At 32.1% G+C, this 71044-nt stretch overlaps 6 protein-coding genes, 2 long non-coding RNA genes and 2 other non-coding genes across 12 annotated transcripts in view; 7 read left to right on the forward strand and 3 right to left on the reverse strand.

Moving 5' to 3' along the window:
• Positions 1-3178: 3178 nt before the first annotated feature.
• On the forward strand, positions 3179-7301 carry LOC114409984 (transcription factor ICE1-like). Its single transcript, XM_028373692.1, has 4 exons — positions 3179-4306; positions 4595-4819; positions 5709-5879; positions 6850-7301. The coding sequence occupies exons 1-4, from the start codon at positions 3395-3397 to the stop codon at positions 6931-6933; spliced, it is 1392 nt and encodes a 463-aa protein (XP_028229493.1). The 5' UTR covers positions 3179-3394; the 3' UTR covers positions 6934-7301.
• Positions 7302-7852: 551 nt separating this feature from the next.
• LOC114409983 (auxin response factor 2B-like) lies at positions 7853-12757 on the reverse strand. Its single transcript, XM_028373691.1, has 15 exons — positions 12367-12757; positions 12157-12269; positions 11847-11942; positions 11683-11739; positions 11413-11568; positions 11230-11314; positions 11026-11116; positions 10783-10947; positions 10530-10649; positions 10362-10437; positions 10108-10279; positions 9085-10013; positions 8815-9005; positions 8485-8705; positions 7853-8345 (listed from the first exon to the last, which is right to left on the reverse strand). The coding sequence occupies exons 1-14, from the start codon at positions 12455-12457 to the stop codon at positions 8516-8518; spliced, it is 2532 nt and encodes an 843-aa protein (XP_028229492.1). The 5' UTR covers positions 12458-12757; the 3' UTR covers positions 7853-8345; positions 8485-8515.
• Positions 12758-41272: 28515 nt separating this feature from the next.
• Positions 41273-44368, forward strand: LOC114409986 (mediator of RNA polymerase II transcription subunit 36a-like). Its single transcript, XM_028373696.1, has 7 exons — positions 41273-41378; positions 41583-41887; positions 42000-42095; positions 42200-42277; positions 42361-42537; positions 43594-43662; positions 43889-44368. The coding sequence occupies exons 1-7, from the start codon at positions 41363-41365 to the stop codon at positions 44066-44068; spliced, it is 921 nt and encodes a 306-aa protein (XP_028229497.1). The 5' UTR covers positions 41273-41362; the 3' UTR covers positions 44069-44368.
• LOC114409987 lies at positions 42545-43299 on the forward strand. The gene is made up of 2 exons (XR_003666254.1): positions 42545-42908; positions 43187-43299. It is a non-coding gene; the product is annotated as an uncharacterized LOC114409987 (long non-coding RNA).
• Positions 42895-42965, forward strand: LOC114410988. Its single transcript, XR_003666376.1, has one exon. It is a non-coding gene; the product is annotated as a small nucleolar RNA snoR60 (small nucleolar RNA).
• On the forward strand, positions 43173-43243 carry LOC114410987. Its single transcript, XR_003666375.1, has one exon. It is a non-coding gene; the product is annotated as a small nucleolar RNA snoR60 (small nucleolar RNA).
• Positions 44369-44778: 410 nt separating the features above from the next.
• Positions 44779-51156, reverse strand: LOC114409985 (ADP-ribosylation factor GTPase-activating protein AGD1-like). 2 transcript variants are annotated; one of them, XM_028373694.1, is made up of 17 exons: positions 51085-51156; positions 50706-50768; positions 50408-50452; positions 50183-50248; positions 50025-50072; positions 49835-49930; positions 49703-49744; positions 49174-49392; positions 48942-49073; positions 48627-48851; positions 48460-48540; positions 46568-46828; positions 46288-46433; positions 46127-46217; positions 45691-45853; positions 45354-45603; positions 44779-45058 (listed from the first exon to the last, which is right to left on the reverse strand). In XM_028373694.1, the coding sequence occupies exons 1-17, from the start codon at positions 51145-51147 to the stop codon at positions 44923-44925; spliced, it is 2127 nt and encodes a 708-aa protein (XP_028229495.1). In that variant the 5' UTR covers positions 51148-51156; the 3' UTR covers positions 44779-44922. The 2 variants fall into 2 exon arrangements, with proteins under 2 accessions (XP_028229495.1, XP_028229494.1); XM_028373693.1 differs by having other exon boundaries at positions 45354-45853.
• A 3122-nt stretch (positions 51157-54278) lies between these two features.
• Positions 54279-55690, forward strand: LOC114409989. Its single transcript, XR_003666255.1, has 2 exons — positions 54279-54611; positions 54701-55690. It is a non-coding gene; the product is annotated as an uncharacterized LOC114409989 (long non-coding RNA).
• A 213-nt stretch (positions 55691-55903) lies between these two features.
• Positions 55904-64509, reverse strand: LOC114409988 (probable alpha-mannosidase At5g13980). The gene is made up of 29 exons (XM_028373697.1): positions 64197-64509; positions 64036-64119; positions 63583-63671; positions 63146-63320; positions 62858-62977; positions 62671-62754; positions 62517-62588; positions 62181-62294; positions 61815-61915; positions 61497-61590; positions 61116-61283; positions 60940-61029; positions 60299-60364; positions 60158-60214; positions 59618-59834; positions 59355-59491; positions 59136-59207; positions 58932-58994; positions 58771-58842; positions 58038-58085; positions 57826-57945; positions 57665-57730; positions 57458-57570; positions 57269-57353; positions 57054-57161; positions 56857-56952; positions 56616-56663; positions 56408-56476; positions 55904-56299 (listed from the first exon to the last, which is right to left on the reverse strand). The coding sequence occupies exons 1-29, from the start codon at positions 64404-64406 to the stop codon at positions 56102-56104; spliced, it is 3036 nt and encodes a 1011-aa protein (XP_028229498.1). The 5' UTR covers positions 64407-64509; the 3' UTR covers positions 55904-56101.
• Positions 64510-67760: 3251 nt separating this feature from the next.
• Positions 67761-71044, forward strand: part of LOC114409990 (protein MHF1 homolog) — a 7032-nt gene continuing 3748 nt past the window's right edge. Inside the window, exons 1-4 of one of the 2 annotated variants that reach the window (XM_028373699.1) lie at positions 67761-67993; positions 68095-68166; positions 68425-68505; positions 68599-68767. In XM_028373699.1, coding sequence (XP_028229500.1) covers positions 67891-67993; positions 68095-68166; positions 68425-68505; positions 68599-68723 — 381 coding nt within the window. In that variant the 5' untranslated portion in view covers positions 67761-67890 and the 3' untranslated portion in view covers positions 68724-68767. Of the gene's footprint in view, positions 67994-68094; positions 68167-68424; positions 68506-68598; positions 68946-71044 lie in introns of those variants that run through there. The other variant, XM_028373698.1, reaches the window with a different exon arrangement.

Genomic DNA, 71044 nt, shown 5'->3' on the forward strand with positions numbered 1-71044 from the left:
GAGAGGTGTTATAGTTTCAACTGCGCAGTAACTGCGGTGGCCAGAAAAGCGTCACGAGATACTTGGGAGTCTATTACCCACTCAGCTTCCATCCCTTAATTCTCATCACTACTATGGATTCTCTCTAGTTTTCTACCATCTTCCTAATATAATTGGGTCACAAATAAAAAATATGGCACTCGTTTTGATGTTATAATCACAATTATTGTATCTCAAACACTTCTCATTCCTCCTCCAAGTATTAATTGCAATTTGTAACAAACCTTATATATCCACCTTTTTTCTTTTACAATGGATATGTTAAAATTTTAATTTGGTTTCATTACACATTTCACTTTTATGTTTTGATACTTTATTTAGTTTATTTTATGTGTGATTTTATTTCCTCCAATTTAAATTGTTCATATTTAATTTAGTTCTTATAGTTTTTTAATTATTCAAATTAAATTCTTTATTTTAAAAAAACCATTTAATTATTAACAAAAATTCAAATGATGATATATATACCACTGATTAGTATAGATTCATTAAATAAAAAAATTAAAATATTTGAATGAAAAATAACTTTCATTACATTTTTTTATACTTTATTTGTTTTTTTATTTAAATATTTTCTATTTTACTAATTTATATAAATCAATGATACATTGCATTTCAACTATATTTCTTTTATTTTTTTAACTCCTTAATTATATTTCTATTAATTATTGAATGAAATTTGAGGCAAGAAACTTAATTTGAAAAATTAAAAAACAATGAGAACTAAATGTGAGCAATTAATTAAAATTAAGAAACCATTTCATGTCATACCCATTCACCCGTATATATACACAATACAATGTTTTCACCATTATAGGTTTTGAGTCGACCTCTATAATTCATTATTTCAGTCTGTTTAAGTAAACACGCGTCAATTGTGATGCAAACCTCGTGCATGCATATATCCCCACCCTCCGACTATTTCCTTTTATAATAAAATTAGCTTCACTTTTAATTAGCAATACACCAATACGTAGTTATAGTTATACACAGGAAGAGGGCAGTTTGTACCCGATGATCATCTTTTATTTATAAAAATATATCAGCAATATTCTTGGCTTCTCATAGTTCATAACCAATACATTTATGATATTAATTCGCAGTAGTAGACTTCCAAAATCCATTTATGCTAATATCAAGTTTATGATGCATTTGAACTTTGAAGGGCCTTAATTAGCAGCTCATGATCCCAAAGAAAAAATTATATAGAAAAATAAAGCAAACAAAGCACCTTACACTCACATGCATATATATACTACTGCATATCTACTATAGTGCTAGCTTGGACAATTGGACAAGTTGATTATTTTGTCCCGTACCATAAGCGTTGGCTTTTACATATATAAGAGGACAAAACTTTTGCATTCTTACAATTACACTCATCCACGCCAAGAATTAATGCCATATAGCCTATAGCTCAGGTTTCCCACGTTAACATCAATTTGACATTGCTAAGCTATTCTGCTTAATTATAAATATTGTGCATGTGCTATGCATACCTAAGAAAAAAAAAATATACTATGAATGGATAAGACTTTCGAATGCTAATGATAATCAATCAAATGGAAATATCGGCAACCAAAAGAATTCTTAATTTTTTTTTTCTTTTTGCATGGAGATAAAGCACATGTACATTTCTTGTGTTTGTGAGATCAAATAAAATCAATACCGCTTAATCATACACTGAAAAATATATTGTCAAATAATATTCACGTACGAGTTCATAGTCGCAGCCATATGTGGATAAGCAGACTACATGAGATGACATGCAATGGCATTCACATGAGGGAATAACAAGCTAGCTTCATTTTTTCTTAGGTCATATGTTTAGACTCATTAATTAGAGAACAAATTTGGCCAAGAAAGAGGAAGAGTCTTTTATATTAGAGTTTGGTACCATTGGTTGTGTTTAGGTATAATCACTTCTAGAAACAAAATTATCAAAATAGTATTAGAGTAATTTAGTAGTATGTTAAAATTACCCTCTAATATGCTTTCACCTCAATTACTATGATGAAAATTGTAAAAATGCATGTACAATGCTATCCTAAAACAATTCGAATGATGTGGGTGAACAACTATTTAATTATGGGAAAATTTCAGCAAAAGAGAAAATGACAAAGTGTTTGTGTCTTTTTCTCTCCTACTAAAATTTTAAGGTCACTTTATGTTAAATCCCAAAACTTATCCAAACATGCTACCACCTTACTAACAATATTTTTCGAAGTCAAGCGACTCCAATTCAAACCAATGGGCCACCAAAAGTTTGATCTTTTATCAAAGGGGTAAATAAAGAATTTTAATTTTTTAACACAACATTTATCTTGCATCCTTTTTACATCTTCTCTCTTTGTATCTTTTTTAATCTCATTATATATCATAGTTTCATTTTTTTTCTCTCACATTTCTTTACTTTTGTTCTTCACGTATATCACACCTTTCATAAGAAGTGAAACAACTTTTATGCATCAGTTTGATCATTTCTCACTTTTCAAAGCACATTCAACGTGAATCTCCTCACATCTCATATTACCATTCATGTTTAACATCCCTAAACAGTAAATTAAACGCACATCATCGTATCTTTCACATTTTGCATCCTTGAACGGTAAATCAAACACACCTATTATTAGTAACTGAAAAATTCTACACTACAAGTTGGCCTACATTGTAAAGTGTGTACAAAACAAGCATTATGCGCTAGGGTAAAAAAAAAAAAAGCAAAGTCATTTATATGAAAAAAATATATATAATCCATATAATCACAAAGGAAAAATGCAAATGCATGTACTCCTCATTTTATAGTGTATTGAGATAAGAAAAGAAATTGTAAAAATAAAAGTAAAATAATGATAAGTAATGTAATGAAAAAGAAAAAAAAAAGGTAAAAAAAGGATTAAAAAAAGAAGAAAAATATGTAGATAAAAGTTAATACACAAAATTGACAGAAAATGTAGAGAAAAATGATAAGTAATGACTTGGTGGGAAGGCAATTAAATCATGGTAATTAGCAAACAGAAGAAATAGTAGCAGCAAACAGTGAGAGGGTGAAACTTGGTTCTAATTAACTTGCACGTGTAGAAGGAGCAGAAACAGAAAAAAGGTGACAAATTAAGGGTAAGTGTATATATGATCCTCTCCTCGTCATTTTCCTTCGCAGCGTTATACTTATACGGGGGAAGCGGTGGTTGGTTGTTGTAGGTAGTGTAACGTTCTCTTCAAAAAAAAAAAAAAAAAGCAATGCCCTTTTCCTTCTGCAACGTCCTTCACTCTGTCTCTCCCTTTCTCACCTCACCAACCTACTCAGTATTCTCTTGCTAGCACCCAAACAAGCTTAACTTCTGTGAGAAAAAGCATGATGTCGAGAATAAACAACAGCCTTGTCTGGATGGACGAACGAGAAGCCGAAAACACTGCCTCCGCTTCCTGGGCCAGAAACTCCAAGCCTAACAACAACATCATCATTGCCACCGGCACAACCACAACCACAGGTTTCGTCGAAACCTCTAACGACTTAGGTTCTCTCTGCGCCTTCAAGCCCATGCTCGATGTTGACGACGAATGGTACAACAACATCACCAACCACCACCACCACCAAGATATTGCCTTCGACCCCGACAACCTCTTACTCCACCCCTCCGCCGTGGACTCCTCCTCCTCCTGCTCCCCCTCTCACCTCCAGTTCTTCCTCCCTCCCAACCCCAAACTCAACCCCTTCGATATGGGCTTTCTTGACCCTCAAGCTTCTTCTTCCTTACCCCTTCTCGCCTCCGAAACAACACACTTCACACCCCCTCAGACCAGCACCACCACCGCTTTCGCCGGCTTCCAGAGCCTCCAAGAGGGTTCCTCCAATCCTCTCTTTCTCAACCGTTCCAACATTCTGAGACCTCTCGAGTCGCTGCCCCCCTCCGGGGCCCAACCCACCCTTTTCCAGAAGAGAGCCGCGCTCAGGAAGAACATGAACATGAGTGACAATAAGAAGAGGAAGGAGAAGGATGAGGTGGTGGTTGAGGATGTGAGTTTCGACGGGTCTGGCTTGAACTACGATTCTGATGACTTAACTGAGAGTAATTATAATGACGCTAAGGAGAAGAATGGTGGTGGGGGGGTTAGTTCCAATGCCAACAGCACCGTCACCGGTTTGGATCAGAAAGGGAAGAAGAAGGGAATGCCTGCTAAGAATTTGATGGCCGAACGACGCCGCCGGAAGAAGCTCAATGACAGACTCTACATGCTGAGGTCCGTTGTTCCCAAGATTAGCAAAGTAAGATTTCTTTTCTTTTCTTTTCTTTTCCTCTCACCCTCTTGCCAAATTTTGAATCTGCAGTTACTTTTCAAGTTCTTGGAGTTAAATTCATTTGAAAGGTCAATACTTTATGGTGTGTGTTTGGATTAGATTCAACTTTCTCATAATCAATTCCGATTTCACCTTGAAAGCCAGATTAATAAATAGTTGCACACTACTAGTTAATTGGTGTTGGTTTGGTTTGGGGTGGAATCTGGATCTGTCTCTGGGTTCTATGACATTGTTTGGTTTGGTTTGGTTTGATAGATGGACAGGGCTTCAATTCTTGGGGATGCAATTGAGTATCTGAAGGAGCTTCTGCAAAGGATCAATGATCTGCATAACGAATTGGAGTCGACGCCGGTGGGTTCTTCGCTCACTCCAGTCTCAAGTTTCCATCCTTTGACGCCTACTCCTCCTACGCTGCCGTGCCGAATCAAGGAAGAACTGTGCCCCAGCTCATTGCCAAGCCCCAATGGCCAACCTGCTAGGGTAATGTTTTTTTGTTCTCCAATGCTGGAACTTCCCCTTTTGCCCGGAATATGTATACTCAAATCGACCTTGCTTCCTTGCTTTCTGTTCCTGTTAATTACTAGAAATAAATCCTGTTTGAAAGAGCTTATTTGCACTTATTGTATGGCATAGTAAGTGCTTATGTAAGCATTGTTTTGGATAAATTTCTCAACAAACACCTGAGAAAAAAAAAAAAGAATTATTACATAAAAGTTAAAATTAACTTATGCTGCATAAACTAATTTGCAGAGAATCTCTCGTATTAACTTCTTCAAAAGTTAAGTTTTAATTTATGCATATGTTAATTTTAACTTATATGGGAGAAGTTTATTTCATTTATCCTTCTTATTTTCTACTACCACAACAAGTGCTTGTGAAAAAACTTATCCAAATAAGACCTAAATGTTTATAAAAACACTTATTAAAATAACTTGCAATATGTTCATAAACTATTTTCAGCTTATTTCAATAAGCTACTATAGATATATAAAACTAGTTTAATCTTATTTCTCCTTCGATATAGAAAAAACTTATAAATAAATCCTTAAATAATAAGTATTTATTTATGTAACAAAAAAATATTTACTTATTATATAAGATCTTAATTAAGTTGTTTATCCAAACAGTTCATAATAGTGGTGGGATATATGAATGACATCAAGCAATTTTTTATGTATTCTCTAATAATGTAAGTGAAGTTTTACTTGTTTTGGGGTTGGAAATTGGAATGAACCTTGTATCTTATTAACAACTCTGCACTTATCATTCCTGGCTTAGCACTAGGCTCATAGGAGCAGTCAAGATTTTGTTTGCTATTAGTATGTTTTGATAGAAGCTTTTATTAATGCAATCATGCAATTATACATAGGTTGAGGTTCGGCTGCGTGAAGGAAGGGCAGTTAACATACACATGTTTTGTGGCCGCAAACCTGGTCTGTTGCTCTCAACCATGAGGGCTATGGATAACCTTGGATTAGACATTCAGCAGGCTGTTATCAGCTGCTTCAATGGATTTGCTATGGATATTTTTCGAGCCGAGGTAAAACTTTTATTCTACTATCCACACCTACATCACTTGAAAATCAATTAATCTTGCATCCAGCTTGCAAGGTCGTTTGATATTTTCCTCAATAGTTGTGACCTTGTTATAGATATCCAGGCTACAATCTGGTACCTTGTTATACCATAGAAGAGATATATTTTTCATGTGGAAGTTCCTTAAACTTGAATTTATTTGAAGGGAACCTGGCATGATAACTGTCAAGATCCACTTTAAAATGCATCTGATATTCTAATGATTTCCACATCCATTAATGGCTCAAGTGTTGGAATGGTATTGTAGTTTCTGCTTCTTAAGAACATTATTTGCTCTGTAGTTATCTTTAAGGTTACATTAATTGTTGAAGTAAACTATAAAAATAAAAAATAAAAAAATAGCATACCCCGATATCCGGAGGCAACTACTATACTAAGGTATAGGGAAGGGTCATTGTACACAATATTATCCTTGCAAATGCAAAGAGGTTATTTTTGGATTCGAGCCCATGACCAAACGGTCATTTGTGTAAAGGCTGGCCTTCTAATTGTTAAAGCAAATAGGAATAGGTAGAGTTTTTTTTTTTATAAACTCCTAAAACATAATCCAAATAATCTTCTTAATACTTTATTAATAATAAAGTACTAAATGAAATCAGACACATTTATTGTCTTAAAAACATATAAAGCATTTGATTTTTTTTTGTTGGGAAATACTAATCGGGTGCCCTTAGGGTAATAAATAAGAAAATAGAAGAGAAATTTTTCACAGGGAAGCCTAAAAATGTTTCCATGTAATTTTCGATAATTTTTCTTTTTTAATTTTTTAATCAATGTTGTAAGATACTTATTAGCAAGATTTTTTTTTAATTTAGTAATTAGGAATATGGGAGGGTGATTAATTTATTAAAAAATTATGACTTTTATTAAAATGATGATTGTAGTATAAAAGGCTAACAATCCTTCTCTTTCAGCAATGCAAAGAAGGTCAGGATGTGCATCCGGAGCAAATCAAAGCAGTACTCTTAGATTCAGCTGGCTACAATGGCATGATGTAACTAGTTTTGACAAGAAACAAACTGGTAGCTGCTATTTCACAGTCAATTTGGCAAGTTTAATTAGAATCAGTTTTTACTTTGTTATGTCCACAATTCAAGTGTACGATACTAGCTCTGGTAACTTCAGTTAAAGTTGAGGTAGAATAAATTTTCACATGAATTTTACCCCCGGCAGCAGCAGTTACAATTTGGTACCTTTCACATGCTCATGTCGAACCGAAAGTTGATGCTACTTCGACTTCAATTAGTTCAGAGACATTTCTGAAGGCGCGTTTTGACGTGAAGTTTGTATTTATGTTTGTCGAACCTATTGTCCTCTTTATACAGTTTTCAACCAGGACAAAACTTTAAAGCAACTTTCTTTTTTTCGTGTTTTTCCCCCTCTATTAAGCATGGTCATCACACGCTTACTATATCTTCCTTTTTGAACCAAAAAGTAGTGGAGAAAAGCTGAAAGATAAAGAATACCATGCATCTACGGCAAAAACTGACAAAATTAGATGTTTGGGCTGACAATCCACTTGCTTAGCTTCCTTTAAAAATTTAAAATTATTAAATGATGATATGAAATCCTTGGGTCTAATATGGTTGCTAAAGCACCGACCCTATAAACGAGTTCCATTAGTCATGTGCCTTTTGTAGATACTAATTGACTTATTGACCGAAAAAAGAAAAAGGGTAAATTGACCTTGACAATGGTGCTTCCTAGAAAACGGCTTCATCTCGTAACCTCTATTAAAGTATCCAATGAAGCACTGACAACCATAACTATTGTTCATCCCAAGGATTAATCACAAACACATCTTGTTTCCCTTTTGTATACACTGTCGCTTTTATACATTATTCGCTTCCCATGTGGCTAACACTGAGGGTATACCTCACCCAGAAAAAACAAAAACAAAAACAAAAATAACGAGGGTACAAAACAAATGTACACTTAAAACAAAATTTAATTATACAGCATGCAGAATGGAATCTCGATAATTTCCATCTCACAAATTATGACTAATAAGAATCAAAATTAAAATCAAATAAACTGGATACCAACCACAAGGCCTCCCTGGTATACTATCAATTTTCATTACATTAACGGTTTGTTGTTCAGAGGGTAGATGAGAAACAACTATGTACAGCTACAAGGTGGGATTGTTTGGAAAAGAAAAGCAAGGTTGATATCACCCTATATCACCTCACTCAAAAACACAATTGATTACATACTAGGGATTGTATATAGCTGAGCATTATACTACTAATTCCGGGATTTCCAAAATTGAACGGATACTCTTTCGTGCCATCTTATATATTGATTCGAAGCAGTCACTGATAAGCAGCAGTCAGCCTCGATTTCGTCTTCAAGTTAAGTTTTCCAACTGGATGGCTTCATGGCAGTTCCCTACTTTCCATCCCGGAATCTGCAGATCACAAGAAAACATTACACCATGAAATTCCTCTACTAAACTAGATTCAAAATTCATGTATGGTATTTGATCTAGACAGCTAAAATCATTGAATCCACAGTTTTAACTAGGATGATGGGAGGCAGAAAGTTACCTGAGAGCTACGGAAATCAATCTACTAATCATTAGGCGTCAAGACCATTTTCTGAATTGAACTTTTGATGCGGCTGACATTTAACATCTTTTGTATCTGCACCTTCACTAGCCGTCACCGAATGATTCTCTTCATTTTTCGAGCTCAAGGTACCTGGGCTCATTTTCTGGATCTCCTCTTTAGGGTAGATATAAATTTTGCGAACCATGGCACAGAATTCCCTGAATTGAAAATATAGAATTATATAAATTATGTCCCATTCTCAAGGAAAAGTAAGATATTTAAATAGAAAGTTAACCAAGGATGTATAATTAAAATACAGATCCTTACTGCCATGGATCATCGCCTACAAGCATCATATCACCCTCATTATCAGTAAAGACGATAAGCCAATCTTTTTTAGTTGACAATAATTCACCCCCAAATTCAAACAGCTGATCCAATTCAGCAACTAATTCATCATAGCCACTGTACTTTGTAAGGTCCACTGATCTACCAAGTGCAATGCCCTTCTTGTGAACCTAAAACAAATACCATGTGGTTAATTTTCCCAGTAAACTTCTAGCTCTCATTTTTCAATCAAATAGTGAAGGATCTTACTTTAGTGCAACTCCTAGCAGAACCACTGAGAGGTTTAGCTTGAACATCTTTAGTATGCAGCTGAGAAGTCCGTAATGGTCTGTCCTGGTCATCAACAACTATATCATCTACAGGTCTTGATCCCTTCGAGTGGTCTAACTTTTCATCATTTTCAGATGTTCTTTGTTGGTGTGCTGTAAGATGCATCTGATCAGCAGCCTCACTCACATTTCTTTGTGATAAAGAAGGCTCTGGTAAAGTAGGGCCACTGATAAGTGAGAAGCCAAATAGCTTACAGTCACCATCTTTTGGTTTCACAGCCTCACAAGTTTTTGCTGACACTTGTTTTGACATAAGCTCTCTTGAACAAGGACTCTGATATTGAGTTAGGAGTGCAGGTGGGGGTGGCATCAAGTTTCCATGTGAATGCTCAACTTTATGACCATGGAGTGCAGGGTATTCACCAAATGCACTGTACCTCAAATTCCCTCGAGCTTTGTAAGTTGTATCACCACCATGTGCAGGACCTTTTGTATTAGAGTCCAAGATGCTCAGTGACAGACTAGAGGGCATTACAGGCCATGGATGAGGCATGTGAAGTTTGCCTTCATGATCCAATGATTGCTTTCTAGCAGAATAAGCAGGGCTCATTTGATCCTTCAAGGATAAATGAGAAGGATCCCCACTGGCCCCAAAGCCTGAAAGAAGATCCGAATATGTAGGCTCATTCCTCCCCATTGACATCCAGCTCTCTGAACCATACCTCCTTGAAGTAGAAACATCCATCTTTTCATCATCTACTGCAGCAGGTGGCCAAACAACAGACTTCTCAGCAGTATCAGACTCATTACTTTCAGCAAAATTGCCTCTCAAGGTCGAGAATTCTTGACCTTGCAAGACCCTTGGAAAGCCATTTGCCGGTGAAGGGTCTATGCTCACTTTAGATGATGCTGTTAATCAACAAAAACATATAGGCCTCAACCACATTTTTTTTCACAAATTAAGGCAGGTTTCTTGTAAATATCAACAGCCAAATAATCATACCTTCTCGAGTAAGAACAGAAGAATCTGGGGATGAAGGAACTGCATTAGACCGAGGCCTTTTAGGCCTGGGCATTGAAAGAGGATTTAGAGCCGGGGGAGCAAGAGCAGGCTCTATTTTCCAAGGGGAAACTCTCTCTGGCCGAGGGGTGTTGGATGTTTCATCCCATCTCACCTGAATGACAAAAGTAACGACATTATAGCAAGCATTGTATTTAACAAGACAAAACAAGTAGCAAAAGGACTAGAGATACAACCTTGAGGCATCTCCATTTGGAATCTCTCCACCTTTTGGGATCAGAATCTTCTATTCCAACAATGGTACCAGTAAACCTATAATTTTAACAAGCCATATCAAGGGATATTTTCCCACTAGAATCGAACATTTAATAATAATAAAGCACTGCAGGATCATTTGCCCATACCTCTGCTCTGGAGCCTCTTCACCTTCAAACCTCATTTTGAACCGCATCCCGATGCTATAATTATTTTTGAGAGACTCCATATATTGATCATACGGAACAATAAATTCAGCAGGACTGGTCCTGCAAAATAATAATGATGGTAAGAAAGTGCTGTTAATCCTGCTGTGGGGGAACAAACAATTACAAAGAAACCATCAACATTCACTCGCCCATGATATCAGATTCAATATAGTTTTACGAATAATTTACAAACCTAGGCTTGTAATAAACAGTGAAGATGGTCCCGGTCGAGATGGCATGCCAAGCAGTTGCAAGGACACCGAGATGCATGCTGTGGCTGGAGATAACTGAGGATGGAACATTACCCTGCTGTCTCATTGCTCGTCGGACACCAACACGAAGTTCCCCATTCTCACCTCTGCAAATCCCTAAATTAGCCCCATTCCAAAGTAACAAACCAGTGCAATCAAAAACCCTAATTCACGGTAGAACAAACCTAAGAAATATAAATGCATCCCCAGCGACAAGCCTTTTGGAGCTGACAAAAACACTCCAACCACTCTGAAGCAAGTGTCTACGGGGTTGACCTGAAATTGAATCGACTCATCATCAGTCACAATCGATAGAAAACACAATAGAATATGAAAACAAAGGTAGACAACAAACTAGAAGGGTAAAAAAACGATGAGTAAGCAATTACCTCGGAAGATATGTTTAAATCGCCATTCATTTGCATGAAGATCCTTAGCCACCAATTCCTGTGTGGGTGGCTGCTTCGACATATCCTGTCAAAAAACACGCAATTCATCCAACGTCAGCCAGCCATAATCGACACACAGAAACAAAGTACGAGGAAGAGAAAAAAAAAAAAAAGAATCCAAACCAGAGGAGGAAGACATTCATCAGCATGCCGTCTCAGCACAGAAAACCCACCATGGGTACTGGTATCGGACGCCGTCAGAGTTTTACAGAAAGAATGAACATGAAACCGCGGCGGAGGAGGCGGTGGTGGCTCCTTCTCCACGGCATTCTCATCTTGCTATATCATCCCCCCACACATTAAAAAAACCAAAAAAATCATAAGCATCATCACTTTTTCACCCAATTACTCTCTCTCTCTCTCTGAAACACACACCAATGAGAGGAAACTCACATTTGGCTCCGGAAGCAAAGTCACCTGAGCAAACACCTCATCCGTGTCGGGCTCGGCCTGAAAGAAAGAACCATTTCTCTTTTTGAGGATTGCTTTGTTAGAAAGCATGAGAATTTTTTTTTTTTAATAACGAAAAAAAGTGACACAGATCGAACCAACACTACCTTCAGCTGCACGTTGATGACCCGACAAAGGATCTTGGGTGGGAGATCGTAAACCGGCATGTGCTGGTCCGCCACCTGGTTCGTCGACGCCTCCACCTATTCCACACCAAAAACAAAACATGTAAAACATAAAACCCAAAAAAAAAAAAAAACAGAAAACCAAAAACCAAACCCATCTCACTCCAATCCATCAACGAAATTCACTGCCGTCACAAATCTGAGCTCTGACTCCAAAAAGGAAACCATATTCTCCAATTTAAAGGAATGAAAACAATTAACTAATTAGCTAATTAGTTAGTAATTAATTTACCTGCTCAATATGTCCCTGAGGGAAATAAAACACGCGCTCTCTTTCTCGCGGAACCGTGACTAGAGGACCTGCACAAGCATGCCATAGCTCCCTGAAAAGTGCAGCTTCTGCGTCTACCAAAAAATAAAAAAAGAAAAAAAAACGATTATAAGTTTTAGAATTCCCAAACACTTCCTAAAACGAACGAACCTGTGAATTAGTTAGCGCTACCTTTGGCCGTGGACGGGGAATGAGGCTCCGTGGCTCCGCCGTCGTTGTGGTTCAAGCAATTTCCCTTCATCGTCACCTCCAATGATGTCATTTCCAGAGACCTCACCACAGATCTCTCATCCGCGACACTCGTTGCGTAATTCTACAACTCTCGCTCACGCCTTCTCAGCAAGCGACGGAGTGGAAACAAAGAAACTCTCGAAGAACCTAACCTTTGAAGTGAGAACAGAGCTCGCGAAAGAATATTGAGTCGTATTTCAACGCGCAATTCAACAATCTGTTGAGGTTTTGAACCAGAAGTTGAAGAAGAAGAAGAAGAAGGTTGTGGTGTGTTGTGTGTGGTTTTTGGGATGTGAGGGGAATGGAGGGGAGGGTGAGGACTTAACCAGAGTGGTCAAAACAGCGTGCAATGATTTTCAACCGCGGTCAATCCCTTAACCAATCGGTTTTGAGGGAACCGGCATTTGGCGGTAAAAGTGGGGCAGGGGGACCGGGTGGAGCCGGTAGGGGATCCATAAATAAAGGCGGCTGGGGACACAGAAGGGTACAGACGGCGTTAACGCGGTGTCGAGGAGGGATTGGATAGGCATGTAACGGCGTGTGTCGTGACGGTAAGAAAGTTGTTCTTTTTATTGGGAAATGGCATTGTCGTGCTATTAACGGGCAGGGCTTCATGGATACATGCCATTGCAATTGCGTCTGAACCCCCCACACTCACACTCTGCATTTCACACACTCTTTTACACTTTTTCATCTAATTAATTAAATTCAAAATACAAATCACATATATTTTTTTAGTGAAGGCAGTCTTCTTCACTTAATGCACTTAGATATCTAGGATTAAAAATTGAGACATGATAAAAGAAGCTCTATATTAATTAATAACGTAAAACAGTTTATACTTTTATTCATTCACATCTCATCATCTTTATTAACTTTTACAATAATAATTATTTTAAAAATCATATTAAAATTAATTTATAATTATATGATATTATAAAATATTTATATCATGGATATATGACAATTAAACTCTGAGACATATAAATCAAAACAACTTTATAACAATGAAACACACTAGATAATTATATATACTATATTGACATGTATCCTTCGTCATAAATAATCTTACATAAAATATATATGATTACTATGAATAATAAAAATTTTCATCAAATATAAAATGTAACCTCATACTTAAAATTTAAAATTCATGTAATTAGATCATGTTTAAGATATAGGAAACCTAACTCATAAACATTCAAGTATGAAAGTGTTATTTATATAACATTCAAGTATTAGGTTATATATCTTCAGATATATTTAATTGAGAGTGATTTTTTTGCAATCGACATAACTATTATCCTAAGATTTTAAATGTAGATCCTAAGTAGTTGCATTAGTAATATTGCCGTGATTTTAGGATAAAAATAAAGTATTTGACCCTATTTATCCTAATGAATTATATGTGTACATATATCGGAAACATTTAAACAAGTGCAAGTATGGAATGGAATGGAACTCACAAATTCCAGCTTATTTAAATGCCCTGTCAGATCTTCCTTGCTTGGTCAAGCCCCATCAAAATTTTAGGAGGAATGCGTGCATCATTTGTGTACACTCCTAAGCAAACACTTCAACTACACCTTATTATTTTCTTTCTATACATTGATGCTTTTTTCCATGTTAATAAAAGAAAAAACAAGCTTGTAGAAATATATTCATAAATATATATACCCGGCAAGAGAATATGCATGCATCCGTTCAATGTCCAATATCAAAGTCTACAAAAATAAATACCAGGAATAGATAAGAAAAAATTCCTTTAAAATATTTTTTTTACAATATATAAATAGAGTATATTTAATTTTTAGTTCTAGCGAGATTAAACTTTTGGTTTAATTCTCATTAAAAAAAACTTGCGGTATACTTTAAATTGTATAATTTATTTATAAACAAAAAATTACCCAGTGTTATGATTGTCTCTGTTTTATAAACTATTTGATGTGTCAAAAATAGTTAAAAGTTAAATAAAATTTATTATTGCAATTGAATAGTAATAAAATATTTTGCCAATAATAAATACTAAACAGAGAAGGTTAAAAAATTAAGAAATTAATTAACAATAAATCAAGGACAAACTACAAATATTAATTTTTAGTTATATGGTTTCTGGTTACTACTATTCAGTTATTTATTATAGACATAGAATGATAGAACCCGCATGGGCCACCTCCCCCCTTATTTCCTCCTGCTCCTATTTCCTATTTCCTATTTCCTATTTCCTATTTCTATCTATATTCTCGAGGTAATTTTTTCCTTGTACCAATTATCTGAATCCCTAAAGTCTTTCCATAGATCTCATTATTATAAAAAAATTAATTAACTATAATTTTTTTTAAAAATAAAGGTAATTAAAAAATTTAAAAACATGTTAATGCATTATTCAATATGGAAAATATTAAAAATCAATTTATATTTTTTTAACCAGGCAAAAGGAGGTCTTACACCAATTTTGTTATTTTTATATTTCTGGATGGGGGGGGGGGGGGGGGGGGGAGAATATGATCTCCATTCAAAATATGCTTTGAGAACCTTTTTTTTTATTCACCATCTTTCTTCTTATAAGACTAAAAAAAAAACTCCAATTTAGTCTCAAATGAAACAGTTCTTGCAGAAATATAAACATGATAAACAAATTATATCCTTGGTATTAAGCATGGCACATCCCACTCGATTATTGGTCCATTGACTACAAAAGGGAATGGGTTTCAGTACATTTGTTCTCCTCCTTACGAAAAACTAACAAACAAAAAACAACACTTTATGGCTGTCACGTTCGCTACACGCATCGAATAACCCTTTGGTATATATTTAAGTACTATAGTATTGAACAATGTATGATTAAACATATATTAATTATTATTATAACATTAAAAATAATAACTTACATATTACTAAAGTAATGCACGATAATATATAAAAACTGGAATTAGACAAGAAGCTCTCTATAGTATAGACCCTTTGAGCATCATGAATATCTACGTACTCACGCTGTATGACAAATATGTATGCACAGAGAGGCCAGGCCATAATGCTGCATGTGATGGCAATAAAAACTTCAATAATATCTGGATTACCTGCAAGGCTGCAATCATGTTTCACTTTGTTGGATTTTTCTTACATGATGGCAATAAAAACATCAATAAAATTAAGCTGTGTTAATACTTTTTTTATTTAGCTAAAAAAATGAAATATACCCTAGCTTGTATAACAAATTATTAATTAATCACTAATTTTTCATTAATGATTAAGATATGACACTTTATCTTCAAAATTTTTACTTTAGAGAAGTCAAATTTAATTATAATGACTTACAAATTCTGGCGTCTTGGTCTTGCCAACAGATATATAAAACTATTATTTTTTTTATCATGAGTCATTACAGATGTTATAATATAAAATTTATAACTGAGAATAATTTAAACAAATATTTTAATTATGTTAACCAGTTTAAAATTGCTTTTACTTAATTTAAACAATGGACACTTAATTTACACAGTAACTTTTACCTTGCCTGTCATATAAAAACAGCTATTTTTTTCTATTATTATGATTGTTTCAATTTTAATTATATACATTGGGGTGAATAATATTATATTATTATTTTCTCCTTGTCCACGGTTGCCAAATTTGATATTGCTATATTATAATAAGGTTAATAAATTGAGTTGGACCACGCAAAAGTGCTGTTGCAAAACGATTACCTACCCAATTCGTAGCAAGAATTTCTCTATCTATCTATTATAAATATTTTGTAATTTTATTAATTTTAATTATTAAAGTAATTATTTTTATTAAATTTCTCTTGGCTAAAAAATTGAATTTTCATTTTTCCTTAAAATTTTCATAAGTTGAATTCATTAAATCATTTTAAACACTTTTATTCAAAATTCACCAATTAAAATGTCATATTTCATAAATAAAAAATATCTCTTTAAAACCTTAACCTCGCATCTTACAAAAAAAATTCAAAAGCAATTAAATTTTTAACTTCTAAATCCAAATTGACCTCTAGTTTTCGATGTTAAACAAAAAGAAATAGAGAGATTTACATAAAGGAAAAGTGATGGAAGCACTTGAATGAAATAATTAAAAATTAAGAGATTAAATTAAAAATTGAAAAACCAAAATTGTATGTTAATCGTAATCAATAAAAATTATTTTTTAATAATTTTTGGTTTGGTTAGTCCCTATCAATATAATTTTTTTATAATAAAAAATAAATTGGAAGTATAACTATTGTGAGATTACATTAATAATAAATTTATTACACTAATGACTGAGGATATTCATGACCTTACCATATCATTTTAAATTGCCAAACTAATCTAAAAAAATTAAAACTGGTTAAATTGAAAATAAAAACAATTTTATTGGGTTTGATACTCTTTTCAATTCCTATTATGAAAACTGAAAAAAATCAAATAAAACCATACCTTTTAATTATATTTATTTTTCTTTTCTACCTCATATAAAATCACGTACATCTTTTCCATATATGCTACTATTTTCAATTATGTTAAATCAATAGGAGTGAACCCGCGTATGCATGGCTTTCTAAGAAAACTAAAGAGACAAATAAATATATATATAAATAAAATGAAAAACAAAGTTCCAAAATACTAATCAGCTGACATGTGGCAACAACCGAATAGTTTTCGTAATACTATTGATGAATTAACGAAATGTCTATAGTTTTGTAACATATTTATAAGATGTTTGTAACAGTTTTCTTTTGTTCTATTAGAATAATTATGCAATTGTCATTTTCAAGAGTTGGTCATGCTCAATTAGTTATTTGATTATATACATTGTCAAATTATGTTGTTTAGAAATCAACTTAAAAAATAATTTAAAAGTCATAAAAATAAATAAAATTCAAAAAAGTCATTAAATTGATCCAAACTAAACTACAATTAAATTTAATTTGGTTTAGATTTGATCGTTTATTAAAATCATTTAATTGATCAAAACCAAACTACCTATTATGTTTGATTTGGATAATTTTTGTTTAAAAATTAAACCAAATCATGTCGGACACCCTTACTAATAATATGATGATGTACTGATGTATATAACAATTATTTTTTATATATTAATGATCGAATTCATTTATTAATATAAGGAATTTTATATTATTAGTATGTAAATTTCAATATTCCTAACAAATTAATGTTAGTTAGACAAAAATGTAATTAAATCCATATATTATATATGTGGCGAGTATTAATTTTTTAAACTAATTAGAAAAGTTAAAAAAGCATTTTTTTTCCGTCAATTATATTTTCACACTCCAATTTTATATAAAATAAAATATAAAAACGCGTTGTTTGTAAAGGGATATAACGTGCACGTTTTGTAACATTTTAGTATTTGCAAATTTTATAATATTGTACTGTAGACACGCTATTTATAGACTTTTTAGTCATACAAAAATTAAGGCATGCATGTTCAAACAAGGATTGGTATTAATTTAGTGATTTATCTCGTGATCTTCTGGGATATATTTGGTATTGTTTTATGAACCCTACTGATTTGATGTTCGTCGCAGCGAAAGTGAGGGTGAAGTTCCAAGTCAGAGTCTATTTTGATACCATGTTAGATTTTATCTTAAAAATCAATTGGTATTAATTGAAGTTGTTCAATAAATATATAAGTTACACTCCAAGAATTAAGACCGTCGATGTAAGACTTTAGTATTTCTCAATAAGATCTTCTCTCCTCTGAACAAAGCAAAAGACCAATAAAATTAACCCGTGTGAAGTTGAACACTTAGTTCTTTTTCGCAGTTATTTTGCATTGTTATAGACCAATTTATTCATATAAAAATAGTAGTAGTTCGTATGCAAGGCAGAATTTGAAATAAGTCAAATTATTATAAAAAGAACAAAGAAAATGATCGAAATTAATAGTTAAAAAAATCAACGGTGCATCAAAGGGGGAGAGAAAAAAGAAGATAAGGCGCAATTAATCAACTTATGGAAGACGTAACCCAGTTTGACAGCATGTGTTTTTTTGTTGGAGAAATAACAAATAAAAAAGCAAGGGAAGTAGCTCTAAAAAAGAGTGCTATTAATTAGCTCTTTGATCAGCAAATTAAGTGCTTAATAGCGAAATCTATGATAATACTTGTCTACGACACGGAGTGTAATCTACGTAAATTACACGTTGTTGGGATTTGGGGCACTTGTTCTATCTGTCTACATCATGAAACTACGACATATTCTTATCAAAAAAGAAAAAAATATATATATCTTAAACAAAGGTATTTATTTTTATTCAACATTTATTTTATAAGATATTAGCAGGATTAATACGAATACTTTGTACGAAAATATAATATTTTTTATTGTTAGTTTCCATTTAAAGTAACTTTATCTAACCATACACAAAAAATAAAATCAACATTCACAAAACTGAAGCTCTAAAATGTTATACAATAACATTTAAAGTATTCATAATTAGATTGTTCTTTCCAGCTGACTGCGTTCTAGAGTTGTGAAACATTTGATTAGGATTTCTATGGAGTGATTGTCAGTTGCCAGTTTTCGGTTTCCATGTAGAATTTTCAAAATAAAACCTGTATGACATTCTGGAGTTGAAGTGGTTTTTTTATCCAATTTTAAAATACTTTCGCATCAGTTTTGAAAAATAAAAAAATAGTTTTGTGAATATAGTTTGGTGATTAAGAATTCAGTGAGCAAGCCGGGGCGGTGGGAGGCGATAGCGGCGACGTTCGGTGGAAGGCACGAAGTGAAGAGTGTGATAAAGAAGGCAAAGGACTTGGGGGTTGCAAAAATGGTGTTGTGCCTGCATCTTCTTTACTTCTGTTTTAGTTTGATGGGTATTAAAAAGATAAAGTGTCTTATTATTTGGGATATCCTTTGCTTAACTCTTTATATTTTATATTTTATTTTTTGACGTGGACTTTTAAAATGATTATTAGTAAAATATGTAATTTCTATGTTACTCTTTCATCCTATATAAATATTGGTCTTTTTATTGAGTTAATTCATGTTATATTTGAGTTATTTTTATATGACTTTTTAGGTTATAATAAATCTCAAGATAAACGGATTTGACTCTTCCTGTCTTTAAAAAAAAAACTAATGCAAATTTAGGTTTAAAATTTTAATATTCATTCTCATCTTATTGTGTTTATTGGGTTTGGTACATCCAACCCATCACATATTGTTTTATAGTTTTAGTTTATTGATATAATCAATTATTGATTATATTTTAATTCAAATGATATGATAAAACATAAATAACAAAGAAATAAAAAATAAAAATTAAGAATTAACTTATATTTTTAATTAAATGTATTATTTTAAGTTTGTTATTTAATTATTACTATAATTTAAATTATTTCACTTCCAAACTAATTATTAACTTATAATTTTATTTCACAGTGATAAATACGGATATGAGAATATCTAAGGGGTGCTTAATTTGGTTATTTCTTATTTTCATTTTTACTAAAAATAAAAAATGGTGATGAAAATATATTTAGTTAGATTTTTGAAAACATTTTCAGGAAAAATATTTTTCCAAACGAACCAAAAAATGAAAATAATAAAATTTTGTGTTTTCAGTTTCTTCTTTTTTTCGCACCCCTTCCAATTTTTTTCCTTACGCTTCTCTCTCTTTCTTTTTTTCTTCTCTCCACATATAGCAAACTCAACTCAGCCCCATAGGTTTCTCTTTGTCTCAATCACATTTTTCCTCTCTCAAACCAGTCTGCCTCACACCTTTCTTCGCCTATCCTGCTCCGCCACACCACCACCATTGCTTTGCCGCACCATTCCCGATTGATAATCTCTTGGTGAGATTTGTTTCATGTCTCCTTTTTTTCCCTTTTTTTGCTTCATGAGTCTATTAATGAGAGTTTTAGGGTCTTCTATGTTCTACTGATTTCTTTAATGGGGATGATGATTCTTCATTTTATGATTTCTATTTGAGGGTTTTAAGAATTAGTTTGTTTAATTGTGTTATTCTTCTCCCTTCTTCCCGGTGTCTTCTCTTCTACTTTGAGCGTTGTTGGAGGATTGTCTTCTTCGTGATCAGCCACCATAATAAGAATTTTTTTAAACGGGGATGATAAAATCAAACATGTTTTTAGAATTCTAATCTTTTGAAAATAAAAACAATTTTCAGAAAATAAAAACAGAAAATAAAAATACAAACACAAACCAAACTCACCCTTAGATATTCATTTTCATCTCTATTTGTGTTTAAAAATTCAAATAATATCTATATTCATATTTATAACCAATCAGATTGAATATTCTTCCTTAAAATCAAATTAAGTTGAAATAAATATCTACATATCTCAAGTTATTTGTCATGTCTAACTACCAGTTAAAGAGACAAGGATCATATCTTAAATTAAAGACTTCATAGACCTTGTTTTTTTTTTTTTTTGAAAGCTTAGCTCATAGACCTTATGTGTGGGTTCAATATAGCAGCTCCTTAGATCCTCATCGCAAATAAGAGTAATATATCTTCATAGCCTCAAACAATAATTACAAATATTGTTGGAGACAAGACATTCATTTAAATAGGCATAACTAACCTATACATGTCGTCAGGTTACACATGATTGAAGCCAACTAAACGCTTAGATTTACTTTGAGCTTTATAAACATCCAATAAGCTGACCTTCTAACATTAACAATGATATATAAATAAGTACAGAGCTATTTTTGTAGAATGAATAAAACATTATTTCAATTTTCATTTTTTTTAATTTCAGTATTTGATAAATTACTAAATACTGGTTATTGATTAATTTTATCAAGTGTAGAACACGGAATATCGTTAGCCTTAATTCTTATTGACTTTCACACTAAAAATCAATAAATGTTAGCCGAAAATAAAGATAAAGTAAAAAAACATTAAAAAATAAATTTTCTATTCACTAGTTTGATTGTATAAAATTATACACAACATAATGTTTTTTTTGTAAACAATTTATAAAAAAATTATTTAATATTACTGACAATTAAATTATAAAATTTAATTTTAATGAAATAAATAATAATATATAACCAATCATTAATAATCTTTTCATGTTTTAAATAAATATAAATTAGAAACAATATAAATATCAATTTCAGTTAAAATCCATTTCACTTTTTAAAAATTTTAATACCACAACGACTGATACAATGACAAAGTAAGGTGAAGTATCAAAGAAAACATTTCCTCTCTTGATCTTTCTTATCACATTCAACTCATTTTTTAGTTTATATTAATTTTTATTTTATTTACTTGTTTTTAAATTTAATAAATAATAATATTATAATTATATTGTAATTTTTATTTTTCAGCTTAGCTTATGCTTACGAATGCACGGATATTAAACTAATTTCTTAAAAAAATCCTTTGGAAATCATAACATATTTTCAAATCAAATTAACATATATGAATAATAAACCATGAATACATTACCGACTCGTGATGATTGCGATAAGAGAGAGGATGAGAAATAGAAGGGAGCAAGACACGTGTAGGGCGAAAGTGAGTGGGGCCCATCTCTCTTGTCTAATAGCAGGTGTGTGTCAATGTGTATGGTCCAAAGCAACAACAGAGGGAAGGAATCTTTGTCCCCGCACAAATACTAATATTATTATGAGTTTTGCGGAAAAAAAATAAATATTATCATAAAAATTATTAGAGATGATAACATAATTTTAAGCATTTAGATAAAAAAAAATTCTTCTTCTTTTGGTTAGGATCGAATCCATAAAATTTGTTTAATGGAAACAAGAAAATATTATTTTTTTATCAGCGGCAAGAAAACAGTATATTGTATATTTATAAAAGAAAAATATTATAAATTTTTATGAAATATATAAATTTATGATGAAAAAATTCAAATTACTTATATAAGCTTTTATAAACTATAGTCGAGTTAAGTGTGTATTTCTGACAGACTTTATATGTGTTTAGTATTATAGAAGGAAAAAAATAAAAATTAGAAAGATAAAATAATAAAATTAATATTAATTTATTATTTATTTTATCTTTTAGTTATAACTTTCTACATTTATCTAAAAATATATATATTTTGGAGGAGTAATACCTATTTTTTACGGGCATAACATATATATTTTTTATCAAATAATACATATCCCCTCAACGGCAAGCCTATATCTATACGAGAATAGACAAATACATCCTCTCATTTTAATAAAATCAAAGTATTTGTCTTAAAATTGTACCCTTTAATTTTATGTGTTTAAACTTTTTATTCATTTTCATGTGAAGTTAAACAAATAAATCCCTTTATTTTAACAAAATCATCAATATTTATTTAAAAATTTTATATTTTACACCTCTTATTTTTATGTGTTTATACTTATTATCCTATTTTCTTAATCTTCTTGTATCTTTATTTGTGTTTTTATCTTTTTATATATATTTTGGAAATGTTAATGTATTCACAGTTTTTTAGTATGAAAGTGTTAGTATCTAATACCATAAATTTTAAACAGAAAGATCAATAAGATTCTTTAGTATAATGTCTTTAACTCAAAGATGTTATAATATTTTAGTGTTCAATTTAAGTAATTCTTTATCTCTTTCCTCTAATCAATATTAAATTTTTTAAACACTCTCTCATCTCTCACCATAATATAATAAATGAATTATGAAAATAAATATATATTGTAATTTATAAATTTTTTAGAAAAATTTCCGGTACATATTAAAGAGAAGTAAGAAAAAAGTTGATTTCTATATAATACCTATTTTTTAAAAGTAAAATTAAATATAAAGAAATCATGTCGTAAAATTGAAAATTTTTCAGAACATGTTAAAGGGAACCTATTTTTTAAAAGTTGATTTCTATACAATTAAATATAAAGAAATAATGACGTAAAGATATAAAAACTGATTATCTATTTTTTTTTAAAGTAATTAAAAACAGTTGCTTTTAATGTAAATGAACTCTGCAAAACGTTTTTTTTAAAAAAAAAATACAATATGGCTAGCGGAGGTGATAACCAATTTGGTTGAAAAATATTAAAAAAACGAAATTTATTTTTTTACTGTAAATTATTTTTAAAAAATAGTTAAGTTATCAAATTCATTTAAATAGTACAATTATTACTACTTTTTTAAATAAATTCGAATCAGTTATACTTATGAATTTTTAAATAAATGCATATTCTAATATATATTGTTTTTCCTAATACACATTTTGTTAACACATTTATATGTGGTGAGAGATGAGAGAGGAGGCAGAGATTGAAAATTTAATGTCTATGAAAGAGGAGAGAAAAGAATGTTTGAAAAATTCAATGTGATCATAGAAGGGAAAGAAATAATTATTTAAATTAAATAGTAAAATATTATAATATCTTTAAGTTAAAGTCATTACAATAAAGAATTTCATTAATTTTTCTGTTCAAAATTTATAAAATTGATTATTAATACAATCATATTAAAAAAAAGTATATTAACATTTCCCATTATATATATGATAATTATTATTAAATTTATTTTTGTAAATACTTTGTCTCCGTTGACACAAGACCCTAGATCTTCCACTAGCCCCCATAGTCCCTAATCGGCACTCATCTCTTAAAAATACTTGTTAACATTTGTTTATTATTAATTCACTCGTCAAACTAAAATATCATAAATAAATAATAAATAATACTACAATAATAGTATAGTTACCAACTCAACTCAACCTTTTTTTTTTTTTTTTTTTTTCTCTTCACACTCCTCTGGCTTTCGCTATCGCTTGCGTTTGCGTTGCGGTTCGTCCGTTTACGTACCCCACCTTGCAAGACAGTCACAAACCCATGCGACATCGCATTCAGCATATGATCAAATTACTTGCCAATTTTATACGTAATTTATTGCCTCTCTTGTTTTCCCGCGTGGAAATCTTATCTACACAAACCCAAATGGAAATTGTGTTGGTCCCCTACTCATTTTTTAAACCCACCATGGAATGAAATCATTTTGTCAAAGTATAACCATGTGAACGCTACCAAATACGTACTTAGTAATATTTATACCGCTGAAGTATAACGAAATAAGTCAAAATTCATAATTTGCACAAGTAGATTTAAATTTAGGTAATACGTTTTATCATTATTAAATAACAATTGAATAACGTGTTTTGTAAAGGAATAAAGTATAATAAGAGATATTTTTATTGTCAAAAATAATATTTTATTTTATTATATATGGATTGTTATTAGTTAATTTAATGAACGCAAGAGGAGTTTTGTTCAGTCTAAAGCCTGAACTTGTATAATGAGTGTCACTCCCTGCCTGTCATCCAATCAATTAGTGTTTTTTTTATATAATTAGTTAGTTAGTTATATACATATGTGTGTATGTATGTGTGATGTATAAAAGCATACTTGTGTATAAATATAGGAAGATAAAGAGTGAATGTATGTGCATTTGAGTAATCAATAAAGAAACTACTTTTAAGATTTAGTGTTGGATTAATAAATCCTCCCTACTTTAGACAAATCATTGGATCAATCAGATATCTGTGCAACACCAGACCTGAATTAAGATTTAGTGTTGGATTAATAAGTAGATTTATGGAGACACCAAAAGTGCCTCACTTATTAGCAACCAAGAGAATAGTGCGCTATGTGAAACGCACTTTGGACTATGGAATTCTGTTTTCTAAAGGTAGTGACAACTTAGAAGTTAAATTGCTTGGGTACTATGATTCAAATTAGTGTGGTGAAAAATTTGATCAAAAAAGTATTGCATGTTATGTTTTTATGTGTGGAAAAGCATCAATCTCTCGATGTTCGAAGAAGGAATCTATAATGGCTCTATCCTCATGTGAAGCTGAGTATATCCCAACTTCAATGAGTGATTGTCAAGCTTTATGACTTAATACATTGATGCAAGAAATCAAGGAAAGTTATGATGTTTGTCGATAACGAATCAACAATAGACTTAGCTAAACATCTTGCTGCACATGGAAGGAGAAAACACATAAAAATATAATTTCACTTTCTGAGAGATCAAGTGAATAAAGAGAAACTGATCTTGGAGTACTGCAAGACAAAACTACAAGTTGCAGACATTTTTACTAAGGCCTTGAAGGGAGAAAATTTCAACGATATAAGAGATATGTTAGGAGTTATCTCTAAGTCATTCAAATCAAGAAGGAGTGTTATTAGTTAATTTGATGGATGCAAAAGGAGTGTCATCCAATCTAAGACTTGGGTCATCCTATCTAAGGCCTGAACTTGTATAATAAATGTCGTTCAATTAGTTAGATATATGTGTCTATATGTCTGATGCATAAAAGCACGTTTGTGGATTAGTGTTGTGTTATAGAGAGTGAATATATATGCAGTTGAGTTATCAATAAATAAATTACTTATTCTCTCATCTATCTTGTTCCTTATTAAGTGTGTAAGAGTAGTTTCGTTCCAACAAGAATAAATTAAAGGGGTGTATTTTTTTAAGTTGAGTAGAAAATTATGAAAATAAATAATGTTATTTAGTTATTAGTTTAACTGGGTGTGGAGAAATTTAAATTTATGATCTTCTTCAAATTTATATTTATTAAAAGTTTTTAATATTGAATTAAGTTAAAATAAATTTAAATTTTATGAAGATAAAATTAATATTTTTCAAATTTTATAAAGACCTCAAACATATTTTTTCTTAAATCTATTTAATTTTGTTTATTTATGTATAATGTATACATTTGGTAAATAATTGTGTCTTCTTGCTTAATTGATTGAGTTTATTAACAGGTGTATCATCTCTTATTTTTATAATTCCTTTTAAACTATTAATTATGAAAATAATGAAATTTAGAATAAAAAAGATTTAAAAAACATAGTGGACAATTAATGTTTATGATAATGTTTTGATAATTTTACTCTATTTGAATACTTACAAATCATAAATAATAAAAGATTCGTATTTCAAATTAGATTAATAGGAGGTCAAAGTTAACTAATGAGATAAATAATTAATTATTAATTAGGAAAATAAAGTCATGATAAGATCAAATGATGGATGTCTTATTTTTTTTAGAAAGAAAATTAATTTACTCCAAGTCCTACCTAATATTAGTCATAAACTAATTAACTAAACATATCTTTCATTTTTTAATTAAAAACGTTAATAATTAACAATATTTTGAACTACGTACCAAAGGTTAAACTTGAACATTTTATGATAAGCATATTAGTTGAAATTTTGCTACTTTTCTTCTGAACAGTGTTTCCAATAAACTTTACACCAGAGGAGTGGGGTAATCCTTATTCTTTTGTTCCTCGCAGGTCTCAGACTCACTCCCCAAAGCAGTGACATGACATATAAAAAAAAAAGATTACATCTCAATATGAAAAGTTATAAACCGTATACATGGAATAATTTATCAAAAGTTATTAACGCGATGAATTCGAATTATTTGACACGTTTAATCAAAATTTAGTGTTCAATAATTCGTTTTGACCTAAAGTCACAAGGTAAAAGTATTATTTTATCTCAAATGGATAAATTCGGTGAAAGAAAGGCTAGTTATTAGGAAGGAAGAGGCATTGCGCTTCCATAGTAATGTAGAATTTTTCACTATAACCAGTTTGCTAACTGAGAAAATTGCTGCAGAAGACATGTCACACTCCTGAATATTCCTAATCGCTGCCTGCATATAAATTGTTTTCCAAGAGAATTGAACACAGTCGATGGCCAAAAACACACTCATCCACACCTATGCACGTCATTGCGTTGACAACATAGTATATGTTTTTATTCATGATCTGTATGTTCTTGCCCTTGTCCAATAACTACATTTAATTTTAAACGATGACTAATATGAAAGCTACGCCAAAACTGCTTATTAATTAACCCAAAAAAGAAAACTAATATACTTACTATTTAAAACTGAATTGACCTTTCTGTAGAAATCAACAAAGATCATATAATGTTTGAATGAGTGTGTTAAAAGAATATATCCTTAGCACCTCTTTTGATGATATATAATGATACAATTAATTTATCAAATAAAGGATACAAGGACTCTCAAGAAACTTATTTAAATAAAATAACATAAGAGACTAAATCTTAATTTCTTAAAATTATTATTTTTTATTTTTAGTCTTTATAAATTATGTTTGTTTCATTTTTAGTCCTTAAAATACTTTAAATAATGTTTTCAACAATAAAAAAAGTATTATCTAAAGCGTCGTATGGATGAAAAACAAAACAAACATAATTTACAATAACTAAAAAAACTTATAAGAATTAAAATAAATATTAAATTATAAAGACTAAAAAAATATTTAAATCTTTCTTTTTTTACATTTTCTACAAATTTTAAGACCAATTCTGAACTGATATATTTTGAGTCTCTTATCCCTCAATCACATGAGACAACAACAAAATCAATTTGATTTTAGTGTGATGAAATAAGAGTCGTGTAGTTTATATATAATTTTCATGTAAGTTGTAATATCTCGACGAATCACACCAGAAAAAGAGAGATTTGAAGGCTGTGCAGGTATGAGAGTATATAATTGATGATAACTTAAATGAATTAATTGATACTATCTATACCAACAAGATGCATATATTTTTTGGTAGTCTATCACATAAGATTTCACAATTAAGCGTGCTTGACTTGGAGTAATTATGAAATAAGTCACCTTTTGGGAAGTTTCTCGAAACGCAAGTGAGTGGGGACAAAACACGTTGAAAAAAATGTCGTTATTGATTTGTAGGGTTAGTCATTGATCCTAAAAACAGACATAATTGATTTTCAAGGTGTCAGAAGGATTACTTATGAAAGATTTTAACCAGTAGAAGGTTTTGACCAATAAAAATATTGAGTAAAATATCATTGCGTGAAGTGTTGCAGTATGAAAACTGCCAAAAAAAATTAAAAATCAGAAATGTTACATAAATAACTAATAACTATTTAATAATTAAAATTAAATTGCCGAATTAAACAAAAAGAAAATGCACGGACACATTTGTAAGAACAAATTTGGTAAGAATTAACATGATCATGATGATAGTACACGTAAGACTTATTAAAAATGCATTATTAATCAAGGTGGATTGAAAATAGTCCAACAAATTAATTTCACCCCTCCTTTATTCACCCCTTTTTTCTCGCTCCCCAACTTTAATGATTTGTCATGAGTAATTAAACAAGGTTGGAATAAAGCTAGCAAAAGAGATTAACAAGGAAGGAAACAAAGTTGAAGGAGTAAACTATTGATCAAAAGTGAGACAAGGGTGGGGCATGCAAGTGAAACGGAAAAGGAATAGAGGCAAATCCTCATTGGTGTGAGGAAAAAGTAATTAAGAAAGTAAGTAACCAATAAAAGAAAGGGATAAGGTCCTTGAGGTTTAGGACTTTTTGGCCCTTTTGGGAGATAGGTAATAGCACTAGCTAGGTGTGAGAGGAAATAAGTTTTCAGTTTTGTACCAAAGCCTCATAGATAGGAAGGAGTACCTAAGTCATATATAAATGGCATCAGGATAATAAGGTGTGGAGGATTGCACGTTTGGGTGTGTGTTAATTGTGATCATGCAATATACACATATCTTCAACCCCTTCCTTTGCTTTTGGATGGGTTTGGTTGGTGGGTGATGGATCACAGTGGCAAAGTGGGGGAAGACTCAAAATAGACCAGTAGATCACATAAAGAAGTGTTAGATAATTCCAACACTTTTGTCCCACATGTCCTTTTTTTTCTTTCTCCTCCCACTTTCCAGAACCATTTTTCCTCGGTGAAATTATAAAATGCTTTATTTTGTGCTGTGTATACCATTTTTTCAGAATTATATATTTCTCTCTCGTTTATTTCACTTTGTTTTGTAAAGAGAGAAACAATAGAGGACTGAAAATAAGTAAGAAAAAAATAGATAAAAAAGAAAAAATAAATAAGTGTGTTTGGTTTTAAAAAAAGTAGAAAAAATATCAATAAGAATGAAATTTTAATAATAATATATTTTTAAATGATAAATATATATAATTAATTATATATACACGAAATAGAGCTAGTAGTGTTCCCAAGAAGTAATTGATTATGTATATAAGCATAATTGATTATGTCTTTCCCATCAACGCCAACTTTTGTTTATTTGTATGCTCTTTTGCGAAGAAATTAAAAGATATGACTCTAACACTTTTTTTTTTGTCCATTCACTTCCATTAAACCTAACAATACACAATTTATATATATATAAAATGTTTTTTTACATTATTATTTAATTACAATTTGTTATATATGATAAATTTAAATTTATTAATTTTTATAATAATATCTTAAAAGATAACTTTTTATTGGTTAACGGTGTAAAGACTTGTAAACTCACAGTACATATTTATTAAACTTTTAGTTTATTGATAAAATTTATAGCTGAAAATAATTTGCTTTGAGTGATTTAAAATATGAAAATTATTTATGATAAATATATTTCTTAATCTTTGATGAAAACTTGGAAACACGAAACAGTACTCGTGTTACCTTTTGAAAGGAAGAGCAGATGAAGTAGCATTTTCAATCAATGATTTTGTTGATACAAAGCTTCTTGAGACTGGGTCAAGACAAAGTTGAGGTTGTGTGATTCTACCTACAAATTTAGTGGTGAAGAAGCCATCTTTGCACAACATAGTGTAAGTTAACGGGAGAAGTGCATTAATAATGGATTTAATAGTGGACAAAGTCAAAGAATTATGCAAGAATTACAGAGGTTGATTAAACCCACAAAACCATATATGGGATGGGAAATCCTTCTTTATTGGACAGGATAAGATGTTTAGAATAAGATCAAACAAAACAAGCAGTGTAGTGTTGATGAGTGAATTATACTAAAGTCGGGTTAAAATGGAACTATATTGTGATGGTACAACACTCACTTCAGGGTAAGTCTCACATCTTTGTAAAAAATGTCACTTTTTAGTTTTTAACATTTTGTGGTAATTTAATGATATAAGATAGATTGATGGGCAAGGGAGAAGTGAAGGAAAAAAATATCTTTCATAATAAAACTAATATTTTAATAATTAATATTTGTTTATAAAAAATATTTTGTGATAATTTTTTAGGAGGTGGTTTAAATCTCATGTCTTTTTATTTTTCCACAAAAATGATGGTAATGAATAGAAATAAACGTCACTTCTTAACGTTTTGTGGTGAACTGGTGACTTCTTAGGAAATCACAAAAAAAATTATTATTGGCAATTTTAGATATTTATTAACAGCCAAAGACATATATAATCAATTTTCAAAAAACAATAATCAGATTTTAAATATGATAATCAATTATTTGCTAAAAAAACTGACTAACAATGATTTTTTTTATTCTTTTTCTTATTTCTTTTAAACCAGACACTTCTATTTTCATATATTTTCATTCACTTTATTTTTCTCTACTCTATTTTCATCTAATTTATTTTCTTCTTCCTACCAAACACGCCATAAGGAGCCTTTGTTTTTTCCCCCAGAACACACTTCAGGGCATGTTGAAGCTAATCTATAAATCTTGAATTATTAGTTTCAATTAGCATTTGAAGTTTGTGAAGATAAAACAAACACATCCTATCAAACTTCTGAGTTATGGCTCGCCACATATGACTAAAACACGGATTTTTTTTTTTAAAAAAATATATTAAAACTACCTTTTGTTTTCTTTTTAATTTATGTCATATATAATAAATAAGTGTCTCTTAGGGGACATCCGATAATTTATTTTCATACTTTTTATTTTCCGTTTTTAAAAATAAGATAGCGGATCCAGTATAACGCTATCAGACACAGGCATTTCAAGCAGATGGGTTGGTATCCATGTTTCTCAGTACGGTGGGCTCCATACCATTACTACTCAGATTTCAGAAAGAGTGAAAGAACAAGCATGTTACATGCAGAGATACATAAATATTTTCTACCACAAACGGACAAAAGATGAATTAATACAAGTTAAAAATCAACTTATATGATTCGAGTAGAATTGAATTCAAATTTTATAAATAAAATTTTAAATTTGAGTTGTATAAATGAAAATAATCGAGATTAGGAAAAAAGATTACATAGTTTGACCAATTTTGATAGAAATTATTTATGAGTAAAAATAATGAATATTTCACACTAAAATCATATTTATATAAAAATAAGTTATAAATTAATATTGATCATATTGGATTGTTGGAGAAAGCATTATTTTAAAAAAGACCTTTTCCTACGAGAACAGAAGTGGAAATGACTTGGTATTGTTTATGAAATGTAAGTACACAACATGAAATAATAATAAATAGAAAAGCTATGCTCCCGCTTTGTGACATCGTGCTTATCAAAATTAATTAGGGGTGGTCAGTGAACTATTATTGATAAGATTAGTACAAAAGTTAAAATTATTGTATAATTTTATTTAGCTTGTTCTGCCTGAGGGGTGACATTAGGTTTATTGTTCTTCCAAACAAGTAACTTTAATTAGGATAATGATGATGATGTTAATGATATAATTATACTGATAAATTAGCAGACATATGACGTCTAATCTTGTTGTTTAGTTGGGCCAACTAGTTCATCAATAGCTGTCCGTAATCTGTAACTGCAGTTTACATAAGCTTTTTTACGCTCAAACAACTAAGGATTTGGTGTGGTCAAATTTTAGATATATTATTTTACAGACTAATTAAGGTGGCTATGAATCCAATAAATTAAGTATGAGGGTTGCATGTTAATCAATTATTTGACAAGATTGATGCTCATTAGAGAAGCATATATTACTTTCCTGAAAGCAATTATAACCATTAAACTTTTTTTTTCCAAAAAAAGACTTAGATTTATTTTAAACTTCGTGATTATTTTTTCCGGATGGATAACTTGTGAGTATTTGTTACATAATATGCAACTATTCTTAAGAAGGAATATTACGTCTTTTCCCCTCACTATATATTTGAAGGAATTTCATGACACTTGAACTCTATCATGAAAGTCAACTAGGATTAATCATAATGATATTGAATTAGGCCCCCTTAATTAAAAGTTTTGTCCTTGATTTCCTTTAACTTGATTAATTATAAATAGAATATTTCATTAAACCTTCTTTCCACCCCTTCTGGGTTTTTTTTTCCTTAAAAAAAATGGTAGAATAGAGATACTCCCAATACTACCGGATAGGGTGCCATGTTATGACCATTAATAAAGACTTAGAGGATTAATGCACAAACCCAAAACATAAACAATTTCACCCGGTTGTAATTACTTAATCAGTTCCTAAGTATCATGGGATCTCACTGACCAAGAGGATTATTCACCAAGCGAAAAAAGTAACGTCTACACTATTCGAACCCACACCCATAAAAAAAAAAAAGATGAAAGTTAGTTCCAAATCCTTAGTTACTTATGTCACCCCATATTGACCCTTTTTTCTCCTTCTATAGGTAACTAACCAATTTCTTGTTTGGATGATCCTCCTTTCTTCCTTTTCTCAATTCCATATGCGGTTCAAAACTTCAAATTGTGACTGAATGCACAACTCATCTTTAGATTTTTTTTCCAATAATAAAAAATAAACTACATGGGAATAATAGATAAAGGTATAAAAAAAAGAAAAACAGAAAAGAAAAAAAAAAGTAAAATTTATTTGGATAGTAGAACAAGCATTTGAAGCTTTGGTCCAGTCATTGGTGACGAAATGAGGGCACTAATGATATGGTACACATTTTAACCCTACATGCCATGTGCCATATTTTCCGCGTGGGTTTTGAATCGCTCAGCATATGTAAACGGCATTAATAAGGGTCGGAGTGGGGCTTCACAATTTCTGGCTCTCATGGGCCAAATAACTCCTTGAATTATATATATGACATTTTTAAAAGTAGAATGCAGCGTGTCGAATTAAAACTATATAACAAAAAGTGGAAAAAGGTAAACAAGAAAAACACCAAGACCATGCCTCCTTGTAATCTTCAGAAAAGACCAAAATTCAACAGCTCATTCTGCGAACCATGGGCTAAGACAGGTAATATTGTTATTTTAAGGAAATAAAATAAACTTCAATATATGCAACAAGATGAGGATGTCATTCTTTTGCGTTTTTATTCCTTTTTCTTAAATAAGTTTGTAAGATAAACGAACCTAAACTCCTTCCCGCGTGTCTGGCATTTTGTGATCTAGGTTCACTTTATGCAACCACATACATATCCTCAATCTCTAGGTATGGTAAAAAAATCTTCTGAAGTATGAACTTGTTGTCTAGTTCAGATCCAACTATTTTGAAAGAGTCAATATATAAAAGAGTATTTGTAAAATGTAGTACCTTATAAATATATAAATGTTGTCTTTTTGTTCAATGGCTGTTTATTTATTAACTTTAATTTGTTCTATGATTAATTAAATTAGTACATATTCAAAATAATTTTTAGAATAAATATAATTGTCCTAAAAAAAACTAGACAGCGATTAATAATTGTGACCGCATTATATAAGCATTGCCATACTAATTGATCATAATCACAATCCTTTAAGAGTTTTTTTTTTTTCAATTTCAAAATATTTTAATCGCATATAAAATCTAATATACATTAAAAAAATAAAGAAATACAACAAGTCGTTGGTCTTTGTGGTATTGGGTTCGGTCTCTTTAAGGTTTTAGAATCGAATCTTATTGATGAAAAAAATATAAATGAGAGAAAAGACTTAATTAAAAGTGATCAATCAAATTTTTTCTGTAGATAGTAGTGATCAATAAAGCTGACGGTTATTTCGCATTGATATGATGCTAAAATAAAAGGCATTTATGTTGAATTTCTCAAATCAAAGAATGATTTCAATTCTAAATAATTGTCATTGAGATTATGTTGCTGGATTTAAGGAAATATAGACATGTCATTGTTTTAGGTTTTTTTGCCAAGTATTCTCATAATCATAAGCTTAGCTGTCAAGCAAATTTTCCATTTGAAAATGGTAATTAAGTAAAAATCCCATAAAATTGATCTCTAGAAGCCAAACTTTTGACCTTCTAAGTAAAGTTTAGATGGAGCACAATCTATTCATAGTGCAATTGATCACTGTTAATCATTGTTGGATTGTTACAGTTTAAATTAAAAAAAATTAATAATAAAAATATATTAGGAAAGTTGTTCTATATTTTTATCCTTAAAAAATCACAAACATTATTTATTAAATGAAAGTTGTTGAATTGACCTTCACCGTCGCAATTAGTTTTGGAACTGAAACTCTTTACATTGATTCATTGAATTGTGTGACAAAACGTAACTAGCCATATACTAACATAGTAACAAAACAATGACGCAATTTATATATAACTCAAATGAGGCAAAAACCAAGAATTTGCAAGCACAAACGAAGTGCTTTGGGGGGAGAAGAGAAACAACCATGAATAACATTAAGGGGTTGGCTGCTGAAGCGTCACTAAACTATATTTGTTCATATAATTGCACCGTCTCATATATGCTTTCATTTGGTATTAAAATTTTGCATGGGTGTCATCTTAATCTCTTTCTATCGTAATCAACTTTGACAAGAACAATCATTGCCCCCGAAAGATCTTTGTTGAGTCTTCAAGTTTGTAGCTTCAAAGAGGTTGAGTAGATGAACCAAACATATATATAGTATCTGTTTCCCACAATTCTTGGGTCATGGTGGATAATGTTGAAGGCTAGGGAAAAGAGGTCCTTTTCAGATTGGCCCACGTCGGAACCCTCATAGTAGAGAAACCAAATTATATACTTATAAATGCTGAAAATGGGATGGCAAGTTTCACATAACTCTAACACCCAGTAACCATGAACGCGTACGTCAATTCTTTGTTTCCCATTTTCTGTGGGAAAAGTGAGAGAAAGTCTATGGCCACCCTCACACTCAAAGGGAAGCTTTTGAACTATATTGGACATTGCTTAGTTCAAATACATTTGCCTCTTTCTTTCATTTATGCCTATGTTATGAGGTCCATACCGATACTATCCATTGTAGGTAATTGCCGCTTCTTTACTTATCCACTTTCCCTTTCTAACAAGAGAGTGTATTTTTTGGAAAACAAATTAAAAAGAAAAGTAAATGTGCAAAGAGGGGGAGTAGATATAGCATCTGCTAAAGATTGATTTTATGATTTAAGAAGAAAAAAAAGAAATTACAAGTTGGAATCATTTTTATTAATAAAAATTAAAATTATTTTTTACCAATAAAAAACTATCTACTGTATATAATAATGGCCCGTCATTATTTGGCTTTGAAATGAATTTTAATCATGGTAATATCTGAGAGGAAAAGATGTCGCAACAAATAAGTGATGCCTAATGTTTCTATTATCGGTCAAACAATATATAGTTGTATGGTTGTTATAGTCTATAGACCAACCAATCACTCGTTTTACGAAAATAATTTTGTTTTTTTGATATTTTTCTTACCATATCATTGTTTGATAAAAAAGAAATAGTAAGAATGAGTATTAACGATTTAATTAATAAGTGTGTTTAACTTATTTAATTAATAGTACAGAAATAGACAGGGGCATGTAGTAGTGTGCTACCCCTTATTATTATTATTATTATTATTATTATTATTATTATTATTATTATACATTGTAAATGTAATCTAATAAAGCAGCACTCATAATTCATATAGATATATCACTGACAATTCTCGTACTCTTGTTTCCTAGCGATCAACGTTCCGACAAAATGTGTAGCATCTCCGAAATAAACTCAAATTTAAAGTAACTGTCAAGGATATTTGATGCTTTTAGGTGGTAAATAAAATCATATGACGCTTACACAGTAAATATGTTCGGCAATTTTAGAAAAATAAATTGATTTGCATCAAAATTTTGATTTTCTTGTCCAATGGTAGAGTTAATATTTTTTTGTTTTTGTAATTAAAAAATTAATAAAAATATTTATCACTTAATACTACATTATTTAGGTGGAGTTTAGGTTAATTATAACCAAGTTAAGTTTGGGCAACATAAAACTCTATAAGTTCAAAATTATAAAGAGCAATGTATCTCGATGTAGTCAAACTTTTTTTGGATGACAAATAACTCTTTAGCTATAAGTTGTGAGGAATGATGAAGTTTAATGGTTTCGATGGTACATTTGAAAATTTTATAATTGTCCTTCATTTTAATCCTCTTCATATAGAATAGTCTGTTTGGTTATTCAAAATTGCATTTTGTTTAGTCACAAGAATAAAGTTTTAAGTTAAATATTAAGAATTACGATGCTAATTTAGCCGTCAGCCTATCATATCAACTAATGTAAATTATTCTAAAAAATATGATTTTTTAAAAAAGCAAATCCATTTAATATTTCAAAAACGTGATTTTCTTAATACTTTTCTTACTAAAACTGTTCTAAAAAAAATTTATTTTTAGAAAAGGAGAATAATGATGTTGGCCTAAAAGCTCATTCATCATATATTATGACAAAAACCTGAAATCAACTCAATTAGGCATTCATTAGTCATGTTTGGACAAGAAGCGAAGATGAAAAAAAAGGGAATACTGCATTGCATAGCACGGAACGTTGAGGTACAGTGAAAACTGAAAAATGATTGGCATAGTGGCAGTGTTGACGTATAATTTTGATTTGGGAACTCACCAATCAAATGATATTTCTGTTTGAAGCTCTTAATCAATGTTGCTTATAGCACATTTTATGCTTCTACTTATTCAGGAATTCTTATTTTGTTCCATTTGAATCTTTGATAGCAAGAAAGAACCCTACTAATGAAATCGCAAATAAAAAAGAAAAGAAAGTGGGTTGTTCTAACAACGTCGCCACCATCTATGAATGCTTTAGTCTGTTAAATTATTTCTCTGTTTTGTTTATTCCAAAAATTGTGAAGTAATGTGGAATCTCGTTTTAAATAAGTATGAGCAAATCATAATTTTTTTTAATTATATTTATATTTATATTCCAAAACCGCAATAGTATGAAACACACATACTTTTTCCTCGCGGGAAAAAGGGTTCACACTTCACACTAAACAATTTTAAAATGTAATCGTACAGTGTTTGATTTAGGTACAACTTATTATAAACAAATCCTTCCATAATGTCAAATTAAACTAAAATATAATGGGTCAAAATTACGGAACACGGAAAATACATGGTTAAATGAACCTTAACAAATCATGATTTAACTAGCGATTGTTAAGTCAAATGTACGAATTAAAACGTGCAAATTGAATCTAACAAATTCACCGAAAAAAGAAAATAACATGCATTGAATCTAACAAATGTCATAATCAGTTGGCATAACTACGAATACGATCAGGGAAAAAATTTCACGATCCCGTGTTTCTCTACAGTCTTTTGGAATTGATCCTCATAGGTTCATACTATTACAATGGCGTTACATCACCAAAATGGGAAACAAAATCTTAAACCTCTGCATAACTTTGATCATGATACACGCAAAATTTTGAAAAGCATGAATGTTGCAAAACTCAGGCTCTAGCTAAAAATTAAAATGGATCAGAAGCTCAATTATGTAACGGGAATTACTATTGACACTATCAAAAGTGCTAATGACACTATTCACCTGAATAGCATTTCACATTTTTTTTTTAAATTGTCCTTCTGACAAAACACAAAATTATGTTTCCGTTTATGAGAGTGAAAACAAAAATAAAGAAAATACAATTTTATTGTATATTATACAACAATGAAATTGTATTTTTGTTGTTGGCTCAACACCCCAATCAGTATTGTTATTACAAACCCCAATACTCAAACAAGAACCCAAATTCACCACTTCTATCACCATCCCAAACCCATTGACAGCAACAACAAAATCCCAAAATGAGAAGGAGTGATCGGATCTCAATGGTGGTGGGGTGTGCATAGTGCTACTCAAATCTTGGCGGGGAAGGATGGCGCGACGCAATGCGATGCTACTTGAATCTAGATAGCAAAGTGTGGCATGACACAGATCTCGACACAACAAAGAAAGGTGGAAGTGCGGTCTGAAAAAAAATTGGTGGGTCAAGGTTGTCGATGTGACGCTATGACAGAGGAAGATGCACAATAGATGTCATGGGTCAGTGCGTCAAAGGGTGGGGGTTGGCTTTGGGTGCTGTTGGAGATGGTGAATATGAGCAGTTTGGCGACGAGGGGAAGGAGAGGGATGAGAACAATTTGGTGAGGGGGCAAAGGAGGAATTTCATATGAGTAGGTAATACCATTAACAAAGTTGGTAGTGACAATAGCAAGCCCCTTATACAACCTATCATTGTAGAGGTTGTTACTTCTTGCACCACCAAGTTGCTTCCTCCATTGTTTACATGTTTTTTTTTTTACCTTTTGGATTGGTCATTCCAAAAGCCAAAAAGGGGTGCATTCTGTAATGTAATTTTACATTCCAAATTGACCATTCCATAAGCCATAAAGGAGGTATTGGAAACAACTTGGCAGGTGAAGGAAACAATAGCCCATCGTAGAACATGATTATCATAAAGATAAGGCCCAGTAAAACCAACGCACTGGATTCAGGACCTTTGGTTTGGGCTAGTGCAAGTTACACAAAAATAAAAGTAAAGAGCAGAAATCAAATAACAATTACATAAATCTAAAAATGAGAAGAGGAAGACTTCGGTCAAATAAATAACTTGAGTGACTCGTTAGCCAAATTATTATTAATGTGATTTAAAATAAGCTAGTTTTCTACCAAAGATAATATATATATATATATATATATACATAAAAGCAAGTTTTACTAGCATTAGTAATAACAGTTAATAAAAACAAAGCTAAATTGTAATATTATAGGGTGTATTTAATTAAGATTTTAATTTTTTTATTATAAAAAAGCCTTGTGAATTTCAACAGATTTTGTAGAAATTGATAACTTTGATGAATCTTGTAAAAGACTTTTACATTATAATTTTGTAGGTTGAATTTTAATAATTATAAATGATAAATTCATAAAATTTGTAAGAACCTTATCGATTTGTAAGATTTTAAATGACTCTTTTTGGATTTTAAAAAATATTCAAAATTACTAGATGCTATCGGGTGGTTGCTATATTACTTTAGTGCTTAATGCCTTCATATGAGAGTGGCCACCTAGAATTAAAACTGAGGGTATTGATGGGGGAGCTTTTTACATGACTCATTCTTTGTTTAGCCTAAATGGTTTATTACATGGTTTACGTACCTAATTTTGGCACCCAGATGAGGAAGTATAATTCTTTTTACATTTTGTTTATTAATCCATTATTTAAAGTTTCCACCAAAAGGTGTAACAACTCATTAGTATCCTTCATAGTCCAAGATTCATAGTTCTTTTTTTTCTTTACATTTTCTTTTGTTATTTTCTTGATGTGAATCTTCCATTTTACTAAGAGATAGTTATTGTACAATAATAATTATCATGTCAAACTAAAAAAAATAAATTAAAAAATTAACAGAAAAAATAGCAATTCACATAAGTATAAAATAACCATATATGTGTATCCCTCCAAAAGTCAAACAAAAAAATATATACCAAGCTACATAGCAGCCAACCAGACAAGCACTAGGGTATATTCAACCAAGGAAAAGAATAATCCCACCAAAAGCTATAGATATCCTTAGTCCTTTAATCAATTTTTTGTTTGAACACAAAATCATAATATATAATTATATTAGGGAATGAGTATTTCATAAAAACTTATATATCGTGAAACATGTTTCACAATACTCATTCTAAAAAAATGTTTTGATTTTTTTCTTTCAAAATAGGTGTTTAAGAACTTTCATTCTAAATTACAAGTGGATTATATAATACTCATTTCGGATCAACATTTAGGAAAAATGAGTGCTAAGACTCATTAAGAGTAATTTTGTCCACGTAATAAAAATGGGAAAGTGCAAGAAATAAGTGGTGAAGTGCAGAAAATAAATGCCTAGTTTTAGAAACCTCGTATCTTTACTTTATGGAGCATTTATCCCTTTAGGAGTTGCTATTGGCCCCGAGCTTCCCACGAATAAGTCCAATTTGCCCCTCCCTCTTCCTTCTCCTTCTTCCCTTGTCATCTCACACACTCCCCACCTTCTTCCTACCCACCCTAAGCTCCACCCCCCACCATAGTCACCATTAACAACCTCCATGTTGTGCCATCACCCCATCTCATTTACTCCACGTTGTGCCACCACCAATCCCTACCATTATTGTCATGCATAGCCCTTACTTGCATGCGACCTCCACCCACGGGCAATCTCCACCTTTGAGGCTCCGTGGGCGCAACTACCCTACACCATGATTGTGCTATCATGCAAATCCACCACTGCACACTCCTTTATCATAACAGAATCACATTTTTGCATGGATATTTGCTAGCACAGAATCGTGATTCTGTTGGATTAAGAGGAGTAAAATAAAATATACAATAGAATTGTATAATAAAATCATATTTTCATTGTATATATTTTTTCACCCCCACTTATTCCAATAAAATCACAATTCCTTTATGTTAAGGGGGGTGCCACAAAATATAACAACAAAATGATGATTTCGTTGTTATATTTGGGGTGAGAAAAAATTATATAATGAAGTTGTGATTCTATTGTACTGGGGAAAAAATTGGTGCACGACAGAATCATGATTTCATTGTGCATTTTATTCAATGAAATCACGATTCCTTGAAGAAGATATTTTTGGAATAAAAAAAGTGTCTGCTCCTTGATATGGCCCAAGAGCAATTTGAATGGGCCAATAGTTACTCCCATCACTTTAATTGTCTTTGGTAAGCCCAAATAAGGAGAGGGAATGGAAAATGGGCCGGCCGTGGATGTGGCCTGCTAGGGTTAGGTTACTGGATGATGGAAAGCTTTTTATTTATTTATTATTTATTTATACCCTCTATAAAATAAAATCAAAACCCTACTTCCTCTTAAACCCTCTTCTATACCATTTCTTCGTCTGGCGTTGTAGCCGTTCACAGCCTAGCCTCTGCTCTAGAAGATGGCTCCTCCCAGAGGTAATAATTTTCCTTTTATTTGTTTACGTTTTCGTTCATTCTTTGCTTTTTGTAGTTTATACATTTGGACAGTGATTATGATTTACTCGTCCATTCCTTGCTTTTTGATGATTTTTATGGTGTTTTATAATTTCTTTTATTGACAGAACAATGTAGTGGTACTAGTAGCTTCCTTTTTGTTGACAAGTGTTTGAATTTCTGCAGGTGGTGGGTTCAGGGGTGGTAGGGGTGACAGAGGTAGAGGAAGGGGCGGTGGTGGAGGAAGAGGAGGAGACAGGGGCACGCCGTTCAAAGCTAGAGGCGGTGGCCGTGGAGGAGGCAGAGGCGGCGGTGGCCGTGGAGGAGGCAGGGGCGGCGGCCGAGGTGGAATGAAGGGAGGTAGCAAGGTTGTGGTGCAGCCTCATAGACATGATGGTATTTTCATTGCCAAGGGTAAAGAAGACGCTCTTGTTACCAAGAATCTTGTTCCTGGTGAAGCTGTTTACAATGAAAAAAGGATTACCGTTCAGGTTATTTTCTTTCTCAATTTTTTAACACCATGATTTGATTTTTTCTTTTAAGTAGATAAATGGTACATCTATTGAAGAAGCATGCATGAAATGATAGTTTGTCATTTTGCAGAACGAAGACGGTTCCAAAGATGAGTACAGAGTTTGGAATCCTTTCCGCTCGAAGTTGGCTGCTGCCATCCTTGGTGGAGTTGACAACATTTGGATTGTAAGATTGTCTTTACAACATGTGCTCTGTTTAGGTGTAGTTCTTCAATTACACACATCATGTTTTTTTTTTTTTAATTTATTTTTGTCTTGTGCCTTTTGAAGAAACCTGGAGCCAGAGTCCTTTACCTAGGAGCTGCTTCTGGGACCACTGTTTCTCATGTGTCGGATGTGGTTGGGCCTGTAAGTATTATTTATAATTGCATAAGTTAGATTTGTGGAATAGAAGGGCTGATTAGAGTGTGTTGTTCTTTGTGTATATATAGACTGGAGTTGTCTATGCAGTAGAGTTTTCCCATAGAAGCGGACGTGACTTGGTCAATATGGCAAAGAAGCGAACTAATGTTATACCCATTATTGAAGATGCTAGACATCCAGCTAAGTACAGGATGTTGGTTGGAATGGTTGATGTCATATTTTCTGATGTTGCTCAGCCTGATCAGGTGTGGTTTAAATTTCTTACATTATACCTCTTGAGATCTGTTTCAGTCTTGTATTTACAGCCAATATATACTAGTGTTCCATAACATTGAAGTACTTAAATCACTAGTGTCATTTGATTATTGTTTATTTGAGTTTGATGTATCTACTCTTCTGTTTGGTTGTCAAATATTAGCCAACTATCTACTTACATTGCATGTGTATACTTTGTTGCTTCTTTGCTTTTACATAACGAATCCTTAAAATCTCATTTAGAGTTCATTTCTGGTGTTTTTCTTTTAGTTTCTCAACTTTGTATTTTACAATTTTCAATACTATCTTTTTTTACTTGAATATAATCTGTTAAATTGGAATGATCTGTGCATATGACGAGGTACTCGGATTCCCCTTCAAGACATCATGGATGATGCAGACCCGAGTTTCTGATGCACATAAATTTCTTTTCCTTTTTTCCTGTTGTTTCATTACTTTACTTTTTAAATAGACAGCAGTGCTGGATTGTTTTTCTAGTCTGTATGTGTCCCCATTTTGAATCAATAAGTGCTGATTTTGTCAATTTTCTAATTAATGTGAATGTGTTATGGTGTATGCATTATTCAGTGTGTCTTTGTGCAGTCAGTAGTCTGTACGAGATAATCTGCATGTGATGAGTTAATCGGATTCCCCTTCAAGACATCATGGATGATGCAGACCCGAGTTTCTGATGCACTTGTTTTCGGTCTTTTTCTATTTATTGTTTTATTGCTTAAGTTTTTTCAGATATACAACAGTGTTGGTCGGTTTATTTGTTTGAATTTCCCCTTATTCTGTATCAGTACTGTTTTTTTTTTAATAATTTTTCGTATTTATTTTAATTAATGGTGTATGCATTTTTCAATCTGTGTCTATTCATTTGATTTTAGCTTGTGGATTCCTTTTTTACATTTTTCTGGTAATGAATTCTATGTGAAGATAAAAGCTCCTGAAAAGTATCAATTAACTAGTAGTTTTGAAACTTCAGTTATAGGCTTCTATTCTATATATCAGTTTTGTTTATGATTTTTTGGTGAGGATTGCAGGCAAGGATTTTGGGGCTGAATGCTTCATATTATCTAAAAGCAGGGGGTCATTTTGTTATTTCAATCAAGGTATGTTCAGGCATGTTTTTGTAAGACTTTATTGGGTTGTATGACCAATATGGTAAACCTCTAATGAAAACATTGGGAATATTTTTTTTTATAATTAGCTTAAATCAATTTAGGTTCTTTGGTTGATAAATGGGAATTCAAGTTGTAAAGTGATCTCTTATGTGTTGTCTTAATTATTTGTGTAGTTTTTCTGATTTGTTCTAATTTAATTCATTTGTATGTTTAGGCTAACTGCATAGACTCCACAGTCCCGGCTGAGGCAGTGTTTGAAAGCGAAGTGAACAAGTTAAAGGCTGATCAATTCAAACCATTCGAGCAAGTCACCCTTGAACCATTTGAGAGGGACCATGCGTGCGTTGTTGGCGGATACAGAATGCCCAAGAAGAAAAAAGATGCTGCTGAGTAGATTGCTTTCCAGTAGCCAGTAGGCGTGTAACAATGTTTTCATTTCATGAGATTTGTGTTAAATTTTGTTTTGAAACTTTAGTTATCAAACGTAGTTCTGTTTTGATAGTTTGATCGTTTGAATGCCCTAGAGGAAAAAAGATACTTCTGAGTATATTACTTTCCAATAGCCTGTAGGTGTTTACCAATGTCATTTCATGAGTTCTATTTATGTTCATCATCACTATATAATGATTGATGGCATTGGCTTGAATTTGTATTAATTTTGAAAAATTTAATTGCACCTTTTGTATTTGAAAAATTAATTTGATAGAATTGCTCCTCAATAGATACATGAATTTAAAGATCACATCTTCAAAACTAATACAAATTCTGTATCCATTGCTGTCGAGTAGATTGCTTTTGAGTAGCCAGTAGGCGTGTACCAATGTCATTTCATGAGATTTGTGTTAGTTTTGTTATAAAATATCTAAATGAATGGAATACCTTTAACAATATAAAGAGTCTAATCCATAATGTCATAAATCTTTGAATTCACCTTTGGCTACAGGAATTTAGATGTTTTATAAGTGAGTTTCTGTTCTATTTCATGAAAAGGATTTCATCAATTCATTTGTGTAAAGATCCAGAAGATTTTTTAAACGGCGATACTTGAATTCAGGTTAATTTGTTTGTTACGCATTGATGTGTGCCTCCTTTAAAAGTTCTATGTTTAGAATCTTTGAATGGAAAAAGTCGCATCTTCCATTCTTCTCTTCTATTATCTATTGCTCTATAAAACAAAGTTGGTCCTGTACACATTGTCAATTGCTCTCTTGCCAAATTTCTATCTCGAACACAAGGTGACCCCATGAATCATTTTTCTATTAAGTTTTGAGGGCATGCGATTTGCTGGTTTAGAGCAAGAGTTTCTTTGCCTGCAGTGTCAGGTTCCGTTGCAGGCTTAAAAGGAGTGTTGCCTTCTTTGTCTACGGCAAGTGGATTGGCCCCCCTGAAATAATTGGCAATTTCTTTTCGTAAATTTTCTTAGTATGAAGACTATATGTGAGATATAACACATGATGGGAAAGTTATCATGGAACTAAAGTTTCCAAGCCTCGTTAAGTAATATAAAATTGAAACGCAATATTCCTCATGGGATACTGACAAAGCTACTCCTCAGCTAAAAATTTAGTTACCATTAGGTGAATTTGGATATAGAAGTCCAATGATTAAAAATACAAGGGGACATGTAGTGTATGAAAAAGGAAAACGGGGGCACTAAAGAAATCTTTCAAAATAACTACCTTGTAATAAGCACTCTTGCAGTTGCATTCTTCCCTCTCATAGTGCTGTAATGTAGAGGTGTCCTCCCTCTAGAATCAATAGCATTTATGTCTGCACCATACTGTAGGAGCAGCTCTACCATTGCAGAATCACTAATTATGCATGCCAGGTGAAGCACACTAGAACCATCTTGTATATCCTCTACTTGTGGAGTCTTACTTTCACATGATATGTTTGGATTAATTGAAGAAGGCGTGTTGGAAGAAAAGCCTACACAACAATTTGTTATTCTAATAGGACTTCCTGCTTTTTTTAACTGTGAAAAATTTCTAGTATTTTGGGGATAAGAAGATATACCTGCTTTCCCACTAATAATAGCATTGAGATTCACTTCTGACTTCACAATGTGCCTGTACACTGCTTTCTTGTCATTGGCACTGATGCTTTCCACCACCTGCTGTGCCGTTGAAAGGAGACGGTTGTTATTTGTTATCCGGCGAACAAAGACTTTTGCTGCATACTGCACAAGAGAAACAATCAAGTTCAAGTTCTATCTCCCACACATTCCAGTAATACTTCAACAATAAGATTCCTTCCAGCTACTGGAAGGTTTTAATCAAAGTAAACTTATCTTAGGTATAAATATGTAACAGCTGAAAGTTGCCTAGTACTCAATGAATACTTGCTCACAGTAAATAAAAAATGAGGATGAGAAAAAAGGGTAGACATTCATCCTCTTAAAAGGTTTTCGTTTCACCTCCCCAGAGAGGAAATAACATATAACTTTTATTACCTTTGCATGAATGAACCTCTCCTTTAGTGAAATAGCATCATCATGTGCTGGTTTTCTTGCATGAAATAACTTTTTGTGTGTCTTGGATGAACTACATTGTAAGGACAGTGTTAGCAAATGCTTAAACAGTTAATAATCCCATAAATCTTGGCAAAACTTACCCATCAGGAGTGTCATCAGTCTGTGATGTACTTGTCGAATGCAACAGTTCCTCCCAAACTGAGTTTGCAAAGAGATTCCCCAAGCACTGAAACATGGTTAACACTGCAGAATCCCATACTTTTACATCAAGGGTCAGTGATCTTACCTGTGAAAAAAAAATGTAACTCACCTTAGTTGCAAAAGTGAGGATTGAAAACAGAAAGCCTTTTAAGTACTATACAGAAATGAACAACTTAAAATTGATAACACACTCTTAAATATGCAACCTCAGTTACTTACTTTTGATATATGTACACCAAGATTACGGTGAACACCGGAACATTCAATGCATATAAGGATGCCAAGGTTTAAGGATGCCCAATCTGGATCAGGTTTACCACAATCAGCACATTTGTCATTCCCGCTAACCTTTCTAAGAATATCAATTGGCTTTTCATTTTTTATAGAATCCCCACTCACTGCATGATCATCATCTGGAGAACCTTTTAACAAATAAGTCTTGTTGGCAGAGTAGCTGTCACCGCTTTCTGAGTCATCTGACTGTCACATAATTATTTTATAATAATCAGGGTAGTCACGATTAATACATGCATCAAGGATGCATTTAAAAGACTTTTGCTAAAGAATTGGTTAAGGAACATTTGATGTCATTGAAATATTTAAATAGGTAGGACATTTGATGAAAAATGCCAGATGCTTCAAAGAAAGAAGTTTAATGTTGTGTTGGTGACTCTAGTTTTCCCCCACTATTGATCACTGTACATGTTTGCCGGCTTGCTGCTGTAATTTTTTAGGTTAAATTAATATATAAATCCCTGAATTATTTGGAGATTTTTAAACAAGTTTTTACTTTAATAATTTATAATTATGCCACTCAACTTATAAATCATTTTTAATTGAGTTTCTAGTTAAAGTACAATTTTTTTCAAATAACTTAAGAAATCATTGAATAATTAAACTAGTCACTTGATCCCTAAACTATTTGAAAGTTTTCAATTAGATTCTTAGAATTTAATTTTTATGCACTGTCAGTCAGTGTAAAATATTTAAGACTATCAACCAATCAAAAATCATTATTATTATGATTTTTAAAATAATTATTTTAAAAGACAATAAATTATCATATATCATGATTTGTGAATATATGACAATATAATCCTTTACATTGTCGGCATAGATTGTTTATCCCACATTCTTATACCTCACAGAACCTGAACTAGATCTTGACAAAACCTTAATCAAGAATTCAATTAAAGTGATTTATAAATATAGAAATGCAACTACAAACTTTTGAGTATGAGAACATATTTAAAATTTTCAAATTAATTTAACCTTTTCTTACATTTTATCCAATCATGAGTTAATATAAATTTTAAACTTTTATATAGATTTCACTAGAGTTAATTTTTTTTAGAATAAATAGTAAACATACTAATAATGTAAAATATTCTTACATTGTCATTCCATTACAAACTCTAATTAATGGTTTGTTAACTTTTATAATATCTATTATAAAAGTTATATTAACAAGAACTTTTAATAGGTTGACAGTTTTTTTTACCCTAATAATGCATAAAAAATAAACTTGTTCTTTTGTGTGTAATAGATGATAATGCCAGAAGTTTTGGAAAGTAAACTATACTGGTGTGACCTGGGACCCCTTCGGCATGGGCTAGTACCCTCTCGACCACAACCTAGAATCCCTTTGACATAACCTAAGACCCCTTCAACATTGCCCAGTACCCTTTTGGCGACAACTTGAATGAAACCCCTTTGGCATAGCCTAGTATCCTCTGGACAGTCACCCCATTTAAGATTAAGGAATTTAACTTATCTTAATACTATATTAACACTGTTAGGTAATCTCATATTACATCTCCTCAATTAAGAGGTAAGGCCCATAAATAAATATATATAAAGGGTTAAGTTCTCAAGGTAACAAATATTATTCTATTCACTTTCATTTACTATGCTTATTATTCTTTTTGCGTCGAGACCTAACTTGAGCATTGAAGTGTCTTTTGTAGATATCTCACCCTTTGGAGGATTGTTTGGCTGAACACTAAGGAAGGACGCGACAAGAAGGAAGAAGGACACGGCAAGGAGTAAAGTATCTTACCATCTTTTGGCAGTAACATAAACAAAACACACAAGAAAGATATATGATGTACCAGTGTTTGTGCACTCAATAAGGTGGCAATTACACCAGTTATCTTTTCCATCCAATCCATCTGGTCCAGGGCATTTTCTGCCTGCATTATTTTGGCCTTAGTGAGGAGACAGAGGAGTAATGATAAAATGCCAAAGTACGTGTCACTAGATTTTTTTGAATGAGTACCTGCAATGTATAACTCTTTGATGGTGAAATAATCCTGAAGCAGAACCTTAAATCTGACTGTTCAGCATCAATCTTGATTGTTGATGTGAGCAGGTTCACTGTATGACGTGCTACAGATTTTTCATCAGGGATAAGTCCATGGTAATGTGAAGAAAGGAGGCGACTCAAAATTCCAGCACTATTTTCAGTGGCACAGTTTCTGTGTAAAGATGATTGATTGCCACTCTGCTCAAAGTGTTGACATTGAAATGAGCATTACCTAGCTAGCTTAGAGAGTCTATACACGAATACTTGGTTTTAGTTGAATATACTTACGTTTAATCCACTCCATGGTTTACGAAAGTAGTAAAGCATTCCGCGACTATCAAGAACAAAATACCTTCTCTTCCAGTCACCCCTCAAATTTGAGGACCGTTTTGAAAGATATCCTTGTCGAATGATTTGAACCTAAATGTAGTGCAGATGGAGAGATCAGTAAATAGGACTCATAAATGAAAACTATATAGAATGAAGTGAAAGTGTGAAGCATCATTATGTCCTTAAATACCTTTCCATTTTCAGCAGATTCTGTTACAGCATCTGCCACTTTATCTGATATCCTAGAAAAAGGATGCACTGGACCATCTCTACAAGGAGAACCATAAGGACCATTCAAGGACAACATACTTTCATGATGAACATGTTTTTTGTACTCCAACATTCTTTCACAAAGACTAATTTGCTCCTCATTGTAACTTTCTCTTGCTTTTTGTGTATAAGCCAATACCTGCAACATGCCAGATACAAGAGAGGAAATATTCCATTCAGTAAATAAATGAGGAATGCTAATAATATTTTCAAATGCACAATTTTGCTCAACATGTGATTGTGGTTGTGCTGATGGTTCTCGCATCTCAGATTATCTAGAGTTTGAGTTTTGAGGAAGCACACTATAGTGAACATTTTAAATGTATTATTGTAACCTTAGACATGTAATCAGAAGAAAACTACATCTATTATCCAAGTATCCACAGAGAAAAAAATATGCTTCCTATCTTCATTTAAAAGCAAAAGAAGTAAAGAGTAAATAGGAAAACCTCGATAATGAAAGGCTCCATCTCTTGTAATAGCTGATATCCCTGCAAGGGCAATTTTTTTTAGAAACATCATAATTCATAAATCCAATATTGCATATTGAAAAGGCCATATATAACTGTGTCATCATATACCTGTCGATAATACCGAAGATGAGCATCCATAACTCCAGTGACAGCCTCCAAAAAATCAAATCTCTTCTTGGCCTCAACATTATGAAGAGCACTAACCTAGAACAGTAGACGAAATGTGTTCTGTAGTTAAGAGCCGTGTTTATACATTTCATACTATTCAAAGCAAAATATCTTATTCAACTAAGATTACCAGATTGAAACGAGCTTCCTCAAATGAGGATCTTGCATTGTGCAAATCCTGGAATGTCTCTCTACCAAATTAGATTGAAAAAATCATGGTAACCCATGACAAGCTAAGACAATATTAACTCATGAATAAAAATGCCAAAGAAAATCTACATGATCTACCTCTTCTACGATAGTGGCAATATCCATCCTAGTGCTTTTTCTCAATGACATAAACTTCTCACGTGCCTGTAGCATAAAATCAACGTTGTATTTGTGTTATGATCAAGAGAGATTGGCCAATGAACTTTCAACATATATAATTTGTTTTTAAAATGAATTTCTTATTCTCATGTAACAAATTGTATTGCTCAAGATTGCAAATTTTTGTAAGCAATTGAGAAACACCTGATCATGTACAAGGGAAGCTTTCTCAAAACGCCTTCTAGCTTCCTGCAAACATCACTTGAAGCATTAAAAGTGAAGAAGAAATTGAAGTCATCCGAAGGCAATAATTATTTTCCTTGTTGATAAGAAAATAAACTCTCAGGAGGATTATCCTTTTTGAAAGTGTTGTTACTTTTAAAACTGAATTCCATCGGTGGTAGTTATAACATATAAAAGTGTCTTATTAAACCAATAAAATATACACTCTCCATACTATTAATTATATTTATAACAAAAAATTATGATACTAACAATGTACCTTGACATCTAGGATATCGACGTTTAGCATGTTTAGTAACCGGTCATTCAGCATATGCTCTGCCTAAGAAGCCACATTAAGTAGAGTCAGCTTAGCAATATCAGATATAACAACGGTTTCTGATATAGTACTAAAAAAACCTTTAAAAAAGGGATTTTTCAACAATACAATCTTGTAGTCTAATCCGATTTAGAAAGATGCATAACTAAACATGAGTTCAGTCATATTGTTAACTTCTTAAACTCCAAGCTCAAGTTTTATAAGTTTAAGTGTTAAACCACCAGAAAGACACAAGTTTTTCACCAATGTTCTAGCCTAACTACTTAAAGAATTACATTGCTGAAAAATAAGACTCTGACAACATTAGACAAATTGTTACCTGGGACCGAAGAAGTTCCTTGTATGTACTGATTTCTCTCAAAGCAATAGAAAATTTGGTCATGACAGGTCCTGACAATACCAACTCAAAGTTTATCAAAATTAATAACAAAAATGAATGTAATGTTGTATTAACTATTCAAAGAATGTGTGACGGTTAAAAAAACAAGGGTATAGATAAAATTATAAACAGAAAGGAATTTGAGAATATTTGAAGTATCATTGATCACAATATGCAAGCAATTTGAGAAGTTCCTTTAACGGCCAAAACATATCATGCAGAGAACAGGAGTATACAACATGACTACTTGTGTTCAACCTAAATTTTTCATGTTCTCTCACGGCCAATATATATTTAACTTAAGAAATAATCTCAAAATACACTAGGCAGCAAGTACACGACAAAGAAAATCATTTAAGTTTATATATAAGTTTATTTGATACAAAAGGCAACAAGAGGAAAGAGATCTACCAGACTTACCTCCCAAAGTTACAAATAGAGGATCATTATGCCCTCCTCCAAAATTTTCAAGGGCACTTGCAAATGCAATGTCTCCATCATATGCCTCTCCAAGCCCTTCCCTATTATTATAAATATAAAGTAATTATTTGACACAAATTTATATAATTTGGAATGCTGATATATAATTAAACTAATTTATACTACAAGTTATGTACAGTAGGTATATACAAAAATTTCTCTTCAATTATACATTGAGAACTGTTTTGCTTGAGACTTAATTAAGGTTTAAGCAAAATCCTCCCACATTTAAAGTTTCAACATATATGCCCCAAAGGTGAATAATGAATTCAAGGATAAAAGTGGAGACTAGATACAGAGGTTTTGGTCTTTCTTCTAAATTATATTGAAGTATATGCCTTCTTAGGAGAGGAATGAGGGTTTAATTATACGTATAACGTATAAATTGTCATGCTTCTTAAGTACTCTTATATACCACTACGTAAGCCCACATCAATTACTAACAGAACGTACAAGAGGGTATGGAGAAAATAGTCTCTAAAGTGCAAAAAGATTGAAAAAAAACAAAAAACATTGGCATGGAAAACCCACGTGTACTTTCGACATCCTTTGTAGAACTTGAAACATCTCGAGCGTAACGATTCTGAACTCTCTTCCATGCACTGGAGCTGCATCCACACCAATTCATGATTCATAATTAAGCAACCAATTCGTGTTAAGCACACCACCAAACCAACCATATATATAAAAAAACGCATGACCCTCCTAAACAAATGAATGAACCATGCAAATAAACATTACGTAACAGGAACATATCAACATAACACCAACGTTATATATATATATATATATATATATATATATATATATATATATATATATATATATATATATATATATATATATATATATATATATATATATATATATAATTTTTTTAAAAGCACCCCAACACCGAGAATTGATGACAGCAATCTTCTGATATTGAACAGGAAAAGGAATAAACAGAACAGAACCTGTTGCCGGAACATGGGCGAGTCGTTGAGTTTTGAGAAATTCATTTTCGAAAAATAGTGTTTATGAATATTCTCTTTGTTGTTGTTGTTTTATTTTTTTTAATCTCTTTTGTTGGTGTTCGTCTTCTTTTTTTGTTTTGCGGGAAAAAAGTTTAATTCTAATAGTTCAACAAGATGAGAGATAAAAAGAAGCATAAGAAAAAGAGACAGGTATTGGTTTGTTTAGTTTTTGTTAAAATTAATGTAATTTAGAGAGCGGATTTGAAGGTTTGAAGCTGTGGTTACGAATTTGCATGTCTGTCGTTCCAAATCTAAACAAAACTGGCTCTTTTTATTTTCTCTCTCTAGTCAAACCGTGTCACACTCACAACACAACAAAACTAAAAAACGCCTGGTTCTAACTTTGACGGTCTATATATTTTCCTGGTCATTCCAACCCTGCTTTTTGGCCTCACCTTTCAAAATATATATAAAATTTAGTTTTAATAACTTTTTGCTTCTTATAGTACATAATTATTTTTACTTTGTTGTTTATTTTATGAGAAAGACTAGTGACACATTCTCTCAAACTTTCTTCCTAAGATTCTCATTATGATTTGATAAAATTTATTAAAAATCATAAATTTTAATTGATTAATCACAATTAATATTTCCAATGTGATTATAAAATTTAGCATATAGTTTCTAATTTAATAAAATTATATTAATCACTTAAAAATAATTTTTGCATAACATACTTAATAATGTAAATGTGCTCAATATTAAATCATAAAAGTTATATGTATAAGAATCATACCAATTCAAAATAATAATGTATGTATATTCATTCAACATGAAATAAACTTTAAAGGATCAAATCCAATGCATACCAGTATTTAACATAACATTGCATGTTCACATAGCTTAGAGACACAATTTTTTTTAAATAACTTGTACATAAATTGCTTCGGGGTAAGGATTCGAAACGGACTCAAAACAAAACACGCATATGTGTATCTTCAATCCCCCGTTGGGTCATAAAGATCCGATTAATACCCACGAACCCGATTATGAAAACCCACACCATTATATGCATTTTAAACACCCAAAAACACGTTTTAAATCACAGAAAACTTAAAAAACTCATATCATTCCTAATTTTGATGTTATTTTGAATTAAGGAGACTAAAAACATAACACTAAAATAAATTTCATAAATACACAATAGTAACGATCCAACAAACAAGGCAAAGAAACAAAAAAATTATGATACCAACTATAAAATATAATAAAAAAAAAAGAGAAGGTCTAAACGATCACTGACCAACCTCCACTCATTGCTACTGTTGTTCTGAATGTTCACGGGAGTGGCGATTTTACTCCACGGCAACTTCGTAATTGATTGTGGTTGCAAACTCTTACTCACTCATACTTCAATAACTTATTAGAACAGCAACACACACTTTATATAATGAATCTGAATAAACTCAAGTATGCAGCAGGATATGGAAAATAATTGTAAGATAATAATTATATGGTTACAACAATTTTTAAATATTAATATTAGACCTGGACAGAATATCAACCACACAGATTTTTTATATGATAATAAGTGAGTATCCTAACTAAATATTCATGGGATACTTGAAAAACTAACATTGAGAACCCAGAGTACCGAAGAAAAGTGCTACTATTATAATGCAAAACGCTGCTACATGTCATTAAACATTGTGGTCCTGAATCTACCATTTGGAACACAGTGACACGTCTCAGCTTCTTTCTCAACAACAGCCAAAGTTTTTCCCTTTCTCTCTCATTCACGTGAACTTCTCTTGTCCACTGTTCCCCTTCTCTAAACCCTTCTCAATTCATCTTCTCTCTTCCTTCTCAACTTTCTCCAACTCACAACAGAGATAGGCTCCATCACCGCATATCACTCTTATCCAAGCCCTTCATTTTTTTTGTGTGCTACTGTGTCAGTCCATACCTTTTTCTATGTGACCATCCATACACGCCTCATTCCTTGCAAAACCATAAAATTTCAAGCAAAAGGTGAATAAAAGTAACCACTTCCATTCCTCTCTCTGTTACTTCTTCTGTTTGATAGGGAAGCTCGTTTCTAACTCGTACTATTGAAAAAGCTTCTCGCACGCTTGGTGAGTACCACGATCTACAAAGGATGGAAGAGGCAATGAAACTTATCAGAGCTTTTGCTGGTAGGCGCTGAGCAAAAGACCGACAGAGCAATGCATTGAGTGAATGGCTGAGACAAATCAAGCACGTATTCTCCAACCCGAAAGACATAATCCACGATTCGATTTTGAGATTGAAGCGTTGCAGAAGTATGTTTTCAATGGAGCAACTTCAAAATCATTTCAAGTGTTTTTTTTTCATGCAGCCATGTGTGTTAGATGATGTTTGAAGATGAGAAGAAAACCGTGTCTACTGTACGAAAGTGAAACTACTTTCGCAAAACAATCATTGCCGTTCATTTGTAAAATGAGAAAATCAAATGATGGAGATGTGTCTAGGACTATTGGTTCAGTTTCGTGATTGAACCATACCCTAACAGAGCCCTCTGGTATAAGTTTCGGCCCTGTTGTCTTCCTCGCCCTCCCTTTTGGCTTTACCTTATCATAGCAGAGGTCGCGATTTAGCGATAGCCCAGTTTGGTGAAGTTACGGGGCAGATCTGCCACTACCGTTCACTCTTTCCTCCTACAACGTCAATAACCTCGAAAAGGGTATACCGTAATCGCGTAATGGATTGAAGTTCACTTTTTGAAAAGGTTGAAATTGCATAAAAAACGCTGAGAAAACCACGTTTGTGGGTTTAGAGTAAAATGAGATGCCACATCATTCGTGTTATTCATACTGGGTACCATTAAGCCATTTTCCATTTTATTAAGATGTTTAGAACTATTATATTGATGTTTTAAGAACTATCGGGGGAATTTGTTTAAACTTATTATCTTTGTTTTACTATCTTTGTTTTACAAGTTAGATTATGTGCATGTGAATTGAACCGATTGAACTGGCGCATTATCTTTCTTAATGAAGCCATCACGGTCACCACCATCCAATAATTTATACTCCACGGTTTGATATATAATATAATTCTCACTTATGGCAGGCTTGTTTTTCATATTTATTTTTACCAAACTTATTTGGATTATGGTTTTGTTTAGGATGGTTCTATTTATTATAGCCAGTTCATTTTTATCATTATATTTCATATTTGTGTTAATTATTATGGTCTTTGGAGTATGGATATAGATGCTGGCAATGCAAATTGCAGAGTTGTAACCTCATACATAAACTCAAGTACTGGAACTAGAATTGCAATTAAGTCAAGAAAAAAAGTAGTGTCATAAATTTTGGTTAGATGTCAAGAGTAAAGGGGAGAAGCAATGCACTTTTATTGGCAATGAACTTGACTCCATACACCTTTAGCCAAACAAACCCTGGACATATTTCTTGGAAATATCTAGTCTGATACAATTTCTTATTTCGTTATTTTTCAGTAGTGCTCCTGGTGGACTTTTAATGCCTAAAACTGATAATAAAAGTCCTTATTTCCATTGGAGCAAGTTCTACAATTAGATTTTCTGGATCTACCGGTCCTCCCCTCCACACCTTAGGTTCTGGAGGTGACCCTTTAACTTGCCAAACCAATCTCTTCCTCTCCATTTCATCTCTTTCTTGGTTTGCTGATAAGCTCACTTCAGTTATTTTGTTTATCTGAAGTGAACACAAAAGGAATTTAATGTGAAACACCTTGGACAATGACATGCTAAAAAACTGAAACAACTAGCAATTAAAGGATTATTAGTTGTGATGTTTTTCTACCTGCTTGTTGGGAAACACCTTTTTAAGTTCTACAGTTGCCTTAACCGAAAGATACTTGTCCTCGTCAATCTTGCATTTGGCAATGAATAAGAATTCAGTGTGTGGAAAAAACAAAGCTCAAGAACAGTTGAAACAAGGGAGTAGAAGAAGGATAAAATCATTCAAGAGTGTAATATAATCAAGTAGATAGAAGCTAAAGAGAATATACCTCGTATAAGTGTGCCAGCCGAAGGAGAACTTTTCCATCACCCAGATCCTGCAAGTTCAAAAAGATGGCTTAACATTGGCAATGAGCAAAACATACGTAAATCTCCAACCAGCGTGCATTAAAGAGCTCGGCTTAGTTAGGAATTTAAATTCAGAACAAATATATATTGAATAAGGGACTGCTAAGTTGCATTGAATAAACAAATTTTGGACAAATGTTTGGTTAAATGAAAGACATGTACCTGGAGAGTTACTATGGCAACGTTATCTGGTAAGTTGTATGAGGAATCTATTCCTGAGAAGGTTGTGACATGAGAATCTCCCCAGTGACCTTCACTCTAGAAAATGTGAAAATGAACAAAACATTCATCAGTGGTAAGTCACATGTTCAGCTCACTTTTCAATTTTCAAACACTTCTAACAACCATTCTTTAACCACCTCTGTGAAGGCTAAAAGCAAGGGTGAGTATATCTCCTGACCAAATGATCGACGCCATCTGGCACCCTCTCCTACAGGATCAATTCTGAAATAGTACTTCCCTAGCACCTGCAAAATTTATTGTATATTTGTATGTGATCATTGATGAAGGAGCCAGATGTGAAAACTATGATCCTTGCCAACCCAAAACTCATAGGCTACTTAGATATACTTACAGTTAACCCGGTGCACTTATCATGGATGCAAACTGTTTCATTCAGTGCCTCTGCAACACCTCTGGAATCATCCTGAAGTAACCTCCTATATAAAAGAGTGGAGGAAATGGAAAAAGTCGAGTTTGATTGGTATAATATGGAACGATACATAATGAGCATAAGCAATTGAGCTTGAACAACATAACAAACCTATGAACCATTAGCTCCAATTGCCCATCTATGATGCTGGAGCCCCCCACAGCTCTATCTACCAATATAGAAAACTCTTTGCTTTTATCTTTCAGGTAAATCCCAAGGTTGATCTGAAACTAGATTCTATTAGTCAACAAATTCAAGGACTGTGTCTTCGTGTGTATTAATGTAGCATCTTGTAACACATGGTTAAACAAAACATACAGGGTAATAATTTCCAGCTACAGGTTGATTTACTTCCAAGTGCCAGTCTTTTCTATAGTCTCGAACCTGTAAAAGTAAGCATTATTGTAGCAACTCATTAGGTTAGGCATTCATATGGAAAACCATAACTAGAACTCAAATTTTCAACCCATTTGACTTACACGTTCAATGAAATCACGTCCATTGGAATCAGTATAGAAGGTTTTGTTGCTTGCTAGATTTGTTTTGATTTCAGTTGCGATTTCTTTGCCATCTCCATCATCAATGGGTATAGGTCCAACCTGATGTCAAGAGCTTCAACATGATTATTGGCTCTCAGAATAAAATTCTATGTACCAGCATTAGAAAAAATTGGGAGAAAAAAATTACTTACAATGAATTCAACTTCAGCATGTTCTTTCCCCTTGTACAGTCTAGTAGTCTGTTCAATTAAGCCATGGTCAAATATTAAAATGTATGAAGCTCTGAATGAGGGATGCTAAAGAATAAGCCTACAGCGACCCACTAACAGATTCGAGAACAATAATTCATGCTATTTATACTTGTGCAAGTATATTAGAACCATTGTTGTTTGAAAGAATCAAGAAAGTTGTAAAGTCTAAACATTTTTCTTTTTTAAAAAGAAAGAAAGAAAGAAAGCATCATTTTTTCTTGTGATGTCTCCTGGTTCCTCTTCAATTGGCTAAGGATTCATGAGAAAGAAAGAAAGCATCATTTTTTCTTGTGATGTCTCCTGGTGCCTCTTCAATTGGCTAAGGATACATGAGATAAGCGTGGCTCACTTATTACATGTGTCTTTTCTTTCTTTTCATGTCTTTTTTTTTTTTCTCTCTTTACACATTTCATTTTTAAAAAGTAAAATTCTAAGATATTGTAAAATTGACATGGAAATGGAATTAGTATAAAGTGTGGCGACCAAATTAAAAAATATTATCCAAAAATAACATTTTTTGTCTTCATAACTTGCTCACATTATAATTTGATCCTACGACATCATACTTTGTTATAACGGTAACAGATTCTGAAGACGGATCTGAAAACTTGTTTAATAGAGAGATCACATTAAAATAAAATGATCTGGCCAAAAACAATTTATTACATACTACCTGGTATATCCATGGACTGATCTTCTGATGCACTTCATGCACAATTGGTCCCCGAAAAACTGTGAGAGGAGACTGAAAGTTTTGAAATAAAAACTCGTGAATTTCTTGTTACCACTAAATATTGGTAATTGAACGTAAATGTTTAGATAGAACAACTTCACCTTCCCGTTGGATTTGATGGGAGAAGGTGAACCATCAGGGCGAAAAATATATGCTCCAGAAGCCTTTTAACAATTCAGAACATTTCAATCAATAGCTTGGTATAAGTAATCATAATTAAACCATCTATTATTCTGATAAAAAGAAGTGTCTTATGGAGAGAATAATCAATTCAAATTCTTCGGATATAAGAAAAATGTTATTACCTGAGCAGTTTCTGTTCCATCATTTCCATACCCAGTGTAAAATTTATATGCCTGCTCTAGAGGTTCTTTGACCTTTCATTGTGAACAGAAATTTAGAAGGAGTGTCATGTAAACCTCATAGAATATTAGAATACATTCTTAGAAGCACTATCTTATAATGGTATAGATTTTGGCTATATATATTGGGACAAATAGTAATATGCCATCCAAATCACAAACCTTGCTTCTGCTGTTGATATATTTAGTAAGTTTCCCTTCCTTCACAGAATAAACTAGTTTCAAGTTTTTTAGGCCCACTGTAATTGTATCACTCTTATTCCATGATTGGTAAGCTGTATCTCTATCTGAAATAGTAGCTGCAATGCAATTGCAATTTTTCTGCTTTAGGAACAACTATAGTCTCCCACAGAAATTTATAGTTGTCTTGTATTTGCATTTATGATAGCACTATTTTAAAACGGGAATAACTAATCAAGACTAACCTTCTTTTTTGGCATAGGATACATAGTAAGTGCTAAAACCGAGTGGAGGAACAGCTGCTGAAAAAGCAAGCCAGTATTTGGGTTTTACAGTTGGAGACACTCCCAAGTATGCCACAGTGTGGTAGTTTCTTAAACCAAGAAAATCATCAAGTATCGGCACCAGCTGGGATTGGATCTTTTTCCCACTAGAATCCCGAACAACATTTTCATTGACAACCTATGACAAATTCGACAAGCAATGTCAAGCAAAAGCAGTGTTTGAGGATGGCCATGTTTTGTCCTTGCAATGTGATTTTTCCATATTAAGTTCAAAACATTCTTCATTCAAGTTGATACACAAGGAAAATAATTCCACAGCACAAGAAAAAATGCATCACAATGCTTCAACTAGAAGGTATCAATTCGCACATAAAACTTAAGTCTTGAAAATGCTTGTGCATGTAGCAGATAATATTTTTATGGTTCGTTGATTGTTCATAATTTAAAAAGAAAAGGAAAGGAGGCACTTTAGGGTGATTGAAGTTGAAGGAAGAAACTCACAGGAATTCTTATGATATCCTCTCTTTTCCATCCTAGAGGATTGTAAACAACAATTACCTACAGGAAGCATTATATCAGGAAAATCTTAGATAAAATTCTTGCATCCCAATAAGCAATAGATGAGATGTCATAGATCCTCACCAAGTTTTTCCCATTTGAGAAATCAACTTCTGATGCAGGACAGTAACTTATGTTCAGAAGTGGACACTGTAATGACAAGATAGAAGAAATAAAAGGAGTAAAAATCAAAATCAATCAACAGAACGAAACACAACCAATAACTCACCCTCGGCATTAAGTCTTCATAATTTTGCATGAAAGACCTCTATATCATTCTACTCTCTCTTTCTCTGAAGCTGTACACATTCTATTTTCTTTGATAACAACTTCGTTGATTTCATAAAATAAATTCAAAAGGAAAATTGGTAGCCTAATTCATGAAATATATGCAATTAAATTTTTTAAAAGAGGCACAGGACTTCCTCTCATTTAATTTTTGGATTATCTCTATCAAAAGCAATATTATCAGTGCATGAACATGCATAAGTTCATGAATTTCTTTTGCATACAAAGGGAAAACTAATTTTTTCTTGAATGGTGGTATGAGTTTAGGGGTAGACATATTCCTAAGTAATTTTTTCTTGAATGATGTGTATCCTGCAAACTGAATTATGTGATAAGTTGTAGTCATCACAAAAAAATTAGCCATATAGCTTAAGATGTTATTTGAATACTAGTAATCAACAACTCATAATTGTTGAGCTAAGAACATCACTACTTGCCTGTTGAAATTTAGTCTGTGGGTTCCTACAACCTGTTTTGGTTGCTCCCTCTGTCAAGCAAGCAAGTGATACTGCAACAACTTTCTCAGCCTGAATAAGATATTGAAATAAAAAACATTTTTTAGATGGTAAGTAAATAAAGTTCAAAGAGAACAGATATAGACAATTATTATTACCTCTGTGTAACCTATTGAAAGTCGTTTAGCATAATCATTAGCAACATGCTGCTTTTCTGTACCAGATACTGCGTCATGGTGTTGAGCAATAGCCAAAGCTTCAGCCAAAGAGTCAGTGTTGGGACCTAAGGCACTCTTCCCTTTAAAATATTCCAACTGCCTCGCTGCCTGTTTCAATATTGAAGAGCAATAAGAGGCCACTTGTAGAATTTTGCTAACGTGCGAAAATATTCCAGTGGAATGTGAGGTTGAATCAATTAAAATGCTCTCAATCACAACTTTCAAAAACGAAAATGAGGAGTGCAGAATACCCCTTCCTCTTAGAGCATTTCAAATATAATCAATTACTTAATTTCTTCAATTGACAGTTAGAAGGTGTACCAAGTAGTAGCCACTCATCAATCTGACATAACCTTTGATTGCTGGCCTGCTTGTAAAATACCCAGTCCAGTAGGCATTTACACGATCTGCATACCTAAGAAATGGATGGTCCAAATATGAAATAACAAGTTATAAGAATGAAAAAGAATGTTAATATGAAGCTGAATATGAAGTGATTGTCGGTGCAGGCAGTGCAGCCACCCAAAATGCTATTTTCAAAATCATGTTGTAGACATAAACCACAAATTGCAGCTTTTTCCCGAACATGATTTTTGAGTTGGTAGCTCATATACTGTATGTTTTGTATTTGGAACTCACGGAAAGAAGTCATCGGTCTTTATTGGCCAGGCCTCATTGGCAGCATGTTTTGCATCAGTATATATTGATGGAGTCGAGTATAAGGCATGAACACGGCCATCCTAAATAAGCATTAGTATGCCAAACCACCAAAACAAAATTAGTTGAGCTTGATTTAAACTCATGAGAAGATGGATTGTGGAAAATTAGGCAGCCTAAAGAAACATATAAAATGTCATTTACATGACAAGTGAATATTTAACTTGGATTGGATCAGTCAAACTTAGCAGGTCAAGGAGAAGAATGTTAGATGCCTAAAATGCAATAATTAAGTAAACAGCCAAAAAAGAAAATTGTCAATTAAGCAAGGAGTTGAGGATAAGTAACTTGATTAACATAGTGAATAAACTTGTCCAATTGCCGAAACCAGGTTTGTGCATATTGGTACTTGAAATCTGTCCCCATTGTCCACATTATATGATTTGTGCGCGTAATATTGGCCTGAAACAGGAAAGCCAGTGGAGTTGTTCACTCAAATCAGTTTCTAAGTGCAACTGACAAGCTTTAAATCATTTTTCATTTGGAGCATTTATATTTTGATTGCTCAGAGTTTCAGGCACATCAATTCTATTTCTATATAGTAAACATTTTAAAAGTGCATTTTAAACCAAGCAAATTGCAGTATGTAGAACCAACCATCCATTCTTAAGATAAATTTCATACCTGTGATATTGCAGCTGCCACAAACTCATTTACTCTTTCAGGGACATTGTAATCAAATAAACTGACATCATCCTTCAAGGGGAAAAAAAGTTTAATTAGCACACTTACAAGAAAAGGTAATTGGCCCTACAGAAATATTTGACTTGTACTTTACCTGAACAATGGGAGAATCGTCATTTACTTCATAGTAGAAATTACTAGGAGGTTCATAATTCTCAGGGAACGCACCAGAAAATATCTGTATCCATCAACAATTTTAAGGATTCGTATGTAAAAGCCGAATCCAACAGAATGCAGAATCAATACAAAGTTATATACATAAAGCACTTTGGATTACTCACCTGTGCTGATGAACCAAGGCTCTTGGAGCCCCGCCACACAACTTCAAGAGTTTTTTCATCTTTTCTCTTAGCTCTGTCTTGGTAATCAATCCGTGCAAAGAATAGAGAGTCAAATCCAACCTATGCCAACAAGAATTGTGCTTAAGAAACAACTAGCAATGCTATGCAGAAAAGAAAAAGAGAGAGAGAGAGAGATTCAGTTGGTAAATCAACTTAGATGACATTAGTCAACTTCAATGTCATTTGTTTCCCTCATCAATGTTTGCATATGCTTTAGCAAAACGTTACCTCTGCCCCCAACAAGTAGGCCTGCACAGCAGAATGTCCAAACGGATCAATCTGCCACCCTATTCTCGGAGTCACTCCAAATTCTTCTTTGATAAATTGATGTCCAAGAGTTGTCTGATCAATCATGTCAATGTAATGGGTAGCAGCCTCATCATGCATACAAAAACCACCATTTCTGCAATCCAAAATCTTAAGCACTTATCATAATGCCATTGAAACTGAATGCTATTAGACTACTTTAAAGTTAAGCAGACGAGCAATCATCATTAATCAATTTTCAATGACTTCCAATAATGAAGAAAAAATGTTCTTCATTGAGTGGGTAGAAAGTGCGAAGGTGGAAAAGTAGTGTAGCTATGAAACTTTCACATCCCCACTTTCTACAAACTCAACCAAACACACCCTTAAGTCAAAAGGAAGATGAGATAGGTGAATACATGAACTCCAATTGACCAGTGTTGACCAGTTCCTTGACTATGTTCTGGATAGCATCACTTTGTTCCCTCCACCATCGCTGGAAAAATGCCTGCAAAACATATCACATATACGAATTCAAGGTCCAAAAGCAAATGCTAGCAACTCTAACATGTGACTCGTGAGGAAGTAGTTTGTAGAATTTGAGTTTGGGCCTAACTCAAACTCAAAGCTAATTCATAAGATAAGGGTTAACCTCACTTGTGCACTATTTTGACTACATCAAAGTGTTTTTTTATTTTATGGACAAATGTTAGATGTTAGTTTTTGTTAAAATGTTATTGAGAGAGATTTCGAACTCACGCCTTCTCCCTCTCCCGTTTCCCTTCAAGAGTTTAACCACCACGTCAATCATATAACTCTGACTATATCAATAGTTAATGTGAGATCTCGAACAGTAGTGGGAGAACACTTACCTGCTCAACATATATGAACTTGCGATTCTTGTCTGCCAGCAATGCAGGTACCAGGGAATCGAGCACGTTTTGAACGCACGCCCCCTGCACTACCCCATCAGTGAAAAACATCAAAACCTTTAATGCAGTGTAACTAACTTGAGTTAGAGAGTGAGAGTGACCTGAATTGAGTTGTTGGAACCAACATAGTACTGGTCAATGGTCTTCAACCATCCAACATCATCGTGAGTGTGAGGGACCAAGTGAACGTTGAGTTTCCCAGGAACAATGGTCGATGTTGTGTTGTATCTTATATACTTAGATTCTGAGGAAATGACACACCCCAACAAGAGTAGTATAAACCATAGTACACACAGAGCAGTGTTCTCCATGGAAGTGACTATGAATGAGTGTATGACCAAGCAACAAGAACACTCTTGATTTGTCTAATCTAAAGGGAATTAATGATATTATTTATTTGTAATAATGTGGTTATATTATGGAAGAAGTAGCTGGCAGAGGACCCTATGCAATCTTTATCGGTTTTTTCTTGTCGTTTGGTTGTGATTGACTGATTCCTATAAATAATAGGTGAATGCCGTAACAAGATGCCATGCCACAAGAAGTTGATTATTGAAAAAAGAGTAACAAGAGGTCGGTGTCAGTTTAAGATTTCCAAGAGATTACAGAAAAAAGAGTAATGATAAGGTTGGAGTGCGCCTCGCTATACGACTGTTTGGCGCTTTCTGCAACTCATTGCCTGTGAGCTGCTACGGTTACAAATATATAATACTATGAGTAACTTTGTACAATTAATAAATATGATTAATTTTGACCCATGACTCATGACTGATTAAAAATATATACTATATTTCTGTTCAGTGTTTTTCTACTTTAAAATATGTTTATAAGCTAATTTGTTAAAAAGATAATACATATAAATAATAAATTTCTGACCAATATTTTAATATATATATATATATATATATGAAAAATTATATGCTCAAATTCAATAAACATATATTATATTTAATAAATATAAAATTTAATGATTTCATTTAAATTAGTTGTATATTATATTAAATAAATACTATAAATATTATTGGTAAAATTGACTCCTTAATATTATATTCATTACATACATATTTCATATATATATATATATATATATAGTCAAATTAAAAAATGGCATTAAATATATCAATGTTGCATTTATTAAATATATTTAATGTTCATAATTTTTTTGAAATATAATATATAATCAAATTATACAATACGGTTAAATATTATATTTATTAAAGCTGATTTTAACTTCTCTAAAACGTTGATTTGAACTTATTTATAAATTATTTTTAACTTATAGAGTAAATTTATTTTTTCTTATTATCTTCTATAAGTATTTACAATTTTTTTAAATCTAAATAGAACCAACTGATGATCCAAGAGCAGACCATTAAACAGTAATTAACGCAAAACCAAAATGTAACCATTTGGCTGGATCAATTCGACCAAAAGCTTAATCGATCATCGTTCCGATCATGATTTTTTTTTATCCATATACATTCAAATTAGTGCTAAACTAGTGAGAATAAAATGAATCTAATGATAATTATTATGCAAGAGTACGGAATGCATTAAAAAGTAGATAAAAAGGAACAATGTGTCCCTAATTTTATGGTTTTTTATGTGAGATTTATAAATAACTGATTTTGTATGAGTTTTACACGGTAGATGCTTCATTTTGATAATTATTATTATTATTATTTGGATTTTTGGGTTTAAGAAAAAAAGATTTGGAAGTGTTACTAAAGAGCTCGTTGAGTGAGCCAGATTAGCTAAGCGAGGTTAATCTGCTTAGCGAATAAGCCAGCTCACTCAACGAGAGAAGAACCCTAAAGAATGTAAAGTCAAAGAGCAGTGCGGTAAGCGCGCAACCAGTCTGTCCAATGAATTCTTTGTTGCTCTCGCGCTTAGCGCGTCCACATCCGTTAAGCGCTCAGTCATTAACTCATGCTCAGTGAGACATGCTCGCTGAGCACGCATTCGTAATCTGAGAAGTCCAAAAGTCTTTAAAGCTGGAAGAAAAAGGGAAACCAAAGGACACATGCAGCGTGGGTAAGAGAAAAACAGAGCATCAAGGCTAAGGGAAGAAAAGGAGGCTGCTTTCTTTGTACCTTCACTTCACCACTCCATCTCTATCTTGTTTTTAGCTTTGTAATGAGTTCTCCATGTTGATGGAGGGCTAAACAATTCATTGTTGGGAAGTTTTTCTATTGAGCACTCTTGATGTAAAAACTCTAACTATCTATTTAAGATTATTTGCTAGTGTTCTCTGCTTCGATCTGTGTTTATTTTTCATATTTGTAGCTTGATCATCCATTTATATGTTTTATTAGAATTTAAGTCTTGGGAAATGCTTTTAGTCCTTAGAACTTGGTAGAGCAGCTAGAGGCCTTCATTTCTAGGAATAGTGTGAAGTAATTGAGTAATCACTGCATCTAATTCGTAACGTGGCTCATTTAGAATGAATTTGTTGAGAAATCAAAAATGAGACTAGGAGGACTAAGCTTTTTCATGTGAGGGATTACGGTCAGAGTAATTTAACGGTGCAAAAAACATTAGAATAATGTTAAATAGAGAAAAACTTATTTAATCATGTCAAGAGAAAGTTCAGTAGAATACTCTCCGACATATTCACCTTGGTATTTGTTCCATCTTACAGCTTAACATTTATTTCTAGCATTTGTTCTTAAATTGAGAAAAATTATTAAAGTTACTTGAAAACATGAATGAGCTATTTCATTTCACTTTACTGCAATTAAAAATTGTTAACAAACTGAATATGCGTCATTGAAGTACAAGAAATTTTCTGTGAATACGATACTCGGTCTTACCGTTTTAATTATTACTTGAACAAATTGGTGCAATTGTCGATTGTCTAACATCTAACATCAAAATAGCAACTTGAAGAGTAATGATGACACAATCATAATTAATTTTAAACTTTTCTCCTTTGAAAACCCTACACAGGATGATCGCGATTCAATTTCAACTTAAAATTAGTCCTAACCAAGCAATCAAATTAAGGGTGGTACAATTTGGTTTAGTTTATATTATTTATGAAATCCAAATCAAATTATAGTTTGATTTTTATAGTTTGAAAATTCTATTAGTAATAATAAAAAAAATGTTAAAAATTTTGTTATTAATTGAACAATTACTAATTCAACGATTAACGATATAAATGAACAACAAAAATTTCAATAATTGAAATTAAAGTAAAACATTAATTGTTTTCAAGTTAAATGATACTTGAATAATAATCATTCAACTTAAAAGTAATAATTCAACTTAATTGGATCGGTTCAATTTATTTTAATTTTGTTTTCGCATGTTAAATCAAAAACTAAATCAAACCATGCGGTGTAGAAAATAAAAAATCAAACCAATGACCATTAAATTTTTCTACAAATTTTGGGTTTTTAGGTCATTTTCAATTTTAAGCTCGATTTCTTTCCGTTTTGAACACCCCTACTACACGCTACTCTTCTGTTAAAATACCTTTTTTTTAAAGATTATCCAAGGTATTATTACTTCAAGAGTAGAAGCGGGCTCTTGCTTGCTACACTTCCCAATGTTGCTTCCTGCACTTCCTGTTTCCTTCCAGAATGTAAAATTACATTTCGGCTTCTGAAAAATATTCCAGAAGGAATGCAGGAAACAATAGCAATTAGATCCAGTCACTGTATCACGGCCCAATCCGCAACGGAGTTTGGGCTGATAGTATATCAGCTCAATAGAGTCCATTAATATTCTATTTTCCCTCCTCCCTTGTTCGCGAGATTCGGTTTCCCTCCATTTCAAACAAACTCGACGATGGAAAGCGTGGACGCGAACAGCGAAGTCGAAAACGACGCGGAAATGAAGCTCTTGAGAGATAAATTCAGGCTCTCCGCAATCTCCATCATCGAATCTCAAGGTGCAATTCTTCTTCTTCCTCTTCCTCTCGTCAATTTTACTTTTTCCATTCTCACGAAATTCAAGTTCCTAATTCTCGTATACGGCAACGCAATTACGCAGCAAAACAAAACGGCATGGAAGTATCAAAAGTCGTAGTCACTTGCGTTGCGGATTTGGCCTTCAAGTATACGGGTAACAATAGCATCACTGTCGTTTTCGCTGTACAATCCTTTTCTGCCTGCACCTTGTTACAATTAACTTAAACGACACCGAATGAAAACGCCGTATATTGAAATCGGTACGATTGCAACGTGTATGACGTAATGTCTCTTACGATTGCTTCCATACGGTGCACGTATCTTCCATGCTTCCTTTGTATATTATCAATGCAAATAGTTTTTGAGTTGAAATAATGAAATTGAAGCGAAAGTGTTTTTGTTTTGTGAGCAGAGCGCCTGGCTAGGGATCTTCATCTATTTGCGCAGCATGCGAATCGTAAATCTGTAAATATGGAAGATGTGATACTTTGTGGTTAGTTTCATTTTCATCGTCTTTGATTGTTTTTCAAGAACGAAAATGACTTTTGTTCCGTTCCGTGTTTAACATTGTGGATTTTGGTTTCAGGACATAGGAATGAACATGTATCTGGCATGTTGAGGAGCTTCTCCAATGATTTAAAAGCCAAGGATCCTCAATCTGAAAGGAAGCGAAAGAAAGAACCCAAAAAGAACGACAAAGGAACCGCTTAGCGCATATGCCTGATGCATATATATGGTCCTAGGAACATATTTTGGTACGGTTAGTTAATTTTATGTATATTTTTCTCTCCTTTATATGTTTTTGGATTTGGTAGTTAGTGCTGGAATCTATTAGTCCATCTTAATCATTTATGCATGCCTTTAAACTTAATTCCAGTAAGGCAGTAACTATGAGTGCGTGATTGAAGTAATTAATTTAGAAGCATTTTTTTATCTATGGTTTCCTTTTTTTTTAAGAAATAAGTAATTATGGCCTTAAGAAAAACTTTTTCAAATTCAAATGTTACCAGTAAAAGGTGTATATTGTCTTCGAACTTTGGATAACACATAGTTGATTCTACTCAACAAAATCACTTAAACCATGAAAAGGTAGAAGCAATTATTTGTTGTTTCACATTAATCATGAAAAATTAATTGATTTTTTCTCACCATGAATTTATTTCAAACATACGATTAGACTTGTTTGTTATGCAAGGTAGACATTCAAGTTTAAACAGAAAATTTATTGTAAAGGTTCAAGCTATGTTTGGAAGCACACTCTAAACCCTCTAAAAGCACATTCAATCCAATACACTTCCTGTGTGTTTGGTAATGCGCTTTTTACCACTGGATGTGAATCCACAAATCAATTAATTGTTATTTTTGCATTTTTTGGATGTACCAATGGAATTGTTCTTTTTTTTATTATTTTATTTCAATGGATGGTTGGTTTAAGGAATACTTCCTTCAATCTTAGCTATAAACAACAAAAAAAAATTATTTTTTAGTCTCAAATATAAGCAAATCTTAATTACTTATATTTTATTTAATGTGATTTCCTCCAAAATATCCTTCATTTAATAAAGTTAAAGATTTTTTTTATGTTTGATATCAAATACTAACAAATAATAATTTAAGAAAAGTGTTTATTTTTTAATTAGAAATGACATAATTTAATAAAATTAACTAATACATTTAATAAGTATGAAGAATGCGCCGATAAAAAAAAGTATCAAGAATGTTTTTTGTCTTATAATTGAGACAGGAGGAAGTGTATGTATATAACTCTTCAATAAAATCTTATGTTCAAGCTCTATGTATGACAAAAGTTTCTACTAGAAGAATTAGTACTATCACATCATGGAATGTTCTTTGCTTAAAAAAATAGGTTAAATTAGTTCTCTAATTTATTATGTAGAACTTGATCCTTTAATTTTTTTTGTTCAATTTGATTTTTAATTTTTAAAATTAATTCATTTAAAAAAAATATGTATTTTGTGGTGATTTAAAATCACAATGTAGTGATTTTGAATTGTCACAAAGTGATTTTTTGTAATTTAGACTAAATGATCAAATTGAATCGATTTAAGAAATTAAAGGATCAAATTAAATCTAAAAATAAATTAAAGAACTAAAAAACTAATTTAACAAAAAAAATATCATGAAAATTCTTGAGTTGTTTCTCATGAAAGATTTTTAATCCTAGACAACAAAAAGAGAAGAAAGTATTAAACAAGAACTAAGCGTATTTAATATTTAAACACATAAAAAAGATATTTAAAAAAAATTTCAATTAAAAAGTAAGGATTTAAAAAATATTGTCTTTGTTCAATAAATGTATATTTTTTTTAGGGGAATTTATGTATGGAGGATATATATATATATATGGATTCAATTTATTCTAAAAATAATTTTTTTAAATTACTTTTCATTCTTATCTTTTTTTAAACTATTTTTCATTCTCATCATTAGGATGAGAAATAACTATAAAGAGTTATTTTTTGATTAAATGGATTTCCTCCGCGTGTGTGTATATATATACAGCAGAAGTTAAACATTACGTTTTTTTTTACTGCATCTTACGTGATCCCTACATCTAGCAGAAGCTAAAGACTTAGAGCACTTGTCGCTTATAGAGTTGTAGTGGTTTTTATTCAATTTGAGTAGGATATCTCTGTGGAGGATACCTGTATTACAATTAAGCTCAATAAAAATCTTTCAGAAAATCATAAATCGTTACTTAATTCTGTTATTAATAGTTAATTTTAGTTACTTTTATGATAGGTATTACTTTATCTTTGGTTTTGTATAGGTAGATGAATTAATCTTTATAGAATTAAGCTCAAAAAAATCTTTCAGAAATCATTAATCTTTAATTCTGTTATTAATAGTTTAAATCTCTATGTTTTAAACTAAGCCAGTGAAAGCCATTGCGTTAATTTTTGTTATTTGTACAATAGGTATTACTTTATCTTTGGTTTTATATGGGTTGGTTCTTTTTTTTTCCACACTGCACTACTTGTCTATCATCATTTCAAGATTTTTATCAATTT

Source organism: Glycine soja, chromosome 4 (genome assembly GCF_004193775.1).
Source record: "Glycine soja cultivar W05 chromosome 4, ASM419377v2, whole genome shotgun sequence".
NCBI lineage: Eukaryota > Viridiplantae > Streptophyta > Magnoliopsida > Fabales > Fabaceae > Glycine > Glycine soja.

Coding starts and splice junctions, on each gene's coding strand:
- LOC114409984 (XM_028373692.1), top strand. CDS start 3,395: ATGATGTCGAGAATAAACAACAGCCTTGTCTGGATGGACGAACGAGAA. Junction 4,820..5,708: donor CCAATGGCCAACCTGCTAGG/GTAATGTTTTTT, acceptor AATTATACATAG/GTTGAGGTTCGGCTGCGTGA. Junction 5,880..6,849: donor TGGATATTTTTCGAGCCGAG/GTAAAACTTTTA, acceptor CTTCTCTTTCAG/CAATGCAAAGAAGGTCAGGA.
- LOC114409986 (XM_028373696.1), top strand. Junction 42,096..42,199: donor GAGTTGACAACATTTGGATT/GTAAGATTGTCT, acceptor TGCCTTTTGAAG/AAACCTGGAGCCAGAGTCCT. Junction 43,663..43,888: donor ATTTTGTTATTTCAATCAAG/GTATGTTCAGGC, acceptor TTGTATGTTTAG/GCTAACTGCATAGACTCCAC.
- LOC114409985 (XM_028373693.1), bottom strand. CDS start 51,147: ATGACCAAATTTTCTATTGCTTTGAGAGAAATCAGTACATACAAGGAA. Junction 49,931..50,024: donor AGGAAGCTCGTTTCAATCTG/GTAATCTTAGTT, acceptor CTACTGTTCTAG/GTTAGTGCTCTTCATAATGT. Junction 49,745..49,834: donor ATCTTCGGTATTATCGACAG/GTATATGATGAC, acceptor TTGCCCTTGCAG/GGATATCAGCTATTACAAGA.
- LOC114409983 (XM_028373691.1), bottom strand. CDS start 12,457: ATGACATCATTGGAGGTGACGATGAAGGGAAATTGCTTGAACCACAAC. Junction 10,438..10,529: donor GAAGAGGCTCCAGAGCAGAG/GTATGGGCAAAT, acceptor TTAAAATTATAG/GTTTACTGGTACCATTGTTG. Junction 10,280..10,361: donor CCAAATGGAGATGCCTCAAG/GTTGTATCTCTA, acceptor TTTGTCATTCAG/GTGAGATGGGATGAAACATC.
- LOC114409988 (XM_028373697.1), bottom strand. CDS start 64,406: ATGGAGAACACTGCTCTGTGTGTACTATGGTTTATACTACTCTTGTTG. Junction 61,591..61,814: donor AAGACCGATGACTTCTTTCC/GTGAGTTCCAAA, acceptor TCCATTTCTTAG/GTATGCAGATCGTGTAAATG. Junction 57,946..58,037: donor ATGCTGAAGTTGAATTCATT/GTAAGTAATTTT, acceptor TCTTGACATCAG/GTTGGACCTATACCCATTGA.